We start from the raw sequence: 60948 nt of genomic DNA, 5'->3' as shown, positions 1-60948 counted from the left end.
CACGCTACTCAAGTAGGTCTTTAATCGTGTTTTACATTTTCTCTCGACTTACGCGAAGGATGTGATAACACCGTTCGTATCTCTTCCAACCATAGGGATAACCACGTGAAGTGTGTGCAACAATCTCATTGGTTACTGAAATAACTCCACCGCATTCACCTGAAAATAGTGCAGAGAAACACAAATGAGCTGATCGCATGGAAAGCAATGGGATACCCGCACTCACTAGATGCGCTAACAAAAGCACTGGGTCATTTATTGTGAAAATCAGTTCATTTTCGATGACTTGATTTTTAAGCTTCAAATCCGAAAATCATCAAACCATTCATTGAATAGATATAAGATTCACTTTATCACTCAGAGTATGATATTGATTTCACAGAATCAGAAAGGCTTTTTCGAATTTTATCGAAATGTAAAAGGAATCGATGCGCGGTAACCCAGTGCCAGTAGCGACACCTGGTGGAATTGTCACTGATCACATTAGCATTGCCGGTATCCCATTGCTCAAAAGAGTTTCTTCGACGCTGATTCGTGATAGAAAATAATGCATTCCATCGGCAAAGTCGTACCAGGATGATACTCTTCGCATCGCATTCCCTCGAATCTCGGAGGACAGACGCATCGACATAAATTCCCGTTTACGCTTTTGTCAACATAGCCTCCGTTTGCACACGGTTCAATCGGTGATGGGCATTGCGCAGTGACTGGTGTCGTTCCTTCAAATGAACGTACAAATACATGAATGAAATTTTCATTTTCTACAGCTCAGCACAAAATCTAAATCTAATACATATAGCAATTTGGACGAAAGAGGAATGGACCACTGGAATTGAAATGTATCTTCATTTACGTAAACATACGTCATGTATGGTGAGATGAGCGAGAGAAGGTAATTATTTTTGACTATTTTTTTTGTGAATATACGTCACAAATGTCAACGAAGTGGTTAATAAGTAGTTGAATTATTGAATGTTATCACAAAGGAATTATATTACGAAGAAAAAACGTTATCATCATTAAAAAGTACGAATGATAGTAAGGCCTAGCCGTAGTTCGGGTGTGAATATGTATGAAGCTGTTCGAATAGTTAATCCACCAAAGGTCGAACCCAAGTCCCTAGGTAACTAATATTGATTGCTGCTTTATCATCAAAGGACTAAAGTAAAACTCACCGGTTCGACTGGGAACAACTGCGGACGATTCACCAAGCTAATGAAACGTGTAAACCGAATATTTGAAAAATATACGAATTAAGCCAATATTCCATAAATACCTGCGATCGAATTGTCCATCCTTCGACACAGCTTATTGGTCACCGTTCTGTTGTCGCGGAAGCTTAGAAGACTGTCGCCCGGTTGCCGAAATCCTATGTAACCGTAGTGACGTCGCCTGTTATTGAACAACAGTGTTGGACGTAGTTGCATAATTGGTCGGTTCTGCTTTTTCACCACACCTTCTTCGTTTACGTATGACTGAAATTTTGAAATACGATCGGTACGTGAGTGATGAAGGAAACGCGTCTGGAAATCTTTCTTCGGGTATTCGAGGATAGATTACAGTGATTGGTGACTGACCACTGACACAAGTCATACGAAAACAATTCGGATTATAGGACAGAAAGGTTTAAGTGTCAGGTTTATTGTAAATATGACCAACGAACTACAGCTAAACATTTGAGTTGGAGAAACGCCCACTGAACTCGTTCAAGAATCTTTTTAACTGTGAATCTACGAAGCTGATTCAGAGGCCTCCAACATAATTATATTTAATTCCCATGCGCAGGTGCGCATTGCTGTATCTCTGAAGAACATGAATGCATTACTGCCTTTTGATCGGCCTGGTCGACTTCACGTGACACAACCACGTTGCACCATGGACGTATAAACTAGTCTAGTTTATACGTCCATAGTTGCACCTACCATCTCATCAATATGCATAATTGAAGACACATCATAAGCCACGCGTGTGTCCATATCATAATATGGTGGTTTTCTCATTGAGAAGTTATATTTCACGTATCTGTTCGAGTCCGGTCGCTGGTGTTCGTAATAGAATCCGAGGGCTCGTAGAGTTTGTTGCGTCACCAATTTTATATTGTTCTCAAGTAACTAGGGCACAGATGAAACATGAAAATATACACAAACTTACATAGGTCTGTATACTTTAATCATGGACGTATAAACTAGAAAGTTTATACGTCCATGCTTTAATACATTATACCTGTATATAATGCTTTCTAGCAACTTTTTACTTCAATGTAGATGATGCAAATTAGATTTGTAGTTAAAAAAAGCATTTTTACTCCATTCGGTGATGTACTTTTACATATGCCCCTTGCCTTAAAGCTTCAAAAGCCGGTGCATCGTGATCCATTATCAAAATCATCTTAGAACAGATTTTAAAAGGATGTTGAACTTACATATTTTAAATCATGCCTACTTTTGATGAAGACAACCTGCTGGTAAATATCAGAATTAATTTTTTTGAGTCCGACGCCTTTGGTGTACACAGTGAAATCACCACGCCTAAACAGAAATCCTACGTTTTGTTAAAGAATCATTATTATTCATATCGTTTTAATCTCACCGAGCATAGCTGTTCTGTATCAAAAATCCGAATGAAATATATGTATATTTTCATGTTTAGCCACCGACAAAATGTGCAGCCGTGGACATTGCTGATATACGTTTCATCTTCATGTGAGAAAAAGTACTTACGATTTTTCGAAGATGTAGTTAAGGTTTGCTGTAGGTCTAGGGTGCTTTTCGAAAGAAATGCACGCCGGAAATTGTCTTAAGGCTCGTGCGATGGAGCCGGCGAAATGTTCTGTATTAAGAAATAGAAGATACCATAACTTGAATCAGTATATTATAAAAGGCGTTAACATTCTATACAACACGATCATCTTAATTTTTATGAGACCCCCCCCCCCATTCTCGATCCGCAAAGGACGGTGAGGATTTGCATACCGGAGTATTTACCATTGCTAACACTCCAAGTGATTCGTCTGTGACTGGTGACCTGAACATCCGGCGTTGCCCTTTTCCGACGAGCGTGTTCGGCGTCCTGTTAATTGCAATGAAAAGATACGCATTGAAGAATAATGACGATTTTCGATATCATCCATTGAAGAAAACAAAAGAAAAATCTAAAATATTTTCGTTAAAATAACGAAGTTTCATAACATATACATTTAGCGTCACACGGAGGGCGACCCAAGTCTTCTGGTTGGACGGTAAAATTCCAATGCGATGGTGAGTTGCAATCTCTCATCCCTGAGCATCCTCTCATATAGAACCTCGCATAACGGCCAAATAAATGAAACCACCTGGCGATGGCTATTAAAACTGTATTAGAAATTATTCAGAATGATTGTCTATGATTTTGTCTCCCCTTCATTAAAATGGTCTATCGTCGTATGGTCAACTCGATCGAATGAGTCTTATGAACAAAAAATTTGTCCGATGAAAGCATAGATTCATAGAATATTTAACCTACCGCCAATGTTAAGCACATAAGAAACACAAGCATGCAAGAAAAGCCGCCGATACGTTTCATGATGTCCCGCGACCGACTCATCCCTTCCAAGTGGTATCAAACCAACTAAACTCAGAAACTTTCTGGCAGGGCATTTTTGCAAACGAAAAGCGTCACTCAGAAATTCGCCGATGCCTATATTATTATGTGGGAAACGCTGGCAATACGTATTTCTACGCATGATTTAATTCATAAACTCTGATAATTGTGAATTTGAATGAACAGTTTGTCTTTTAGCCACGACTTCGCAAATAAATGAGATTTTAAATGCGACGCTGTTTGCTTTAGACGCCCATAATTTCGTTCATTACTTGAAATAACAAGAACATATATGCATGAATGCGCGGTATATTTTCGCTTGCCCGGTGATGTTTTTGTAATGTACCAGCGGATCGAATTGAATGCCTTTAATGCGTGGTAAGGTGGGAAAAATGTTCACTTAGCTAGAAATTTGCCTCCGAGCATAAATCGAATACTTTCGCGTACCCCAAAGCTCTGCGTTGTTCAAGCAGAGTTCATCAAACTTCATAATGAAAACATCGGACAAGGTAGTGCTGTTTTTAGTAATGCAAAAATATAATAGCGGCAATGACACATTATTCGAAAAACGCTTGGAAACAAATTCCCATTATGTTTGGTCTGCTAAATTAAAGTCTGGTTTTCGAAATATTGGAAAAAGATTTTGACGTTTAACAAACGTTACATATATCAGCTACACTCATTAATTTAACTGAATTTGAGAAATACGTTTGAGAATATTGTATTGGGGATGGTTGGATAATTACAAAAAGATATTCGCTTTCTTAAATCAAATGATTCGATTCCGTTTTAAGATTTGCGATATAAGTTTGAGAATAGCGTACATTTTGGGGATCTTTTACTGATTTCATAAAGATCTTTGCTTTCTGTAAACCTAAAAATCTTTTCTGTCGAAATATTTTCTGTTTTTGTGTGGTTCAAACATTCGATAACTTTTTTCAATATACTATTGATAGGGATGAATGATAATAATTGTTACCATTAGTGATTATATTACATGCTTTTAAATTAGTCCTTTTAGATTTTGTCTGAATTTTGAATTTATGGAGAGATAGACAACGAAATTCAACGCCGAATCGAGAACTACCAGAAAGAGCCCAGATTTTCTGGCAAATTGTTTGAAATCGGCAAATTTGAATTCAAAACCCGCTACGCTTGCAACTCGGTCGATGCAGGCTGGCGTTTCACAAATCGTAAAAATCAGTAAAATCGCCGTCACCATTTTATCGGCTTGTCGTTCGCTGCCTTTTCGTGGCGGACCACTTGCGAGAAGTTTCGAACGCTTAGAACGAGCAAAATTAACAGAACTCAACAAGGCTAGATTCGTAACGTAGAGGATAAGCATCGGAAATCCGACCAGAAATCCGAAATAGATCGTCACATCATAACGAGTTAATAAAACAGGCGTGGTTTTTATAATAGGTATCAATATAGAGAATGAGCAGTCTCGCAGTAGCTCATATTCGATGTGGAAAAATAGATAACGCGGGCCGTGACAAGTGACGGCAAGCAAAAACACGAAACCAATGCTAACTTTAGATAACTTCCACGTCAAAACTCGTCTGGACCAGAGTGGGAATTTAACATTCAAGAATCGAACGACAGAAATATAAGCAGTTATCCAGTTCCTGGTTTGTTGCGTGATGTAATACATCACGACAGTGGAATATGCCAATTTCGCACCGATGTTGTAGTCGCCATACCTGTAAACCATATCTCCGAATTCAATTCTGTACCGAACGTGTCTCACAAAAAAGTACACGAAACAAACTGTCAGAAACGACATATCGCAACAAGCCAACGCCTTCAGTATTTTCACCGATAGTAAGGCTTTTTTGTCTTGACTGAACACGATCAAATTGAGTACGTTGCCGACTATACCAAGCGCGCAAACACTTCCTATTCCGTAGACGAACATGTAATGAACGAACTTATAACTAGTTCTGATTGTTGGACAATGATGAGATGCGTTCGTCATGTCTCCTCCAGTCCAGACAAATGTAGCTATCAATTTGACGGCAGAAAAATCACAATGAACCCCTTTCTTCCGGATCGAAGTATATTCTTATACCTGAAACCCTCCCATGGTGTTTAAAACATGCATGATTACCTTCTGCACCGCATTCATCCACGCTTCCAATCACCGGAGCTATCGGAGCTTGACAACAATATCAAATTAAATACTTTTTTGCTTCGGTGAATGTAAAATGTTTATTCTGCTGTAAACATTTTAACTTCGAATCTAAAAGGCAAACATAGCTAGCGTTGAGTTTCAAGTCAATGAGATACGTAGAGGCACGAGGATGAACCGCCGCTCTCACTGTGTGTATAGGCTATACAGGTAAAAGCCGAATTCCACAAAAAAACATTAATTTAGTATGGTACCTCGAATTTCACTTTGTATCTTTAAAAAATTATGCTTGTTTTTGTGCTTTTCTTTAATTCTAATCATTACACGTTATAATATTTTCGAGAAGGTTTCGTTTTCGAACATTGATTTGTATGGTGCTGCCACCTTTCCTCTACGACTGAAATCTTTCTGCTGCTCCCATTTCTATTCTTTTTTCCTTTCTAGTTTAAACTGACCGTTGTTTTTTGATAACTTGACCGTTCACATTCCGATGCAGCCCTAGCAGGCCTTGTTACAAACTAGTAGGATCAATAATGGTTTGAATTGAATTGATGGCTAAATTGGTTTCAATAAAGAAATATGAATTTGAATTTGGTCCGCAATGGAATTTTGTTAAATCGCCCGTGATTGGCCAATGTTCCAACCGTACAGCCAATGAGCTCAACTTTTAGAAAGCTTTGAAAGGCGGAAATTGTGAATCGCTAAAAGAAACAAAGCGAGGAAATATTTTTAGGATATTAAAGGGTTTAAAACGGTTTTTAAAGCGAATTTTAACATCACAAATTTCGATAAACGATAACCAGTATCACCAGGTGAGGAACTCAGCTTTCTAAAAAATCTGAATCCAATTTTGCCGGCTTTAAAAAGACCTGCTGTACAGTTTTTTACTCTTTCTCTCCCGCCGCGGATCGTGAAAAATTTCAATTCAAGCAATTTAATTCAGCAGCTTTAATATAGCCTAGATTTGTTTTATCGCTGTAGAATGACGACTACGAGGAAAGCTGCTGCAGCCCTCGCCTTGAAACAGATGAAAAATGAAAACAGTTTGATGAACTTGAAAGGTAAATTTGTTAGAAAATTTAGATTTAGAATTTGTTAGTCTTAGATTAGTTTTTTTAATTTTTAGCTGGTTCGTTTAGTAGAGTGCAGCAAAAATTGTTATGTTTGAATTGAATCTACTACAAAACTGTAAGGTTTGAATTTCTTTTTTTATTTTATAGGTCAAGGTTTGAAGGCGTTCTTGGGCATTGATAAGAAGCGTCCGGCCGACAGATCGCCTCCTAACAAACAACCGAACAAACGATCAATGCTCGGAGATATTACGAATGTAAGAAATTTGCTTTTAACGCGGTTTATTGTCGCGAATAGAGCGAAGTGCTTACTTTTTAACTTTCGGAAAAACAGGCTTACAGATTAGTGTTACTATTGCGGTGAAATCTCGATATTGCTGAAAAGTACTTTTTTAACTCAATATCAAAGGAAATTTCTACTGACTGGTATAATTGCTGTCTAATTTCTCTAATGTGCAAATTCCACTGGGCCTACTACCAAGCAAGTAAAATAAAAGTCTGTTGTATTCCTGGAAATTGTCTTCGAATTCTGGATTCAGAAAAAAGTGCTTAAGTGCGGTTCGACTACTACAAGCAGCGTTTTAAGAACGTATTTCTGGGTGGCCACTTACCTGGAAATCACTCGGAGAAATTTGAGATTGCTAATTTTGTGTGTATAATCCAACAGTTTCCATTTATGTCTTAAGTATTTGACTACGTGTTAATTGATTGAATTCTTAGTGAAAAAAGCAATTAGAATAAAAGTGGCCACCGACCCTGTATTTGAACGGTGACTCTAAACTCATAAACTCGAATTCATTTTTCTGTCGATTTTCGTCTACTTCTAGAGGGAGAATAAACTATCGCGCAACAACGCGACGGCGCCCGCTAAAAAAACGACGCTGAAAGCATCGCGGAAGACGGCGACGAAAAAAACGACGAAATCCGCGTCGCGAAATCAAGTCGAAAACAAAGATGAAAATAACGAGATCAGTTTGTCGCAGAGGAGTTCGTCGCAGTCGTCTCAAGAGTCGTCTAGTCAGAGTTCGCAGGAGTCGAAGTCGTCTCAGGAGGATAGTTATTACACGTGTGAACAGTTCACCGATACGCTCGCGCACGTCATACAAGCGCCGAATAGCTGTGAAAATTCACCCGTTAAAAATATCGAGTGAGTGAATTCTTCGAGCCCTTGACTTGTTGGAAATCATCCAACAACCCTGGGCCCATTTCTATAGACTGGTGTTTTAACCCGGGGCTGACTAGTTAACTAATTGAAAATGAACTAACTTCAACTCAAAACTCACTACTGTGGAACTGGATCCTGGATTCATAGACCGAGTATCAAAGTTATCCCTAGGGGTAAATCCTCAATCTGGGTGACAACCACCATAGTTACAATGAGAAACCATGGTTATAACAGACAAATTTTAAAATGTTCCCAGGGACTATTTTTCTTCCACATCTATGAAACCAAGCCTGGTGCTTTACTTTTAACTTTAACCCGGGGCTAACTTATTCGAATTCAATTCAGTTAGTCCCTGTGTTTAAGTTGAAAAAATCATAAAAGCCTAAAAACTTTTTTAAGAGCAACACTGGCGCCAGTTGTATAGACTGGTATTTAACCTTTAACCTGGGGCTTACTTATTCATATTTAGTTTAGTTTAGTTAAAGTATACACAAGTGTGCGAAATCGGGCTAAAAATAGTCGTTTTAACTTTTCAATGATGTTGATTTGATTTTCGCCTTTTAGGTCAGAAAATGAAAAGGATGTGAAAACTAATGAGAACAGCGACGATACAAAATCCAGCCTAGAACAATACAAAAACAAAATGGTAGGCTTCTAATTATTGAAAATTATGGAGTGTTACTGATCAGAGGTTGCGCTGAAGTGTGTCAGGTCCTCCGGGCGTTAAGTTATCTGCAGTATTTTGCTTCTTTTTTAGGGAATTGTCGACGTGGACAAAGAGAATATGTCGGATTTATTCCATGTAGGAGAGTACGCTTACGATATATTTGAATATTACAAAGAAAGAGAGGTGAGTGGATGATGGATACAGGGTTCGTACAGATCACAGAAAATCAGGATTCACTCCATTCCCCTGCAGCAGATTTACTCAGGAAATTCCTCCATTCACCTGCAGCAGATTCACTCATGGAATCTCTCCATTCACCTGCAGCAGATTCACTCTGGGAATCTCTCCATTCACCTGTAGCAGATCCACTCTGGGAATTTCTCCATTCCCCTGCAGCAGATTCACTTGGGGAATTTCTCCATTCCCCTGCTGCAGATTCACTTGGGGAATTCCTCCATTCGCCTGCGGCAGATTCACTCGGGGAATTTCTCCATTCCCCTGCTGCAGATTCACTCGGGGAATCCCTCCATTCGCCTGCGGCAGATTCACTCGGGGAATTTCTCCATTCCCCTGCTGCAGATTCACTTGGGGAATTCCTCCATTCGCCTGCGGCAGATTCACTCGGGGAATTTCTCCATTCCCCTGCTGCAGATTCACTTGGGGAATTTCTCCATTCGCCTGCAGCGGATTCACTCGGGGAATTTCTCCATTCCCCAGCAGTAGATTCACTTGGGGAATTTCTCCATTCACCTGCAGTTGATTCACACGGGGAATTTCTCCATTCACCTGCAGCAGATTCACTCGGGGAATTTCTCCATTCCCCAGCAGTAGATTCACTTGGGGAATTTCTCCATTCACCTGCAGTTGATTCACTGTGGGAATTTCTCCATTCACCTGCAGCAGATTCACTCAGGGAATTCCTCCATTCCCCTGCTGCAGATTCTAGGAATTTCTCTATTCCCCTGCAGCAGATTCACTCTGGGAATTTCTCCATTCCCCTGCTGCAGATTCTGGGAATTTCTCCATTAACCTGCTGCAGATTCACTTAGGGAAAACTTGTTTAGTGATTCATCAAGTTTAGAATTTTTCCTCAAACTACATTTTCAGATGAAGTTCATGGTGTCGCCGTATTTAGAACGACAAACCGAGATCACGATTCAGATGCGCGCGATCGTCGTCGATTGGCTCGTCGAAATACAAGAGAACTTCGAGTTGAACCACGAGACGTTGTATCTGGCGATCCGTCTGTTCGATCTGTATTTATCGAAGGTCGTCGTCAGACGTGAGAAACTGCAACTGGTCGCGACGGCCGCTTTGTTTATCTCGTGTAAATTCGACGTAAGTTCCTCGATATCACCCCTTATCTGAGTGTAGCAATGGCGCGTCAGTAATTTGGGCGCTAGTATAATTTAAGATTGATCTGTTTTGCTGATTTCTGAATCAATGTCTGGTGTGAGTAGTTCATTATCGATAAAGATTGTCTCAGGCGATTGAAGTCGTGAACGCATGCAAAATTTGAACGATCAGTTTTCGGAAGTGAGCTGATAAAATGTCTAATGTGTTAGTAGTTAATTTTCTATTGAAAGTTTCTTGACTGAAGTCCTGGACACATGTGAAGTGAAGAGATCAGTTTTTGAAAGTGTGCTGATAAAAATAAATGTCTAATGTCTGGTGTTTGTCGTTCATTTTCAATTAAAAATATCTCCAGTAAAGTTCTGAACACAGTGTGGATGATCAGTTTTAGAAAGTGTGCTGATAAAATGTCTAATGTCTGGTGTTTGTAGTTCATTTTCAATTAAAAATGTCTTGAGGTATGCAGGCTTCAGATATATACTTGGAATATTGTTTTTTAAGAAATGATGGTTATTGAAGTTGATAAGAGGACTATTGTGCCGTTGATTTCTAAATGTTTCGGGGGGGTCATCTCGGGGAGTGCGTTACTTCTCTCAATGATTTGTGGTCGATGAAATATGATTGTTTTTTCGCTACCGATTTCAGGAAAGGTGTCCGCCGTTGCTCGATGATTTTCTGTATATATGCGACGACGCGTACAACCGTGAACAGATCATACGCATGGAACAGCACATTTTACGCACGATGTGTTTCGACATCGGGCTTCCTTCGTCGTACAGATTCTTGCGGCGTTTCTCGAAGGTACGTTTAACTTGTCCGACACCAGGGTTTTCACAGATCAGGGAAGAGACAAGGAATTTGAGATGTTTTTCTCATATCCCCAGGACGTTTCCATGGGAAACACCTTCGTCGATGGTACTGATAATTGGTACTTATTTGCTTTGATTGACAATTGCCTGTTCTAGTTTGGCAATGTATAACTTAGGGGCATAGGAAGTTTATAATCTGAGTATGGAAAAACTATTGAAAATGTAATTGGGAAACCTGTAAGAACCCTGGCTTATGAAATATTTTCCTTTTCTGAAAAATCTCAAAACCTTCAATACAAACAGTAATAGCAAGTGCATCGAAGTACTAAAGTTCCAATTATTCCAAAGTTTGCTTCTCTAGCTAGTTGCATCAAATCTTTAAAAAACAATTTTTTCCAGTGTTGTAAATCGTCGATGGAACTGTTAACGATGGCTCGGTACATTCTCGAATATTCTCAGATGGATTATAACTACCTGATTTACACCGACTCGGAACTGGCGGCCGCTTGTTTGCTGCTCGCTTTCAAAATGAAGAAATCAGGAGCCTGGGTGAGTAGAACCTGCACTCGGATTGTTTTCAATTTATTATGATATGTCACCGATGTGACTAATGCAAGCGTAAAATGATGTTTTACGAATTAGGACAATCAGTTCTATAGATCGGATTTACCGGTGTATGTTAATTTCAAATCATCCTGAGTAGAGTCATAGTTTTCCTCGGAACAGGGATGAATGAAAAAACGTTGACAAACTTCATCATCAGAGAAAGAAACCTAATAATCAGGGGCCGGTTCCATAGTGAAGACTTAAGACCAAAAGTGGTCTTAAATCTTAAGCCTGAACTTAAGTTGTTTGATCGGTTATAGAACTAAGTTGGTCTTAGACTGGTCTTAAGTCTAAGCCCTCATTATGGAACTGGCCCCCTGGAGCTTTTTAGACTGGTATTATGTCTAACCCGGGGGCTAACTCAATTGATTTTCAATTGAGTCAGCCCCGGGTTAAAGATGATACCAGTCTATAAAACTCTGCCCAGTAGTTAAGAAATATAGATGTTACTAAGGAAGGTTATGAACAGAAACGAAGATCTACCAGTCAGGAACTTAAAAGTCTACATAATGCTTGTAAAAAAATGAAAGCACGCGTATTTCAGTTTTTCTGAGATACATCACTAATTCTGTTGACGAATATATTTGGTAAACCACAATTGAAGTAAAACTGCCAGTGTTAATGTTTCGACTCGAATCTTCGACGAGCAATTTTCTAAAACGGATGTTCCGTCGTCGTTCTATTTTCAGTCACAGACGCTCGTGTTTTACACCGGTTTCACGGAACGGCAACTGATGCCACTCGCGAAAAAACTCAATCGAATGCTAGCCGTCCCGCCGTTCAAAAACGTGCAAACAATCAAGACGAAATACTCTCATAAGTAAGTGAGATAAAATGCGCACGCATAACTTTAAAATTTCACCGGGAACCTTAGCATCTGATGGCTACACTAGGGTGGTAGAGTGAGATCTCTCTGGAGACAACCGCACTGCCAGGACCGGGTGAAATCTTTGATACGCCCATTTTCAACTCAGGGGATTTGTAAAAGGCTAGGAAGTGGCCACCCGGTTATGGCCAATCCGAGAGATATGTTAGTCATAACTGATAGTTCGTTATATCTGGTATGAAATGATTGAAATTTTCCGGTTTTGGACAAATTTTTAGATTCGTATACATGTACGTGTATCTGAGGTTGTTATAACAAGGTTCCGTGGTAGAAGTCACTTCCACCAAGTAGGGGGATTTTTACCGTTAACCCATTTAATAGTCGAAGTCAGTTAATAAAGAACTATTATTGTCTATTTGATCGACGAATCGGGTCATTGAATTGGGGTCAAAAAGGTGCTTGAAAGTCGTGGAATGAGACTGGTCATGGCATCCTCCCCCGCATGTACCTGCGCACCTGGTCTACTGATGCAGGGGTTCGTGCCGTGGCTGAGTGTAGCGATGCCATCAGGTTCGAGTCCCTGCAGAGGGAGGATGGGTCATGGAGACTATGAACCCTGCTTGAAGTGTATTACCACGTTTTGATTGCGTCCTAAATTAGTCATTAGTTGATGCCATCTTCAACGCACTACTACTACTACATTAATGTTTCAACAATGGTCACCGAAAGCCTGTTAGATGTTGAAAACCTTTACATGAATTTTCAACGTCGGCCGGTTATTATTTATCGTCGGTTTGTTTCTCGTTTCAGGGTGTTTTTCGAAGTGGCTAAAACGCCGGCCGTGCCCGAATCGGATTTCGACGTGCAACAATCGGACTGATGATCACGGTTGTCGACGGAGACCGGTGGTCGTCGCTCGACATTTTAAACTTTAACTCAATCGGGATGTGGGCAGATCTACTAAAAGAAATTGTTCTCCGAGAAAAAGAAGAAATTTCGAACTATGTATCTGAAATTGAAATGTAGCCTACCCTAATAATGATTGAATTGATTTACAATGACGCGATTTTGAAGCCAAGTTTTAATTTCATAGTCAATATGTTTTTAACCGGGTGGTTTCTTTGGCAGCTACGCAATCTGAAGCCATCATTTCGGACTCATTTCGAAAATGAAGATTTTTCAAGCAAATTTGTGTCGCACATGTCCATGGCTGTACACCGATATTGCCTTCTCATTGAGATCAGACTTGTGCAAGGTTGACGATTCAATCAATGAATTTTAACTGAACTCGTGTCTCTATCGTGGATTTATATTTAATGAGTTTTTTTTGTAAATATGATTATCATCTTATAAATTAACGAAAAATAATGCTTTTGATTGTACGATTGTTTTTTCCGATATGCATCGATTCGGCTTTGCTGGTATTTATGATTATATCTTCGTGAAATGTTTTAGAAGTTTTTATCTAATGAAATGATGCAATATTTTTTTATTCGGCGGAATTTTCATAATTATCATTCAGTAAGTGAGTGATCCCAGTTAGGCAGTGAAGGTACCTCACTTGTACTTAATATCTACTGAACTTGTCGCTCCGGCAGGTTATGCATTTTTAAGTAACACCAAAGAAATCATTTAATCATTTGATCGATACATAAAAATCAAGTTTAACAATGAATAAGTAGGTGTTTTGATATTGGTTATGATCGCAATGCAAGTTTAAGTTTAATATATGAATACAGTAGTTTTAGAAATTAGTTCTGTTGATAACAAAGCAAAGAATGTCCAGCATCATTTAGACGGAGTAGAAAACTGTCGATATGCTGTGACTCGAACCTCATGTAGGTAGCGCAGTCGTATGAGAACATACAAAGCTAGCGCCTCGGGATAACGTTATGCTTATACAGTCAAGTCCGCTTGAGTAGGATTGTTTATTAAGTCGTATTTCAACACGGGTCGTATCAGTAGATTGTTTGGGCCATTTCCTTTACTCGCGATGTTAAGTCGGATTTTCACTTAGTATGTCGGACAAAAATCCCGGCTCCAAAACGATCCAACTTAATGGGGCTTTACTGTATATCGTTGGACAACCGGGAATCGTCTATTTTAGTCGATTATTCTACAGTTGAACACAATTTCATACTAAAGATGATTCCACGCCTCTTATGTAAGGTGACTCTATTGTGTTTCGTCGTTTAGGCCTCGTTAGTGTAGAACCGATGTTGGAATGTACGTATGCAATTGCCTGATTGTGATTTGGATGTTTTGTGTGTGCATTCATTGCGTGTATATGTCGATATTATTACGAATAAATTACTGATAATGAATTGCGAAAAATGTACGGATTTTTATGTTTGTTTTATTGAACACGAATCGGTGTCTTCTTCCGCTTGCCGAAATTTATGCAAAGGTATCATCTGCAGTCTGGGCCCAAACCTTCAGAAGTCGATCGACCCTTTCCAGACAATTGGTGAAGTACGACTGCTTGGCTGGTGTCATTACTAATCTTACCGCCGGTTATCATTGAAACACGACAGTCAATTGTTTGATGATCAGGAATTTTTTATTTCGAAATTAGTTAGGACAGCAATAGCCAAACGTTTTACAACAGCCTGATCCACCTTTCATCGAGTATTTTCCACTCTTTCCATTACACATGCAAGTATGCTCTCTCTTCTTTACAACCTTAACTTCTGCGATAACAATAAATTGAGATATTTAGGGGTGCATTTACCAAGCTACTGGACTCGGTTCATGTATGCAGTTCTGAATTTAATTTGACTGTTAACGGGTTTTCCGCTGGAACTAGTACTGAATCATATACAAGTGAACGGAATCGAGCAAGCAATTACCTTCTGCGGCGATGGCTCCAATGACCATAAACAAAGCCAATGCGATGAACAGAGTCTTGTACATATTCTGAAAGTGAATGATGAATTGCATGTAATGGTGGCTGAAAAATTCCATAACATGAAACTCCTAATTATTAGTACGCAAATTAGGATGCCAGAAAGCCAAAACGAAAAGTCCGTTTTAAACAAAGATTTCCCCCCAAAACGGAATTTAATAGAATATTTGACCTTTTTCGTTGTTTTCGTTTTACTCTCCGAGTCATACTCGGCCCACTGGCAATCGAACCTGATATCTTGACAGTGACTGCCTTCACACGAAACCCTGTCAGGGCAAACGTACGCTCCATTGTAGCTTAGGGCCTGGTTCATTCCCGAGTCACCACAGCTTCTGCTACTGGTTAAGTTTTGTCACTTACCTCAGATTTTTTTTATCGTCTTGTTGATGCTCGAGATTTACAACAATTGACTAAAAGCAGAAAATAGTCAGTATATGCAATGGAGTACATGTAAATTGACTTTTTTTCACATAAGCAGCTTGTGAGTTTTTTGCATAAATCATCAGAGTTGTGTTAAACATTCAAATAATCCTGCTGAATATTTTCACGCAACCGTGCCGGAAAAATAAATTCGTTTTCATTTTATTTTCATGAAGCCCTGGTTTGTTGAGGGTAAGTCGTCAGAACGACGATATTCACTAGGATTTTCTGCATGAGAGTTTAAACAGTAACTTAATTCCTATGAATTGTTTTCAAGCTTCTATATAGGTTTTTTATTTAATTCATAACTAGTCTCGGATCACAGGATAACTTTGAACAAAACTGGCGCCAATGACCATAAACATAAGGCCTTATAAATACATATTCTGAAAGTAAATGTTGGACCCTAATTCATTTCTATATCCAAAATGTAGAATACAGTAACTTTTCCCGGATATTTTCATGAATTTACTACTCCTTGTCCGATGAGGATAACATTTGAGCATTGATATGTTATGATGTAGAAAACCTAAAAGCGACACGTAGTAGTGCCTTGGAACGAACCAATCAAAGTTAATTTGAATTTGAATATCGATAATTGAATTGAATTGACTGGCAACCAGTCTAGGCCTAATACGTAGGTAGTGCTCATCTTCTCAAAAATGATAATCAAAATTTATGAAATATAGAATAAGAGTTATGAAATATATTTTATTATAAAGCAAACGTAAAAATTCACTATTGTTATAGTTGTTTTGAAACGCCGATATTGATGACGTTGTGCACATCGACTCATACAGAACCCCTTAGATAAGGCGTAGCGGTTATCAATGTTCTCATGCATTATTGTAACGGTTTTTAGAGGGCGTCACGATATTTGTAAATAAGAACATATTTCCTTCATACCCTAACACAATGCCAAAAGTGTAATTTTCATCACGTAGAAATCTATTATTGATTGATATGCAGATCAATCTGTGGTTCTATCGAACCATCCTTGACTAACACCAATCCATTTCTATATTGACGACCACCCTTTAGGTGTGGTTTCCGTGTCTTGTTTCCCGTACAGATAGGGCCTACTTTATCATTATACAGTGCGAGGATTTTTATAATGACAAATGTTACGAAAAAATTGTCATCTGAGCTTGATGGTATGAAACAGATGATTTTTTGTTGAATAATCTCCAGCTCAAAATTCTGAATAATCTGTATACCAGACGGTAGCAGTTGTTCAAAATACGACAACAATTTATAATCGTTCTTGCGGGTTATACGTACACATAGTCTCCAATGATAGGAATGATCTTTAATTTCAACAACAAATTCATTTGTTCATGTTGCAAGTTCCTTTTATCAACATTTAAACTAGTCCTGGCCTGTAAAATGAATCTAGTGCTTGCACTGACTGTATGGTGAAACTCCTGCGGGTTGGGATGGGTAGATGGTGCTAGAGTTACAGAGGAGCGTAAGGTTGACGTCCAACTATAAGTGGCGGTACTGCCAAATCGAGGAATCCACGTATGGCAGGCGAAGATCCGCCAGGTTGGCTGGTAGGTAGTTAGTCGGATCGTCACGTTCGATTTCTTCGACATTCCAAATAAATCAGAATGAACTCGTCTCTTTAATGAATGACTGACTGCTCTTAATGCCATCTGGTGAGACACGGTGTACGGAATCTACATTGAAAGGAAATATATTTCGTTTTCCTAATTTTCATGAATGGTTTGATGAAGATGAAGGTCGAGGGACACGTGAAAACCCGTTTTCAATCGGTCTATCGTCTGCAATTTATTTGTCCAATTTTGTATTTTACCTCAGATTCAGTTTCTGCTCGTGTCATTATAGACCTGTTGCATATCGTAGACATATTAATCATGAATAATGAGTTTCTGGCTGGATTTTCCAGGCACTAATATCCAGCTCTAAGTTCAGAAGAACTGTAAAAGCTTTATGTCAGACAGTAACAGTTGTTCAAAACTACGACAAAGGTTTGATATTATTCTCAGGTGTTACATGGGCATACCTATAATGATAGGGATGGCCATCTTCACCAACGAATTGAATTGTTCATGTTGCAAGTTCTTTTTGATGAAGTTCTTTTTTGTCCCACTGGCCTGTAGAAGGAATCTAGTTTTATACTATATATACCATGGAACCTCTGTAGTTTGGGATGGTATGGTTCTAGACATTCAGCACAATATAACACAACACGAATTCGTGTATCATGGTCAATTTCTATAGCCGATGCTCACTGGTTAAAGCAGCAGGCCCGTTTGCAGTCTATGCAATAGGTTAAGCCAGCCATGGACGTATCAAGTTTATATAATAAAAACTTTATAATATAATATCATAAATATGATAATAACTATACCGTGGTTTGAATGGTAATCGAGACACCTTACTTTTATTTCAAGGCTTTTTAAAGGCTTCTGTTAATGGACTTGACTGTTCTCGTTTAATAAATAAAGTTTCTCGTTGTCCTTTCTATTCCGGCTGCCTGGTGAATACTCGTTGATATTTAGACCCATTTATGTACATCAATGACATTTCCTTGACGGAGATCCTAACCATTCGTTCATATATTTCGAAAGGTACAAAGAAAGAGTATGCATAATTTTTTATCATTCATCTTTTTAATTTTCTTCTCATGGAATTTCCATTACATAACAGAATATGTCTACTTTGAAATTGTTGTAGAATGGCATGACACCAAACGCCATTTTAGCGACCGTACATACCAGCACCGCCTGTACCAACAACACCAGTACCAGCGGCTCCAGCGCCCATTGCAGCGGCTTGGTGTCCTCCATACATTCCTGTAGTTCCAATGTGGCCTCCATAACCACCTCCATGACCTGCATTAGCAGCACCAGCACCCATCGCAGCGGCTTGATGTCCTCCATACATTCCTGTAGTTCCCATATGGCCTCCGTATCCACCTCCATGACCTGCATTAGCAGCACCAGCACCCATCGTAGCGGCTTGGTGTCCTCCATACATTCCTGTTGTTCCCATGTGACCTCCGAATCCGCCTCCATGACCTGCGTTAGCAGCACCGGCTCCCATTGCAGCGGCTTGATGTCCTCCATACATTCCTGTAGTCCCCATATGGCCTCCGAATCCACCTCCATGACCTGCATTAGCAGCACCAGCACCCATTGCAGCGGCTTGATGTCCTCCTGACATTCCTGTTGTTCCCATGTGACCTCCGAATCCGCCTCCATGACCTGCGTTAGCAGCACCAGCACCCATTGCAGCGGCTTGATGTCCTCCATACATTCCTGTAGTTCCCATATGGCCTCCGAATCCACCTCCATGACCTGCATTAGCAGCACCAGCACCCATTGCAGCGGCTTGATGTCCTCCTGACATTCCTGTTGTTCCCATGTGACCTCCGAATCCGCCTCCATGACCTGCATTAGCAGCACCAGCACCCATTGCAGCGGCTTGATGTCCTCCATACATTCCTGTTGTTCCCATGTGACCTCCGAATCCACCTCCATTACCTGCATTAGCAACACCAGCACCCATTGCAGCGGCTTGATGTCCTCCTGACATTCCTGTAGTTCCCATATGTCCTCCGAATCCACCTCCGTTACCTGCATTAGCAGCACCAGCTCCCATTGCAGCGGCTTGATGTCCTCCATACATTCCTGTAGTTCCCATATGTCCCCCGAATCCGCCTCCATGACCTGCGTTAGCAGCACCAGCTCCCATTGCAGCGGCTTGATGTCCTCCTGACATTCCTGTTGTTCCCATGTGACCTCCGAATCCGCCTCCATGACCTGCATTAGCAGCACCAGCACCCATCGCAGCGGCTTGATGTCCTCCATACATTCCTGTAGTTCCCATATGTCCTCCAAATCCACCTCCGTTACCTGCATTAGCAACACCAGCACCCATTGCAGCGGCTTGGTGTCCTCCTGACATTCCTGTAGTTCCCATATGTCCTCCAAATCCACCTCCGTTACCTGCATTAGCAGCACCAGCACCCATTGCAGCGGCCTGGTGTCCTCCAGACATGCCGGTGATTCCCATTTGGCCTCCAAATCCACCTCCGTGACCTGCATTTGCTGCTGCTGCTCCCATTGCAGCAGCCTGATGTCCTCCAGACATGCCAGTGATTCCCATTTGGCCTCCAAATCCACCTCCGTAACCTGCATTTGCTGCTGCAGCTCCCATTGCAGCGGCCTGGTGTCCTCCTGACATGCCAGTGATTCCCATTTGGCCTCCGAATCCACCTCCGTGACCTGCATTTGCTGCTGCAGCACCCATTGCAGCGGCCTGGTGTCCTCCTGACATGCCGGTGACTCCCATTTGGCCACCAAATCCACCTCCGTGACCTGCATTAGCAGCACCAGCACCCATCGCAGCGGCTTGATGTCCTCCATACATTCCTGTAGTTCCCATGTGGCCTCCGAAGCCACCGCCGTGACCTGCATTAGCAGCACCAGCACCCATCGCAGCGGCTTGATGTCCTCCATACATTCCTGTAGTTCCCATGTGGCCTCCGAAGCCACCGCCGTGACCTGCATTAGCTGCGCCAGCACCCATTGCCGCGGCTTGGTGTCCTCCATACATGCCAGTAACCCCAATGTTGCCACCATGTCCTATACATAATATCAGAAATATATTTAGCTGGCGACACACTAGGCGAACTTTTTAGGGTGACATTCATTCGATGAATCGATCTTCTCCGTACATTGTATTCTTTAATATGCATTTGTAGTCGACAAAAGTGATTCACACGAATCAAGCTATTATATTCGCCGAATTTGTGACACCAGTTACCGAATTCGTCAGTGTGTCACGAGCTTCATGAGTGTTATTTTTTGAAAAATCTTCGTATCATTGCTTCAAAAATTGTTTTGTAACTCTTAAGCGCATTGTACTGTTGGATAGTCATCACATCATGCTTCTAACAAAGTAGTATCAATTGGCATTGGAAAAGTTCTACCAAGCATTTCTCCTTTCAGCCATTTGGTACTGAGGCATAGGTGTTAGTTATTTTAAGGAAACGTGTTTGTTTTTTTTAGAATAAACTCATATGGTCTAGTACTAGCTTTTACGTAAGAATTGAGCGGAAAAGAATGGACCATTTGTGGCTCTTGCTTTTATAGAAGCATAATGCGTATGCCTTGAACACATATATAGGATAAATGCACAAGCCATTTAAAGCTTACTGAATAAGGAAAAGGTAAACAATAGCTGATAGATACAACCTAAAGGATGAATGACGACAGTAATGAACCAATGCAGAAAACTACGATGAAAAAATGAAAAATAAGAATTCATCAGAGTATTTTTCAAGTTACTGCTTTATTTTCAAATAACCACGATTTTGACAAGGATATTTATACCCGTTATTCAAATACACAATGAAAATTCCGACTATCCATTTATGTGATTTTAGTATGCTTTCTTCAACATAGTTTCATTCCGTTAGCAGCATTGGTTTTAACTGTTCATTTAACCATACATGCCTACACCATGTGCCATACCAGAGCCCATACCACCCATACCATAGCCGCCCATGCCATGAGTCGAAGACATTCCGGAACCCATGCCACCGTATCCCATATTGTTTGTATGAGCCATTCCACCGCCACCCATTCCTCCCATGCCATGACTTGATGCCATACTACTACCCATGCCAGCACCACCGTATCCCATATTGTTTGTATGAGCCATTCCAGCGCCGCCCATTCCACCCATGCCATGAGCCATTCCAGCGCCGCCCATTCCACCCATGCTATGAGCCATTCCAGCACCACCCATTCCACCCATGCCATGAGTTGATGTCATACCACTACCCATGCCAGCACCACCGTATCCCATATTGTGTGTATGAGCCATTCCAGCACCGCCCATTCCACCCATGCCATGAGCCATTCCAGCGCCGCCCATTCCACCCATGCCATGAGCCATTCCAGCGCCGCCCATTCCACCCATGCTATGAGCCATTCCAGCACCGCCCATTCCAGCGCCATGTCCTATACCGTGGGACGAAGCCATGCCAGCACCACCCATTCCACCCATACCATGACTGGAAACCATACCAGCACCCATGCCAGCACCGCCATATCCCATATTGTGCGTGGAAGCCATTCCGCCTCCCATTCCACCAACTCCACCATAGCCCATACCTGTGCCATATCCACCTAAAATGTGTAAAAAAAAATTTTTGATAAGTTATTCATATAAGTAAAATAATGAATATTTGAATAAGTAAAAGACAATTCCCTATAAACATCTAATACATGAATAGGACCTCCGAGTGAATACGTACCATAAATGGCGACTGTTCTGGCCACCAAAATAAGCAATATCAAATATCTCATCATGGTTGTTTCAGTGAAGGTGCCTATAATTGAAACAATAAAAGAATTATTTCAATGATTATTATCACAAAAACGCTAATATTACAAAGCGAACAGTTTTAAACCCTATCCAGGAGCGAATAATCTTGAAGATGATTTGACCTACCTTAATTAACTCGATTTGCTATCAACGGATATTCCGCGGTTAGGACTGTGGAATTAATGCAATACTTACTGGCAGTCTCTTTTTATATACGTCTTTCAGTGCTACGTTGCTCCACCTGTGGATCAACTTACAGAGAAACACGTTTTGTAAATGTCCCAATTTCATCACCATTTTAACACACGTGCTTTGTTTAACGAAGCATATTTCCCTCGCACAACTGTCATGGTCATATCTAAGCATAATACTTAACGTATTGGCAACTTGCCTTGCTATTTGAAAATTCACAAAAGGACGCAACTGCGCTTATGGACATATTGTAATCAAAGAGAAACGTATCAATTATTGTAATGGAACGGGTATATTTGATTTCGAAAAAGATATTTCATCAATGAAAAGTTTGTCTTTAGCCAAAGAACGTTCCTCCATATTGTTTATAAAATGCATAGTAAGGTCTGTAGGAGTGAGCCGGCAACTTGCTGTCTCCATAGATGTACTCATATGGCCGGAATACGTTGCCGGGAATACGACCAAATCTACCAATTCCAGTGGTTTCACCATCGACACCTTGTCTCGGGCTTGATTGGTAATTAGCTTCGGTATTGGGCCACTGATATGTTCCACGGATGGGTTGCTCATACTCGTCATCAAAGGCACCACGAAATGCATAATCTATGTATCCATTGTTTGCAGCATCCGCAGTATACGGTTTGTAGAAGTTAGAAGCAGACGCCACTGAAATTTATGAAAATTGAAAAGGTAAAATTACCAATAAGACGAATCAATTTCACATCTACGTGATTGTTGGTCGTTTCTGAGTCATATGATCTCGATAAGGGCCAAATAAATTCTATGATATATTTATCGAAATAGACTTTGGGTGGATGTAAATGATATTGATTTAAATTTGTTACATTCTAGACTCCATCACTGGAGAGGTTTTCCCGGCAAAACCATTTGACTTACCGTCGAAAATTAAGACTGCAATTAAAACAATCAAAGGCCGCATTGAAAAGAGATCGAGACTTGAATTTGAACCTAAGATTATTCGTATCATATTTTTTCAGTTAATGATAGGTTCATAAAGCGTATAGTCTTTTTTTCAAAATAGCTACGTCAATCTTTGGAAAGGCTTCAACATGAGCTGTTGGAGGTGATGATATATTCACTAGCAGCGCACGAGGTTGCGACAGGTATTTTGTCAAAGACGTGCGTCGTTATCCCAACCTGTTGTAGATTTATTGGCCTTGGACACGTGTTGCGCGCAGTCGAACGTATGCAATCGTGTTTACGACACCTCAACTTTGTCGACTTAGGCTTAGTCATTTAAGAAATGCATTTGAAATGATTATTCTGATACATATATTCTATACAATTTACCTTTACGGTGAATTTTCTTCAAGCTTAATTTCAAATGATTTCATAATTTCCCACGAATTGAATTAGTAAGAAGGTGTATTGATATGTTATATGTATGTTGACGCAAGGAAAAGAGTCGTTCAAACCATTAAACTTTAAATAAAACATTTCCCAGGCATGAAATCATAATCCATGTTTATTCCAACTGATACTACAGAACTTTGAAAGAAATTTGGAAATTCATCTATCCAAACAATTGACTCATTCCACCCATCATGTTGCCGAATCCACTCATCATTGTATTCATCATTGCCTTCCCTTCCTTGCTGCTCATCCGACCTCCCCCGTAGCCTCCTCCACCACCGCCGCTGAATGAACTACCGCCGAATGAACCACCGCCACCTTCATCGCCGTAGCTTTCTCCGAACGAGCCTCCAAAGCTTTTACCATCAGGACTTCTCCAAGACTGACTGGTATAGCCGGGGCCACCCCCAGTGCTGATTCCACTACTCCAGCTGCCACCACCACCGCCCCCGCCCCCACCACTAGTGGGACCACCAAAACTGAAGCTAAACGATTTCGGGCCTTGGTTGTAATGGCCACCTCCGCTACTACCTCCCCGATGTGAATGTCCCATTCCGTGACCACCTTCATATCCACCGTGCCTCCCATCGTGGCCACCACCGTAGCTAGCTCCATGGCCACCACCTTGACCACCTCCATGGCCACCACCGTAGCCACCTCCATGGCCGCCTCCATGGCCGCCACCATGACCACCTCCATGGCCACCACCGTAGCCACCTCCATGGCCACCTCCGCGATATCTATCACCACTGGCTGGAAAAAAATAAAAATTGAATGGCCATCATTAAATCTCTGCATAACTCTTTTATTCTGAGTAAGAATTAAATCCGATTTTCCAATATACCAAAGGTGACTCCACACAACATCAGACATATAAGAACAACTGCTACTCCCATTCTCTGCTCAACTGTCAACTGGAAAGTTCAAAGATTTATGGCGTTGAATTGAAGTATTTACTTGATACGAGTGCTTGAATTTGACAAAAGCGTAAAGCCTATCATTTGTTGCATAATGGTATGATGAAAACTATCGTACTTACCGAGTTTTAGAGAGATGTGAAAATATTGTAGTTCGCACCTGATCTTTGTGAGCTAATGCGTTGTTGTTCTACTTTCAGTGATATGCAGACGGCGTCATGTTGACAGAATATGATATTTTCTCCACGAAACAACATCTGTTAAATCAAGGGAAGTGCAACCACTTCCCAGTCAAAGGTGGAATTGCTTTAGTTTGTTAAAAATGCTTGATACCCCATAGACAAAGTGTATTATAAAACCTGTATGCACAAGCAGTGCATTGGAAAATGTATGTACTTGTGTTACACGTACACCAGAAATGAAATGGATTGCTGCATCTGAAGACGTACTATATCTATATTGCATCTGATTACTTTGTTATAGATTATGAAGCAATCATCTTTGAAGAATCGCTGTGAAGATCGTACCTTTTATTTTGAAAATCAAGTTAGGTATCGTTAATCTAGGTTAGTTTGAATCATATCATGAGCGAACGAGATTTTGATTGGTTTCGGCAACAATTATTGTAGAATAGAAATGTTTACCTCGAATCCACAGATGTCCACTGGTGAGCATATGTCATGAAAACAATCCTGCTAGGACTGCACCGATATCCAAATGGAGTTATTATTATATTATTATTATTATTATTATGATTATTATTATTATTATACATGTTTTAGTGCCCTGTCCAGATTAATGAAACTGCTCCAGAGCACTTACAAATAAAGAAATACGACGTACAATAAAATATGATGATAAAAACATTACAATATTGAATTTAAAAACAGTGAGTTAGCTGTTTGTGAATATCAAGGATTGCAGAGGCTCGAGACCTTTGCACGATATCTGGCAGTAGCGAAAGGTCTTGCAATAAACTGTGTAACTATTTGCACGTGGAAAACGACCTAAATCGTAAAAATGGATAAAATGTTCTTCAACCTTGGAACGTGGTTATTTCCGAATTCGCGGTGCATTAAATTAGACAGCCAACAGAATTAACCCCAATCAGCCGCTTGCCGGTTCAGACTGTTTGGACGATTCATTGGATGGACTGGAACCGACTTTTTTGGTTACCTACTTCGATTAAAACAGAAAATTCGATAAATTCGACCGCCGATCAACGCAACTATATCAGTACTTCGATTTCCGATTTCAGAATCAAGCCCCCTGTAGGTGCGAGGGGTCACCAAATCAAAACAAATCAAACGAAATCTACTAATCAAACAAGTCACAGGGTCAATCCTAATTTCAAGAACAGGTGCACGATCTGGATTAGTATAATTACTATCTTTTAATCTGATGTACTATTCAGCAATGATAAGATAATGGATGGAACATTGGCTCTTCCCGAGAAATTCTTGAAATTTAGTTGCTTTCAGATATTGTCCAGGGAGCCTTGTGTATCAAATATGCTACCGAGGGCGTTGAGGGTTAACTGGTTAGAGGGTTCTTGCATCAAATCCTCTACCTGCAATGAGGAAACGGTAGATGGACTAATATGTTGCTTCACATGCTAGAAGAACTCAGAAGCTGTACGTATCTTTCAGCCACCGCATTTCTGCATGCACTGCGTTAACGATGGTTATACAGGTACATCTTATACATGGGCATAAGGCTGAAAGAAATTCATATAGTTTCTCTCATTTCTGCCGCGCTGCAAAGTTGACGCAGCCAGCCGCCATCATCTAGCTAACCATAACAGAACAAACTATTCGGCCGATTAGGAGAAAAAATGTATCATTTTAGCCCAATTTGCCACCCTTGTATTGAATGCGTCCGGATTCTCCATTGTCCATTTCTCTCTTTTTAAATAATATTCCAGGGGGAAGGTATTATGAACAAGTCCTCTTCTCTCAGTCTAGTTCGAACCATTGTATTACAGCTGCCAGTAAATTCATGGAATATACTGTGGCCCCACATAGCCGGTATTCGGTGAAGAATAAGTCCCAAAAGTATAGAGAAAAGGTAACCAGAGAAGAATACGTCTCAAAGGTACAGGAAAAAAAGGAATAGAGAAGATTGCGTTTTGATAAGGTTTCATTTATTTATTGGTTTATTTTACCAACTGACATCATAGTCTCCTTGACCAGCAGGGATATCAGGAATGCTAAGGTCCCCGAGGCCCCCAAGGCCACCACCGCCTCCGACAGCACCAATCCCACCGATATCATATCCACCTCCCATTCCTCCGTATCCTGTACCAACTCCATAACCACCATCTACTCCGCCTACTCGACCAATACCGCCGACTCCTCCTCCATAGCCTCCATACCCACCACCGACTCCTCCAACATCATTTATCCCTCCTACGTAATTCATGCCTCCTCCTACACCACCGACATCTCCATACCCATATCTTCCACCACGGACTCCTCCGACTCCATTGACCCCTCCAACATAATTGGGGCCTCTTACTCCACTTACACCACCAACTCCTCCTGCATAATCTACGCTTTCTACTCTACCTATACCACCAACTCCTCCAGCATAATCTACACCTCTTACTCCACCTACACCACCAGCTCCTCCTGCGTAACCTACCCCTCTTACTCCACTTACACCACCAACTCCTCCAGCATAATCTACACCTCTGACTCCACCTACACCACCAGCTCCTCCTGCGTAACCTACCCCTCTTACTCCACTTACACCACCAACTCCTCCAGCATAATCTACCCCTCTTACTCCACCTACACCACCAGCTCCTCCTGCGTAACCTACCCCTCTTACTCCACCTACACCACCAGCACCACCATAACCACCGCCGTAGCCACCTCCATTGCCCCGGCCTCCTTTGTTAGAATCCCAGCTGTAACTGTAGCTATTGCCTCCGCCGTTCGGCGATTTCCAGTTAGACTGGTTTGGTTGGCCATACCCTCCTCCATAGCCGCCGCCACCACCACTACTATCGCTGCTTACACTACTATAGCTGTATCCAGTTCTAACGGAACGACTATACCCGCTTACGTCATGCACTGTCAAAAGAGGGCAACATTATAGTTGTAATTCATTATCAATTATTCACAAAGCGCTAGCGTCGAAAAGCAACAAAGGTTGGTCATTTATATGAATAGACGATTTTTCTCGCTCCACCCAGATTTGTAGAAATAAAAACTATATTATCTGATGTCCACATAATTTTGTCCGATACACGTTGCAATAATACTGACCACTGGCTAATGAGCACAGAAGTAATCCAATCACTAATAACTTCATGTTGCCTTCACACTCCAGCGTACAAAATCACCTAAAAGAAAAGAGTTACATACGTTTTATACACATACATTTGTTTAGAAAATAGTTTGGTCAATTTTCCATCCGAGAATTATGTTTCGATATTCGGCGTGAGAAATTGGGAAATATGAATGTCCGTCTATTCCTTACGCACGTACTTGAGATCCGACTAACTGATACTTTCGTTATCAGAACAATAAGTGATAGACATTCGCTCATAATTTAGTAGGCGCGACGTGAGGAAGCCATTTGACCAACTGCTGCATAATTTAATGTCAAAGCGAACAATAGCAACTGCAATTGGAAACATCAATACAACCTGACAAACCCATAGATTCTAGACGAAAACATTTTTGACATCGTTCCAAGCTTTTTAGGTTCGACGCCAGTAGAATTTTAAGTCGTGAGAAAATGTGTCTGGCCTAGGCTCCTTATCGGTAGTAGGTTTTTCTAGAGGGTAAAAACTTTACCATTAACCACATTGAACTCTGTAAAAATGCAGAAATCTGTAAAGCGAAGAGAAATTTAAGAGTTAGAGAGTCGTGGTTTGAGTGTCTCCATAATGGAATCCAGGAAATAATGCCAGAATGAGGTAGAATGAGGTAAAAATGCCAGAAGTAAAATTCATACCATAGGTAAAAATGCCAGAGGTAACAATGCCAGAATGAAATATGCAATGACTTGGCAAACATGTGAATTTATTAGCATTATACACGATATTCTTACTAGATCGAACAATTTCATTGAGCTAGTAGTTTATTTCACCGTTTAAGATTCTTGTTTTTGTTGTTATCATTTTGAACACGAATAAACAAATATAGTACATATTTCCTTCTGGCATTTTTTCCTCTGGCATTATCAAACCCCTAGCATTTTTACCTCTGCCATTTTTACTTCTGGCATTTTGCATATTTACCTCTGGCATCTACCGTGTACCTCCATAATGATTACTGATTTCTTCAACATTTTCTTTCATTTTTTATGAAATATTCACGCAAAAAAAAATTGCTGCTGTCGACAATCAAATTCGATGAAATTGTTGTTATAAAGGCTTACTTAACACCGGATTACGACCAGTATAAACATTTCAGTTAATTGAGACTTTGTACGTACGTTATTATTTTCTTTTTTGGAAAAAAAATTGCTGTTAATCGTATACATTTTGTGTAGGGTTTTAAACTTATCAATGAAGTTAAGTATTCAAATATCGTTCATGTAACACAAAATAAATATAGTGGCAAGGTATATGAATATCGTATGTATCATAGAATATTAATATTTTAGGGATTTATCAGTGGTAACATTACGCACCACTGGCGTTCGATGGGACGATCATATTCGTAATATATACATGTGTAGTTCAAGTGAAGCGAACACAGATTATTTGTAAGCCACGCGCGTATCGCGCGATTGAGACGTATTGTCTAGTCAACTGGTTTATTAATAGTGTTAACACGCTAGCATTTATGTTCCCTCGATAGCTCAGTTGGTAGAGCGGAGGACTGTAGAGTCAATAGCAATTGCCGATATCCTTAGGTCGCTGGTTCAAATCCGGCTCGAGGGAAATTTTTCTTAGTGCGTACAAATACTTTTTTTCAATGAATAATTGATACATATTGTATTAATCGATCGTAACATGGCGGTATATCAAAGACAGAGATATTTCTCGGAGTGAAAAAAAATATCGAATTCTCTGTTAATAGGTATACTTCCTCGGAACAGAGATATAGCAATTAGAGCATATACATAAATATCAGATAATATTGATAGTTTTAGAAATACATTGTATTTGTTGTATGGCGTTCAAAAACGTTTTTTGAATGACCACAGTCATATGAGCCTACGTTTATGAGTCTTGAAAAAGATTTTCTATAGTTTTGATATAAACATGTCGGTTCGGCTTAATGAATGTTTTAATGAACCCACTGGTCATATTGTATATAGCGGGTTTATAGGGTTACGTGACAACCAACGCGTGACACATAGAACTATTAACTAGCAGTGCTGGACAACATAGACGAGAAAACAATAATGTCAATAACTCAGTACACGGACAGGTTCGAAGAATTATTAATAGTTTAGTTTGATATCAGCGACGATAGCAGCAACGGTTACAGGCATATACCCGAGGATGGTAATCAAAGTAGATAAAAACGGTACAGTCCGAACCGAGGATGCCGCATTCAGCGGAGATCCGAAGGTTGTACCCGAACTCACAGAAGCGGAGTTTATTAAGTACGAATTCGTGAGAGAACGCGATAAAGATCCGCTGAAGTTCTGTCGATGGATGGCCGAGTCTCCGAGGGTTGCGTTCGGTGAGTTATTCATACGAATATCGCTTGCTAAATTCTAAGACAAGTTTTACAATGACCTGAAAAGCCAAACTGCTGAATTAGCCACTAGATCATCTTAAAATCTATCAATTTGAAAATGGGGTTCCGACTGTGGTGTTTCGACCGACAGTCTGAACCGGTCAGCGTCTGATTGGGGTACATTTTGTTGGCTGCCTAAATTAATACATTGAGAATTTGGAAATAACTTTATGACAAGGTTGAAGATGATTATGTCCATTTTCATATTTTGTTGTTTTTAGCTGTGATGCTCAGTTTACAAACACTGCCGTTTATAATCACGGCGGCGCTGATGGTCTCCGGATACTCGTTGTTTCCGGTAGAATTCACGGGACTTCCGTTAGACTTGAATGACGTCACGAGGCAGCGCGCCTACGCGTGGAGATACCGGAAACAAGCGACTGGCTATTCCGTTTCGATAGTGCCCACCAACGGGACTAACGTACCCACGTGGTCGCGAAGTTACAGCGTCGACGGACTCGAGTTGATCTACGAGAAACCCGGTTATAACATATTGACAAAGGCCCATTTACAAGCGATGAAGTCCTTCGAGGATCAGTTGTACAACGACGCCACCTATCAGGCTGGTTATTGCCAACTGGACAGCTACGGACAATGTAAGAAACCGGACTCGCTATTAAGATTTTTCGACGGCACATATAGTTATTTAGATTCGCGTTTTAACGATCCCAATTTCGAAAACGTTAATTCAGTTATGTGGTTGGCGAATAACACGGCCGCTACTAGAGAACAGTTACAATACCACCTCGGGAACGATATTACCCTGACGGTTCTCGCGGCCACGTCGGGTATCACCCGATCGTTAATACCGTTCGGCTGGCCGCTAGAGGGCAATGGAAATAAGGACGCTAACAAAGATAACATCACGGAATTTATGAAAAGTAATTTCCTGCCATTGCTGGAGAAAAACGTCGATTCTAAAGTAGGCGGCATGGATTTGATATATTATAGTTCGTTACTGTTTTCGGACAGCATTCAGAAACAGGCCATATGGGACATGTTACTAGCTGTTGGGAGTATGGTCTTCATATTCGTTGTTATATACGCACAGACGAGCTCGTTATGGGTTACATCCTGGGCGGTATTCGGCATCATATCCAGCTTCTTGTTAACGAACATCGTCTACGCCATGGCGATCGGCTTCAAATATTTCGGTTTCTTCCACATCTTGTCGATTTTCATAATTCTGGGCATCGGCGCCGACGACATATTCGTTTATTGCGACAACTGGAAATACTCGCGCCACCTGGCGTTCAAATCGTTGGCCCATCGCGTTTCTTTCGTGTACAGGCGATCGAGCGCGACCATGCTGATCACTTCCCTGACGACGATGATCGCGTTTTTAGCCAGCGCTTTCTCGCCGCTTCTGGCCGTCCAAACTTTCGGAATATTTTCCGGAATTCTGATCTTCGCGAACTATTGTTCGGTGATCTTGTTCCTGCCGACTGTTGTCACCTTGCACGAGGTTTACTTCAGTAAATACGACTGTCTGTGCTGCACGTGTTCGTGTTGTTACGGTTGCTGCGATAATACTGTTGAACCGGACGATTCACGAGACCGAACAGATTTCGCCGACGCGCCCAAATCGCAGAATATGAAAGAATTCGTAGCCGATCGATTTTACGACTGTTTCGATTCGGAAGCGGACGCGCAGCAGCTGTGGGTGCGATCGAGTCGCGGAATCGTCCGTTGTTTCGGCGATGGTTATTTCAGATTCGTCAGCCATAAAGTAATGAAATGGGTCATATTCGTATTTTTTCTTTCACTGGCGGCTGTGGCTTCATACTTCGTGTCGAAGTTGGAACCGGATGAGAGAAGTGTAAGTAATAGTAAAGTCGTGGTATCAAAATGTGATGTGGATGTTTTTAAGTTATTCGCGGCCTGTTTCAGTCCATGTAGCCCAATTATGTAGTTACATTTTCTTGCCTTCTTTATATCTGCAATACCATTCAATAATGTATCATTTGAATGAAAACTAATCTATTTTCTATCCTAATTCTAAACTTACCAACATCTGTAATACTACACACAACTTGGGATACGTACAGTTTGGACAAAAATCCCAATGGGTGAAGGCTATGTAAGAATTGGAAAGATGGACCAACGATTAGAAATTGGATAATCAGATATAAGATATTTCATAACGCAAAGTACTAATACGATCTGAACCTTGTTTTGTTTAATGAAATTTTGAATATTTGTAGGTACGCCTTTTTGTCGATAGTCATAATTTCGGTAAAGCCGCCGACAGACGCTTGTATTCGTTCAAACCTCTTGCAATCGACCCATCGTCTTTATCGATCTATCTCGTTTGGGGTTTACTTCCGCGAGATTTTTCCGATTGTGACTTCTCTGATTACCAATGCAGAGGGACGTACCGCGCGGACAACGCGTTCACAATGAACACACAAGCCAATCAACAAGCCATCATGGTAGGTGTGCCGATTTCAATCATTATCTTAAACTGACTTATAAAACGTATAGAAAAGGAAAGATCTTTCAAACCTTCGACCCTCCTAAAACTTCGACTCTAAATAGATTCAATTCATTTCTAACCCCAAAATTTGTAAAAACTTCTTTAGATAAGTGTCGTCGATATTCTGCTGTTGCATTTACGTTATTCTCGTTCGGCTTCAGGATCTTTGTTCAAACCTGAAGAACCTCAATGCAGCAGATGTCGCCGATTTGAGGATTGATCGTCACATGTTGACGAATGAATTGAAGGTCGCTTGTTTCGCCGAGCCGCTGCGAAGTCACATGGCCGTAAGTCTGAGATCATGGAAGAAAATATCACAAATTATCACAGACACTGATTATATTGATTTTAACTCGGCCTACTTTCATATTAGAAAATATACATAGAAACATATCATTGAAAAAGCTTTCATTTTCCTTGTTCCCTTACTTAGATATATAATACCTCATTGCCGCTTCTTTCAACGAATACCAAGGCGTTCATGACCAACCAAACTTCCATATATAACATGAGTTCATTACCGGCTTCATTCAACAATTTCGCCGAGGTAAGTTCCTTCGAAGTTAAAAAGAAGGTCTTAAATCTCGTCTCATAACCGCATCATCCATAAGAAGCTCCTCACTAGAGTCTTTGTGAGTTTGCTTGACGATCGTGTTTGTATTTCATGAACGTGAATTTAGATCGGTATCACTCACTGGTTGACAGACGCGTATCAATTCAAATGGACGTCCGACTGGGAAATGTACAACGGCCTTCTCGGACAAGTGTATGATACATATACAGGGACCGTGTCACCTACTGGTAAGTTAAGATGAATCAACAAATTATTTGGTTTTCACAGAAAAATGACAGTCTAATGCAATTGAAGAAAAACCCACACCATTAAGAAGAACAACTAGGAGGATACAATGCATTTAACGTTTTGACTCAATTCTTTGAGCCATTTTCAAAACTGTTTTGTCATGTTCAAAATAGCTCTTAGAATCGAGTCAAAATACCAAAATACACGCTCAGTTTTCTCTTCATATTGTCCTTTTTCCAGTAGGCAACTATTTGTAGTACTAGTGCTTTTTGAATTTACAGGAACGTACGGATCGAAACTGCGTTATATGGCTATACAAATAAACACAACGGTGAATTATCGATCGTTGGCGTTCACTGACGGTTTGCCATTGATGCAGAAATGGGAAAATTTCATGCAAAAGCAACTTAAAACTATGCCCGCAGATCTACAAAACGGGTTCCAATGTACGAGGTTCATATGGCATTGGTTAAAGGTGCAACAGGTAACGGTCACTTCATTCTGATGAGCAATAAATCATTAACGATTTGTAGCCTACTTCATACCAATATATAACAGACGATCATCTCAACACGTATCATTCTATCTTGCAGAGTTTATTCTATAACGCATTGATCGGTATCGGAATCGGACTGGGATTGGCTGTTCCTGTGATTTTATTCGCCACGCAAAACGTACTTTTGACGTTCATATCGTTCTTGACGCTAGCTGGAATCACTGTTTGCGTGTGCGGCATGATACCGTTACTCGGTTGGAAACTGGGGGTAATTATATACGCACTTCCTCGTTCAAGCTGAGATTCTTTGTCGGCATAAGTAGCTACTCGAGCTGTCCTTATAATCTGAGTCCTTGTTCGGCGATGGTAGGGTTTCTAAAAACTATGGTGGCTTTTCATCGAAGCTGACCAACAACTTCGAGGACATTGCCTTTTGCTGCTTTAGTACATGAATCATGCAATCCTATAAATCTGAGCCCTAGTTCAGCGATGGTACGGTTGACTACGTTGCTATTTTTAAGGCGAGCAACAACTGTAAGACTGGGTCCATATCTTTCGCTACTACAGCTACGTTACGTGTATATGCCTAATATGAACATACAATGAGTTCTATACATTTAAGTACTAAAAAGTATTGCTTTCATTTCAGGTTCTAGAGTCGTTGAACATGTGTTTAGTTGTTGGTTTATCGATCGATTATTGCGTTCATCTAGCGGAAGGATATCATCACTCGCTATTTCGACAACGTTTACATCGTCTGCGAGACACGCTGGAACGCGTCGGGGTTTCTGTACTGTCCGGTGCTGCCACCACACTCGGCGCATCGGTGTTCATGCTATTCGCCAAAATTCAATTTTTCGTTCAGTTCGGTATTTTCATGTTTTGCACAATCGGCTTTTCGATTTTGTTTTCGTTGTTTTTCTTCGTGTCGCTGTTGGCGATTTTCGGACCGGAAAACGAAGACTGTTCCTTCCAGCGTTGCTGCAGAAAACACTTCTGTAAGGAGGACGTACCGACCATAGTCACCGAGAAAGTGGAAGAGATCGAACTAAAACCTGAATATCAAGAAAATCTGTGAAATTTTTCATTGTAGATTCTACATTGTATATTATAAGTGTTTAATATATAATTCATATGTTGTTTAATGCGGCCTCATGAAAATCTGTGATACCTTTTCATTCAGTACATGTAATTTGTGTTTTAAATGTACAAGTTTCCTATTGTTTTAGGCAGCCTCAATAGCCCAGTGGGATAATGCGTGATGCACTTTTGACAACGCCAGTATCGTTCAGCTAGAGCTAAGTTCGTCAAATTCGTTTTGCGATCGTCCAACGTTTCAACGTTTTTCGGCGTATATTATGCGATTACTCGCACTGTATTTTTCTTAACATGTTCCGTATTTTTCATCATTTTGTCGTCTGTTGATCATGCTTTATTCCTTGTTCGTTTCTATAATGTACATACTGATTTTAGTGTAAGATACAAACGATGTTTTTTGTTATGTCTATGCTGAATGGAGTCTGAGTTTGTTGCTGTTGCATTCACTCACTATCATTGCTCAGTGACAAACGGGTTCTGGTCCTGTTGGCTGCATACAGTTTGCGGGTAACATTTCAGTAGGCCGTTCTGCTGAGAAAAATCCAATAGAGGCCCCATAATCCGAATGATGTAATAATAAAAATAAACAAACGCAATTCTGTTTATTGAATGTTATTGAAATATAACTGATGGTGTTAAATGAATATCACATGTTTTGAAGTCTTTTAAAGTGTGCTTTGTCTTTTTAATTATAATATATGTTGTTGATGATATTCTTGTATATTTTTGTGACTTTATCCTTTGTACCAATATCTATTTTGATTGTAATAAACTTTATTGTATCATTGTTGTATTATAGAAATACGGTCTGGATTTTGATACAAGTTTGGTACCGCATAATCCCATGAGGAACACATTCAAAGGTCCAAATTCGATCAGGAAATTTAACCAAAAGTGTTCTCCGATGTTTTCAGCTCAGGTCGTCCTTATGCAGATATCAGCCTGCTGTCTGTACACCTCCCTCCAGACGTTCGACAGATATTTACCATTTCCCCAAAACATGTTCGGCCAGGCGTCGCCACCCCCTATGGCAGTACCCCAGAAAATGCATAAGGGTGTGGTGGCCGAACCATAAATTTTAGACAGATATTCACCATTTGTGAAAACGTGTTCGGTCCAGACTTCGCCATTAAAAACTTGATCGTCTGAAGGGCTGGGTACAGACAGCAGATTGACAGTTACAGACAGCAGATTGCTAGCTGCATTATAGAACTGCATTTAAATATCTGCTTTCAAATCGTCGAATCGCCTTTTGTATTATTGTCGTTTGCAATACCGCTAGATGTCTCTGCAGTTTTCTGGTATTGTGACTGACGGCATCTGTCGCATCACATTGCGATCATACACACAACCAAATACACGACACTGCAGAGGATTAACGCTGATTTACTCAGACTGGAACGATCGTCCTCACTGCTTCACCTATATAAACCGGCGCGACAAATCCACCTCACCGGATTATCACTAAACCCGTGGATTAGACCGGCATCTATCGATAATCCTTTCTCATAGCGACGAGAGTAACGTATACCGCCAAACGAACCCTGATCAATGTTGTAAATTCATTAAGCGTTAATTACCTGGATTAATTGAAATCTGATCGTTACGCACACGATCGACAGTTTCTAAGAGCTGGTGCCGCTGCTGGCGCGCTGGTTGCGAGCCGCGTTTAGATAATTATAGTGGATTTAAACGCTGATAGCTCGGTAAACTGCCAAGTGCTTAACTTACCATCGCGAATGTGAAAATGGAGTCATAAAAGCAGTTAGCGGGATACACGTTTCATCTCCTGTTTATCCCTTCAACTATCACAGGTAAGCCGATACATTCTTGTAGTTTGGTGTTCAATAAGGGCTTCTAACATCGAATCACGCAGAGCTACTTAACCACGAAAATTTAATCTAACTTATAGCCACTCCTAATGACACTGTTTCACCAGTGACGTTACTACAGCTCCAACAATGTCGGACCAATGATGAAAAAAACACGATTCTTTTGAAATTTCCAAAAATATTTCTATTTTGTGGAAGAAATGATCCGAAGACTGTGTTAGGCATTTAGTGCCAATCCTATTTTTAGAATACATTACAATGTATGTGGATGCATCTGGTTTTTGGAAATTTTATGGCGAAGGGCCCCAGACCCCCGCAAGAGGCTTTGTGTCTAGGGCGCTCGCCTTCGCGTAAACCCGACGTATGCACGTTTTTACGTCTGACGTAATAGAAGATATAGAGAGATTCCTCGTGTTGCGTTGACACAGATTGAGATACATAGCTAAAAATAGCTTTACCAGATAGTAATCACATCGAAAAGATCTGAATTGAATTGTTTTTTTTTTCATTACCTGTTCGCGTGTCTGACCATGAAAAACCCGCGCGAAATCCAATTAGTTACGCGAACACTAAGTTGCATCCTCTGAGAGATCGGTTTGTTATAAATTGTTTTTCGGTTCGTTCGTAAAGTTGGATTTTGTCGCGTGTCTGAAGCTATAAACGACGTGTCGTTTGAAGAATCCTTCATTATACGTATGTAAGCCTCTGCGGATTTAGTCGGTATCGCGACGTGGCGAGCGACTGTGATTCCGTCTCGTCGCTCGACGCCGGAATTTCTGTGTTTCCCTCAAGGAAGTCGGGATGATCCTCTCGGCGACTCGCTCGCTGTGACGTCATTTTTAGTAAATAACTATACGATTTGCTGTTAGCCTTTACCGAGAAATTGCGAGCTATTTTCGGTTGGAGAAAAATTGTCTCCGCCGTCAAGACTCGACGTCTGCATCCGTCGTGTGTTATCAGCCAGAAGCGATGAAAAAGACAGCTGCCTTTTTGTTCGGCTTTCCGTTCTGCATAAACTTAAAAATTCAGGAGATTTCGATGAGAAATTGACAAGAAAATCACTGTTTGATAATATTGTCAGATGATTATTTCTGAATTATTACGTGGTTATAATGCATGTATAATATTGTATAATTATATAAATTTTCCAGTAATTAAAAAATACGGCAAAATCCCACAGTTCGAAAACGATTCCAAGAAGGTTTTCCTGAGTAAGTAGTTTATTTCAACGTTTCGACTATATCATAATAGTCATCTTTAGGAATAATCTACTGTATGGGAATATTATAGTATTGCTGATGACTAAACGGATAGAGTCGAAATGTTGAATTAAATTACTAAACTCTTGAAAACCTTCCCGACTCGTTTGTTTTTTTCGTAGGATGTTACTATATGATGATTCAACATTATCCCATCCTCCCCGGCAGGGATTCGAACCTGATGGCATCGCGATTGCCACGGCACGAAACCCTGCCATAATCGACCGTGTGCGCAGATACATGCGCAGTTAAGGTGATGTGATTTTTAGCCAATCAGAAATCCCGTTTTATTTTATCCCGGGTTTTCCCATTTATAGTTCTTCCTTGAAATTTGCCTCAACGATTATACAACGAGCAATCTGATTGGTGCCGCCAGTTTTCGTTCGGAAAGCTGCGCATGTACCTGCGCACCCGGTCTACTGATGCAGGGGTTCGTGCCGTGGTTGAGTGTAGCGATGCCATCAGGTTCGAGTCCCTGCAGAGGGAGGATGACATTATCCCGTAATATTAGATTGCCAATGCCGTTTCGTTAGTTTCTGCATTATCAAATAATTCTTTTCAGAGAAGTCTTCGATGACGATGCTCTGCTGCGTTTTGGTGGTATTATCTCTGGTCGGGATCACGAAATCGGGTCCAGCGTGCCCGGAGCCAAGCGGTGATAACATCGTCTGGTCAACGCACACCGAACCGGTCACTGTCGAATGGGATATAACGGAAGTAAGTTATGTGTATGATTTTGCCGCGATTTCATAATTTGCTAAAATTCACCGATTTGTTCCCTTCTTCTGTTTGATTTTTCACTCAAATTTCATTATCCAGTTTGCTCAACTTTTAATTTGTTTAGTTGTTACAACTGTTTTTATGCTATTTGTATATAACCTGCTGTTTACTCGATTATCTTTGTTCTGGATTATACATACTAATTTTTTGAACGTTGGTATCTTGAAGATGTCGATACGGATTAAGTCGAAACGTTTAATGAAATACTAGCTTTAGGAAAACTTTTCGTGTAGTATTTCATCCGATTTGATCTGTTAATATGACAGCATCCATAGATATATGCTCCGACACTTACCGTTGTGATTGATATTATAGGGTTCCTGCAACAGCGTCGAGACCTGTTTTGGGCTGGTAGGTACAGCTCATGAGCTAATGGATATACAGTTGACACCACTCAGTATACAGCAGGGCACAGAACTAAGGTATGTGTTTTACTAGACGCCAGTTATATGGGTTGTTTCAGTTTCAGTTCGACAAACTCAATATGAGTGAAAAATAGAATATACAAAATAACATAGCAGCGATAGCCGTGTTTACACGAATATTTTTTCAGTTTGACTTATAAAAGAAAATACACAAGTTATACAGCGTTCTGATGTTACTTGTCTGCATGATTGCGAGGTGGCTGGAATAATAGTCTTCGATACACTCGCGTATTGTCGACGTTATCTTTATTATAAATAAGTCAATCTCACTTAAAAAATTACAAAAGAATGGAATTTTCAAAATATTTACCAATAAACTCGTGCTATGTTCTTTTCCATTCTTCGATATATACTTCACGTCATTTCTTACGATCCGCGGAGTGAGAAAAATTGACTTTTATATTTTGATATTTTGCCGCACTCGATCTGGTAAGACAGCCAGGCATCCGCGCGCTGTAGGCTGCTGCAAAACTATCGTTTCTGTGCCTGTAACCGATACAGCTCTGAACACAATACTTTCCATCGCGTAGCAATAACTGCACTGTTTTTATACCGTTATTCTGTCGGAAGCGGATTTGTAAAACCAATAGCCCTTCCTCGGTTTGACTCGACAGTCAAACGCCTAGAAAATGCTTAGTTTATCATTTGTTGCATTACGGACTCGTCGTTTTAGAGTCCGCGGTTGTATGCAGAATAATGTGTATCTGGTTTACCATTTCGCCCGGCAGCGAAATTCTGCTGAAGGAGGTAATTAAAGTAATACCCAATCATACTCGGAATGGTAAAGCTGATTAGATCGGAAACAATAGGTGCATACCGCAGATGTTTGGGACGGGTGCTTGAACGCGTCGAGCAAAGTGATCAATTCAATAGAGTCTCGGGAAACCCCGATCCGAATGACGTTAAGAGCGAGATAAACAAAATGAAACAATGGTCGTTTAGGATTTGTACTGTTCGTAAACGGGCATCTTATCATCTTTATAATTTCGAATCAAAAGCGCAAAGCTAGCTATATTCTGGATGAATTGATATTGCTACATCGCCGATCTGCGCTGTTTAGTAAACCATATCCTCTTCACACAGAAAACCTTTGATTGATATGAAAACAAGGAGTTCATGTTTTCCCAGATTGAAAACGATGAGACTTTGTTTATCCGGTTTGCTGCTATAATCACGAATATGTATCACGACTGTTTGCTGGCATTTTTTACAGCAATCGAAAGTCTGAATGGTTATTTATTCAACGGCAAGTTGCCGCCAGGATTTGCGTTAAATTATCAAACACCTAAAGCGGCATTGATAGCTTTTGCAGTGAAACTGTGTGCGATCGCAATTTTGTTTCGATTGTCGAATCAGAACGCGCCCGTCGATAAACACTGAATTATCATTAGCCAAAAACGTCGAAGTCGAAAATGACGAGTTAACATCGTGGAATTTACTTGATTCACTCGCGAAGCTGAAAATTGAATTAGGGCGTAATTTATCGGTTTTTTTAATAAAAATAACCAGACACCAGCGCTGTGCGGAGTGTGGGGTATTGAAGAAGAGCTCTCACATAATTCCTCCTGACAATGGCCGAACGGGGCGTCACTTCGAAATGAGCGAATCTTTCCTAAAATTGAATCGTTGTGTCTGTATCGGGCACGTGCGTCATTTCAAGAGTCGATCGTCAAATTGGTGGATTCGAAGGAGAATGAATTCGAATCGATAGCGAAATATGAAATTCGCTATCGATTATACACCATATAACCCCAATTACTTGGCAATCGACGGAGTAGTTTAAGGTCCTTTGTCAATCATCTTAAAAGTTCCGAGAAACCCCAATCCTACAGTCTATATTGTTGAAGAACACGAAAGCTCCACCAAGAAAAGTTTTCAAAGAACCCCGAAAAAACCCTTTGTTCTTCGAGTATAGTGGGTAAAACATTTTCATTATAAATGAAATATCGAAGATGCTTCCAATTTAACAGTAGAACCTGTCGAATTGGAAAGAGACTGACGGGGAACTGGAACTCAACGAACCCTGAAAGAACCCTTCGTTATAAGATTGTACAACGTGGGTAAACATTTTCGAATGAAATATCGAAGATGCTTTCAATTTAACAGTAGAACCTGTCGAATTGGAAAGAGACTGACTGGGAACTGGAACTCAAAGAACCTTGAAAGAACCCTTCGTTATAAGATTGTACAACGTTGGTAACCATTTTCAAATGAAATATCGAAGATGCTTTCAATTTAACAGTAGAACCTGTCGGATTGGAAAGAGACTGACGGGGAACTGGAACTCAAAGAACCTTGAAAGAACCCTTCGTTATAAGATTGTACAACGTGGGTAACCATTTTCAAATGAAATATCGAAGATGCTTTCAATTTAACAGTAGAACCTGTCGAATTGGAAAGAGACTGACGGGGAACTGGAACTCAAAGAACCTTGAAAGAACCCTTCGTTATAAGATTGTACAACGTGGGTAACCATTTTCAAATGAAATATCGAAGATGCTTTCAATTTAACAGTAGAACCTGTCGAATTGGAAAGAGACTGACGGGGAACTGGAACTCAAAGAACCTTGAAAGAACCCTTCGTTATAAGATTGTACAACGTGGGTAACCATTTTCAAATGAAATATCGAAGATGCCTTCAATTTTCAATTTAACTATGATTACAAAGTTCCAGTTCCCATCAGTCAATGTCCGATTCGACGGGTAGTCGATATCCGCGGTCGGAGTGAACGTAAATCATCTTCAAACTCATTACAACGCAAACATTATTTCATATTGTCTGCGATGCGAGAATGAAGAAATCCGAGAACGACCTCGATCGTCTGCTGTCCGCCGTTTACATGTCTCTCAGACACCGGAAGCTACCGGAAGTCATTCCCATCGTATACACCGCTTGAAATAGAGGCCGATTTATGTTCTACCGTTGAAAGAAAATCGAGACTTCAAATTCCATCCACGTAGTCCTGGCGTCAACGTGTAAATAGATTGGATTATTTTGATCAAAGGAAATTTTTGTCTCTGTTTATTTGTTAGGGGAATTCTCTTCTCTAAACTATAAGGAAGTCGGAGCTGATTGACACATGGGTTGCTGAGGTGATGGATATTGTTTCAGAAGCGATGGGTGCTCACGAAACCTCGCGTGGACGTGCATAATTTAGATGTCCCTAGCTTGCTGGATCCAGTTCAGCGGATTTTATTTCTGAGTCGAAATTAGGTCATCTGAGTTCAGAACTGTGGAACTGGATTCCGCAGTTTACGCATGAACTTGAACTTGAACTTGAACTTATATTTATTGCGCCGTATATAACATTTATACATAGGATAAGACATGCAATAAATTTTCAGGACAAAACATTAAAGAATGACATTAAATAGAGAATACATAATACATAGTAGCATTAAAAAAAATAAAACACTTATACAAGAAATAATTAGAAAAGCGCCCTCAGTCGCAAAGCTGAGGAATTACTATGAAATGGAGTCGAGTCTTGACATTTTCGGGATCGTTGTTATTGTAAGACATCAGAAAAGCGAATTTATCAAAGTGAGACAGGGTCCTGAAATCGGTAAAAGTGTCCAAATACGTGAAAATATCAGACCTGGCACTGTCGGAGTATGAACAGTCGATCAGAAAATGCAGTTCATCGTCAATAGATTGATGTGAGCGAGAATGACGCAATAATCGATGACGTCATCACATACCGTGTAAATATCCGCACTTGTCCGATGTGATTAAGTCGTGTTCGATGAGGATTTAGGCGGAGTCTATCGATAACTATAGAGTAATGACGTTAATCCGTATGGATGTCACTCAATCAAAAGCCATGACGTGTTACACGTACCAACACCGCGGAATCATTGGCGATATTGAATTCACTCGAAAATGATAAATTAGCTTCGAAATTAGCTTCTTTACCACGCAATTCTTTGGACGTCGGCGTCGTTATCGCGTGGCACCTAATAAGCATATTATTAAATCAAAACTGAATTTCCCAACCGTGATCCAAACGGTATGCAGGTTACTTCTTTCCGGGATTATTGATAATTAGAATCAGTTGCTAGGCGCTCAGGAGTCATCTATCAGACCAGATACCCATTTACTCCTGGGTGGAGAGAGGAAATTAGGAATGTGTCTCGCCCGAGGACACTACGGTTATGTGCGGGGTTCGAAACCCACGACCTGGCTTCCCAGAGTTGAACGCTCTAACCACTCAGGATTGATTATGCTATGCGACAACACGAGTCTTTTCCTGATTTCACCACGTGTATTACGGCTCAGTAATGACTGTTTAAGCTCGTGTTATTCGAGTCGGATTTTAAAGAATTGAGGAATTGATGGCCAATTTATGAATGATTTATTCGTCGGCTGTACGCCAGTACGTGTCTGATGAACGCTGAACCCCGTCGGCAAATAGAACGTCGATTCCGGAAAGCCACATTGTATGAAAAACCTTCGTGGTAATAATATCATTTCCGAGCGATCAAACTCAGGGATGATTGCGGGTTGAGCCATTAATCACATCGTCACCACTGGCAAGCGACTGTTAATGAGGTCGCTCGTCTGCTGGCACGGGTATACCACTGGCAAGCGACTGTTAATCAGGTCGCTCGTGTTGGTACAGGTTTACCACTGGCAAGCGACTAAAAGCCGCCGGTGCTAGTTTTGCATGATTATTACACGCCTCCACTTGGCAGCAACTTTTAATCTGAAGAACTTGTTAGTCATGTCTGGCAAAGCATTGCCACTGGCAAGTGACTTCAGAGGAAGCTTCTTAGGAAATTAAAACAACGCTAGTCAGGGGATTTACAAACTTTGAGCGTCCATCATGTAGATCACTTATTTCGTTTGCCGACCAATATGGCGGCGGTCACGTCGAATAAAAGCAAATTGCTCCATGTCCTCATAGGCATCTCTGGCTTGTAATTTTACCAACAAAAATGACGTTGACAGAAGAATGTTGTACGACGGCGAATGAGTTTCATGTACATGTCTAATTTCCAAACGAGTATGATGTCATCGATGCTGAAATGGTGCAGAGATATCGCTTAAGGATAAACATCCCGAATGTCGCTTCTCCGACTATCTAAATACATTGCGATGCAGCTGTGGTGTCATAATCGTCGACGTTTTCTAATTACCAAGTCAAGAATCCGTTGAGGCCAAATACTCGACAAACTGCGCGATGTCACTTCAAATACTGATGGCAAACATCAGCACGTTTGTCTGTAGTGTTTAAATGAGACAGTCAGAATAACCCGAACATGCCTTGACGAGCGTCGAGATGTTATCGATGAGTAAGATCTTGCTAATCACTTTACTCAACCAGTCGACCATTAGCCTTACCCGAAATGGGATTTGACTCGGCAAACATTCGTTTAACTCCTGTTGATAACGGGTCTAATGACTTAAAAGCTGCTTCGATGAAATGTCGATGTTTCGTTTGTATATTGGAACAAATCGAATACCTTGAAAAATGCATCCAGGAACGTCTGCATTTTATACTTTATTCTGAACTTCGCATTGAAGTTAATGGGTTTAATGATGATCTTAAGCTTTTAAGTGAGTTTGATAATTATGGAGTTAGGTTCTGTTAATGCCGAGTTAAATCATTGCATCGTCAAATAACTTGACACCTTTAAAGTTGCCCAACAGACAGATCGGCATTAAACCTATCTTTTTGTTAAACACAACAGACGCAACAACTTACTACTCCATATCTTACGTGGCAATATAGTTGATCCAGCTCTCAAAACTCCGTTAACCCTAACGCTGTACCTTTTTTCCTGTGACTATCGAACCAACTAGAACTTTCTCAGCATGTCTATACATTACTTAGAACCAACTGGGACCTTCAGCGCTTTAGGGCTCGGACGAAAAAACTAATTCCATTTGAAATATTTTCTCCCGTTATTGAACGCTCATACCGTTTATCGCACCGGGTACAGAACTGTCCTCCGGCGATGATCAAACAAATCGCTGGAGCGTGGAAAACGACGCGGGGCGAGAAAGTTGTTCGTGAGAATCACTCGACCGTTAACGCACTGCGGTGCATCATTTATCACACGCAGACGATGTGGTCCTTGTACACGTCATCGACCATGTTTGTATATCATATGAACCTATACAACCATTGATGAAAAACAGTCAGTCCCGATTGTACGATAATATGACAGAAAGGTCGTACTTCTATATTTGACTCCGACGTTTTCCCCCGACTATTCGCTGACATATGCATCGTTTCCCTGACTTCATCTGTTCGGAATCCAATAAATAGATACAGTCATATACGTAAGACATCGACGGAGACTGTTCGAGTCTACGCGCGATCTATAGCAATCCCGACAAAATTACCTGACTACCACCTAAAAATACACTCAAAGAAAACCTTTCCCTGATTCCCAGGTAAGTGGCGAATACATGAATGAAATATCACACGCTGAAAGAGAAAATATTGCGAAAATGTTTCCTTTTTGAATGATTTATCTTCTCTGCTTCAACTTCTATCGCTGTGGGACACAATATTTGACAAGACATTTCGAATTTTGTACATGCAGTATGGAGAATAGGGCAACAATGATTATTATCAAATGTTCCTGATCGAAAAGGCCAGTTCATTTTGAAATACATGTAGATATTGTCAATTCATAAGTCAATTCCATGAACGTCTTCAATTTCTCAAAAAGTAATTCCACGCCTTTATCGGGCACGAAAATGTTTCCTGATTTTGCTTTCACGTTTACACTGGACGAATCTCGCAACGAGCGAAGGCGTTTCAAATGGGGGATATCTAGAAAAGGGACCCTCGCACGAATAGTTAATTACCGAGAAGTTCGTTTCATTTGTTAATTGCAGATTTATCGGAGTCAATAACACGGAGCCTGTGTTCATACAGCCGTACTCGGTGCGTCGTCAGGATTTCCACCTGTGTCGTATAAACTCTGGCACGGCTCTGGTCGAAAAACCAACCATTCGATACATCGATATACCTGCTGACCGTCTGAAAACTGGTAACAACTACTTCATAGGTAAGTGTCGGCATTGAATGACGTCATATTGTAAGTTTCTATTGCTCCTTTCTCTTTCTATCTTTGTTTTATCGATACAAATAGTAATAATGGTTAAATAGTTTCTAAGGCACCTTTTTTCATTGTGTAATGAATATCCATCCATTCCATCCCAGTCCATTGCAAACATTCAACCTAAATCGACGCTATTCCTGGTGAAATGTCATCTTTAAAATGGATGGATGAACATCGTCTTCGGTTTCGAACGGAATCGATTTCACTTGAGAAGCAGAAATGTAATATGTTCGTCTAATCGGTGTTGACGTCACAAATTTATAAGCATTTTGTTAACATCTTGACGTCAAAGGCGCCAACAAAAAAAGCGTTGCTCGTCATATCCATATCCGTTTCCAGCAACCAATGAAAAATGCGTGTCATAATGATTTACTAGAAATTCAAATGCCCTTTAGTTAAAGTACATTGTAACGTGTATCGACCTAATTCAACGCCGCAATCACAGTCCAGCTCCGACATTATGAATTAGCTTCATCTCGATAATGAATTCACGAAGTTAATCAGTGTTTGGCGTCTCTGCAACAGTAGAAATTGCGTTACGTCTTGATAATTTCCTTTAATTACAATATGAATTGGAGCAGATGCATCGACCGTGTCAGTCGGTATTCAGTATTCACTTTATTAGCCGTATATACCAGAACACGAGAGATGTCCGCAATCAAAATGACAGTCCCCGAAAAAAGACACGAATACTGCAAACATTTAAGATATCCGGAATTAAAATGACTATTGATTAAACTGTTGTCGTCCTGTGTGTGTGTGCGTGGAGGCAATCGCGGTGAAAAGGCAAATATACGTCGATTAATCAGCGAGCGAAAACAAGTTTGAAAACGTCACGCACACACACGCACACACAGACACGCATACACGCACGCACACACGAGTTTATCATCAGCTGTGGGAATGAATGCTGATATATCTGACTCCCAGATCTCCGGTTACCAATTTCCCATCGGCGTCCCCGGCGTCGTCTTCGATGCCTGTTCTCACCGGACGTTTTTTCGATCGACTTATTTTTTTATGAAAGAAAACGAATACGATCTAATCGAGGGTGAATCTGATCTGGTCGTGTCGTCTACAAATGACATACAAATTTGATTCCGTCAACCAACGGTACACAGATTTGTATGTATAGAAATGGTCGTATTTTAAGGCACAGCTTCACCTAGGGATGTGTGCAAGAATTGATATGTGACGGTGAAAGGCGCACTCGTCATAGATGAACCGGGGGTATCGTAGCGATAAAGAAAGCGTTCCATGCTGTTAAGCAATGGAACTTGTCCGCTTTCTCTTGACAGCTTGATGTCGCAAAGGCTAACCCAACCAGTATAGTGGACGAGTCCGATATACGGCATTATAGTGCAATATAGTTAATTATTGAGTAAATCGGGGAATTTGGAAATGTTTTAATGTATAAATGCGCAAGCTGAAGCATGAAAGCGTAGTAGTGTGGAAATGAAAAAGAAGTTCCAAGAAAATAGAACCTCGATAGGCGACGTATTCAACAGCCATTGCCAAGCGACAACCTACATACCAGGGTGATGACTCTACAGGATGGTCGACAGTAGACACTCTACACACCAGTTAGGTGATAACTCTACAGAATGGTCGACAGTAGACACTCTACACACTAGTTAGGTGATAACTCTACAGAACGGTTGACAGTAGACACCCTACATACTAGTTAGGTGATAACCCTACAAAACGGTCGATACTAGACGCACGTTAAATCACAACCGCTTGGTGCGGGACTCTCCTAGATGCTATATGCTACGACATAGGCTCATTCGACGCTACTGTGGCAATCGTCGATCCGCTAGGTGGCCAATAGTTACTCGCGCGCCAATCTTTTTTTCTAATAAGTCAATTCATTTATGAAAACTCTGAGTTGAAAATTCAATCATTTCAGAGGATCGAATGTTCATTAATCGAACCAAAAGTTCCACTTCACGAAAGTTGCATTAAAATGACGCGCTTTTGACGTACATAAGACCGACAATTAGTCACGTAATCTGGTAGGAGAGCTGTTTGGCTGCCGTTTCCCGTCAAGAGGGCGTCGGCCTCGGTAGCACGTAAGGTATTCTTCAAGATTTCCCGAGGCGAAAAAAGTGTGGCGTCACGTCAGTCTGATCACGGTTGCTTTCTTCTTATGCGCGTGAATAGTTGTATAGTGTTTGGGTGTGGTGGGCTTTTCCCATCGTTTACTGGCGAATGCAAATCATATTTTGTGCCGATTGATTTGTAAAAGCAAAAAGGCAAAAACTGATGATTAGTGCACCACAACCTGACACTGATTTGACGAAGGCTTTTCTAGAAATTGCCGTTGCTTCTGAAATATATATAGAATGCAAGCAACAAGTGTCCTCCGTCCTTACCGATGGGATATTACCCGCCGCCGTGGCTTCATCCGATCTACTTCAGTATCATTCGATAGATAATTATTGTTTGATTAGGAATTTAATGTGTCTAGATCGCAACTTGACATCGATGTACGAGTGGAGGATTAATGGATTTCGCAGAGCGTCTGAAACCTCGCATGCTGCTGCAACTCTCTGCGGGTAACTCGACTGTTCTGGTGATAATACACCGTCTACACATGATGAAATATGTTTAGCCATATGAACTGGGCCCAGTTTCACAAAAAAAGTTTAACTAAAACTTTTGGTGTAATTACCATTGGTTACTTCATGTTTTCAATGAGGACAACAATTCAAGCTTAAACATTTTAAGCTTAAACTTTTTCGTGAAACTGGGCCCTGATGTCCGAATATGGAACTTGATTCGGCCAGCAGCCAGACCTTTTAGTCATACGACACTATCGCAAGATCGGCGTTTCCACAACCCGATTATGAATGTTCTTTTGCCAATTCAACATTGCTGATAGTCAAAACATGTTCCAGTCTCAATGTAAAACCATCAATAGCATAGGCAATGTGACATTACATAATGCTTTGGATGTTTTTATTGTTACTGTTATCAGCATGAATGATGCGTATTTCCCAACGGTATAAGTGGCATCGTGGACAAACGAGGTTGTCACGAGCGACGACACCCCGAATTCGCGCATGCATCCTAAGCAGCAGCAGTGTCCGTGTAGTTAATATCGGGACGTCGCAGCCCCGAAGAAGAAGCGAGAATGCGGCGCAAAAAGCACGAACCTAAAATATTCACCGTCCCACTTTCTCTAAACAAACACAGACACTGTAGGCCCGACTGCCAATGGTGGTTCGGTGTTTAATTTCCCGTCTACAGTCTACTAATTTCCGACGGTTCCATGTATTCTCATCACAACCCACGTATTGTTCCGTAGCTCGCCATCAACAGTTTCTAGGTCAGTCGTTATTGACATCGTCGTGTGTCGAGTCGCGTCGAGCTGTTGTCGTTTTGCCCTATGAATATGAAACGATGCCCCTCTCCAGTCGGCTGCACGCAAAGAATCCCCTGTAACCGGCGCAATGAAAAATGACTGATACGTCAGAGAAACTAAACTACAGCCATTGTTTACCCTGAACTCGTGTGCTGCCAGTGTAAAGCTGCTTACTGCAAATATTGCTCCCAAACGTCAGAAAGAATTATGAATAATCAACCGACTCCGCGTAACTCGATAGGAGTTTCTGTGTGTGATTTGTTGTGGTTGTCCTTTTTCACAACTACTAAATCATAGATTCTTAGTGGTTGTCGAAATATATATATATATATATATATATATATATATATATATATATATATATATATATATATATATATATATATATATATATATATATATATATATATATATATATATATATATATATATATATATATATATATATATATATATATATATATATATATATATATATATATATATATATATATATATATATATATATATATATATATATATATATGTGTGTATTCAGGAACCAGTTGCGTAGTCATGTCTTGGACGTCTCAACACCATTCGAAGACGACCATCTTGGTTCTGAAGCCAATCTAAACAACTAAAGACCAGTCTATGACCATGTTAGTTCTTTAGCCAATCTAAAAACTAAAGACCAGTTTAAGACCGTTTTGGTTCTGTTGCCAATAAAGACCAGTTTAAGACCATGCTAGTTCTGTAGCCAATCTAACAACTAAAGTCCAGTCTAAACTAATCTTGGTTCTAATCTCATAACTAACAACTTGGGACCAGCCTTAGGATATTAGACTACTTTTGGACACGGACTCTTGATTTCAACCTTATGATTAAGCAGTCGCGATCGGTGTGGGTTCAAGTCAATGCTATATAAGAATGAGGCAGCGCAATGGTGCACGATTTTCCCAATGCCAGGAATAACTGGCTAGATGGCAGTTATGTTCGAAACCTAAATGCCAAATGGTTGGGGTAAATGACGCGCGCCTTCATTCTTCCAATTACCGTAATGCGATTACCCTTTACACGCAAAATAGCGGCGCAAAATCTAATTACATCCAAAATTGAAGCTTCAAAGAGACGGTTTATTTTATGTTTAAATACCACTAATATCATTCGTTTTTGTACCGGTTTTATTACGCATAATGACCAAATCGCGTGCTCGTGTCGTTCGACGGTTTTTACTTTTCCTCCGAAACGTCGATGCGTTGAATTTGCTCACTTTTAACCGAACTGATAATTCATACAGCATCAGCGGTGGCGTAATAAAATCATTGTCATCCGGGGTCACTTATCTTTAGTTTAATTTTTTTACGGATGTCAGCGATAGTTTAAAACTAGTGACGGAAATTCGATTTCATTCCAACTCGTTCAACGTTCATCATTCGGGGTTAAAAAACTTCTTCTTTTTTTACGAACGCGAGCACCGTCAGTCAGTGTGCTTGCTATATATAGCGTGCGAAGAAAATTTCATAGATGATTCAGTGTTTTCCGATGTTATTTCGTCGTCCAGGGATTAATTAGGTTGAATTGGAAAGGAGTCAGAGGGGATGTGCTGCGTGTATGCGATATTCTCTATGTTAGAATAGTTGATGTTGAATTGTAATACACGGGCCGCTCGCACGCAGGGAGTATAAGGCACGGACGATGTGGACGACATGCTCCGATCGTTTAACATTATATTTAATTGATGCTCCACATCAAATTGTATTACGCACGATATGATATGACATGATGTGATATGATATGATATGATATGATATGATATGATGTAATTATCAATGACGGTGTTCAGTAAAGGAATTCCTGGAGTGAGTGACTCTTGGTGAGTGCGGCGGTAGCTCGCATGGGGAGATAGATAGAGATAGGGGGCATAATATGAGTAATTTGAAAAAAAACCCGGTATCCAATTTTGATAATCCAAAGAATGGGTTTTTTGCCACCGACAGATCCCATTCTCCTTTTACGTTTGGTAATCGCCGCCAAGTGCTGGAAGTGGTTAGATCCACTTTGTGCTCCACGATTCCGATATACCAAACCACTCGGATACACCATACAATGTGGTAACATCAGATATAAGTTCAAGGTGTGAAGTTTGTTAGCACTTAGCCCATGAGCTTCCTTCGACGAGTACAAAACCAAGGGTATGATACACGGTTTGTTATACAGTAGAACCCGGCCCATTTGGAACCAAAAATCCAGTTTGAGGGGATTAGAAGTCATTTTCCTGTGTACTAATAAACAACAAATGGACTGCAAATATTGCCCGGATTAGACAAAAATCCGGATTAAGCCGATCTGGATTGTATTCATCTAATTCATTCAGATTAAAAATGTACGTAAGTTCTATGAAACGACACGATAATTCTTTGAGATACAGAATGGACAAAATATCGATTTGAGTTTAGCGTCTTCATTGTCGCAGGAAATGCAACTCATTGTAACCACTTCAGTATCGTCTGCACCACTCACGGCAATTAAAACACGACAATGGGACCGAAACGACGAAAACAACTTTCAGAGCCGGGCGCGGTGTATACTACCGACTCTCTCCGCTTTATAACTAAATCAATAAAGCCGCATAGCATCCGAAACCGACCACGCGACGCTATCTGATTCCATTCGGTTTCATCTAATTAAAATTGTCGTCGGATTTAATCTCGGAATTGTGCTGTATTTCTGCGTCTTCTTGCGTCATAAGCTCATCCACAATACTCATTCGAGCGAGTGATGATCGCTGCTAAGCTGACAGCCGATCCGTTGAAGTTGATTCTTCCAGAAATTTTTTTTTCTGATCAAAGAAGCTGCTTAGAAATGAATGCATTATCGTTTCTAACGGCGAGTTTCGATGTATGTAGCCATGTTGATATCATGGCCACCGGAGATGGAGAAGGCCAGTTAGATCACACAGCAAGTAGTGAATTATTCACCGGTGTATGTGAAACATCAGTCGACGTGCTCGTATGACTATGAAAGCTGCATCGACAGCTAAACAAACGAAATTGAAAATGAAACGCCAACCAAAGCCTTATAATGCAGATTACAATGCGGATTATGATCAGTTTCCAATGACAACTATTTCCTCCTCGGAGTACCAGACCTGAAACTGTCTGTTGGGTCTTTTGGTATCGGTTAGCAGTAAATGTTTCCCTTTTCTTATCTATCATCGGTTAGGCATTCGAACATGCATGGTACAACCACGACTAGTATCCCTGCTCAAATTAGACCCGCTGGCCTACGTTTTCATCCCCGGTACTTAGATCGTGACGTCACTAGAAACAAAATGGCGGCTTCTCCAACCACAGGAAATAAGGGTCAGGAGAGTCCAGAGGCCAGGGTTTGGGATCGAAAGGGTTGAAGATTCGGGTTTTGAGGTTTTGCGAGGGTTATGCATTATAATAGGCGGATCAGTGTTAGACTGTAGTGAAAGTCGGTTGTCGGCATCGATTGATCCTAGTTAGACTGCTGCAATAGAACTCCTCCGGTGCATGAATGTTCGAATCCCAATTTTCGTAGTGAGTATTACTTAGAATTTTCTAAATTCTGCACAGACTTACGCACACACGTTGCGGTACGTGTGTGTGTGTGTGATGGCGTCAGGATCAAACTGCCGGGGATGGAAAAGACGGTCGACCCAATCAGACCGGGTGCGCTGCTGACTATTCCACGTAACGTATTTAAACATCACAGCAACAAACAACGAGCAACGCTCCGCGTGATTCGAACCAGAAAATAACATCATTTGTTATGCAGAGAGATATTCTAAAATGAAATTCCAACTACTAATAGAGGAGGCAATTTGTGGATGGAAACGTTCTTCCTTCGCTTCCGGTGTTTACTGGATTGAATAAAACCGACGGCTAATGAGTTTTGGTTGTGTTTTTACGGACGGATGGCGCGGAACATGAAAGAGAGTTGCGCGATGTAATTGACTCGTATTCACACGAGTGGCCGCCAGCGTAAAACTGCGATTACAATCGAAATTCCAATAGAAATCGTCGTCATACAGCAATTCTACTGTCACTCGTTCAGGAAATGCCTGCAGAGGTTTCGGCTCTGTGTATTTCCTCTCAGACCTCAGCAGCGCGGTGTTTCATTATTGCTTACTAACAGGAGGTTTTTTTTTGGGACACGGCGCAGGTCTGGATTACTGCGTACTAAAAAAGCGAAAGGTTCGGTATGTTAGATTTGCATTTGCCAACTGCCAGAAATTGGGCGCCGTAGCATAAACCTGATTATTTACGGTTTTTTGACGGTTCTATTCACTTAACAGAAACATAGAAGGCAGCGACATAAACAGTGAACGCATCGCTAAAACATGAGCCTGAATATTGGGAATCAGCGTTACCTACCTGTTAAAAGACCTAGTTTATGAGTTCATTTACATGTAATTCATTGACTGTAGGGAACAAATAGTAGTGTCTGAGCCGTGTGAATAAAGCAGTGATTTTAGATTCGTTCGGTACTAGCAATCAGGGACGGATCTAGGGGGGTCTCGGGGTCCAGACCCCTGCCTTCTCTTTGGGGTTGCCCCTGTCTTTTTCGTTGACATTTTCTGTTAACCTTCCTTAAAAAATGAATGATAATATGCCTGTGAGACAAGCTACGTAGAGGAGACTTAGAGTCCGGTCTCGACTAGTAGCATTTCCCTTAAACGCTGTAAAAAATCACGGGTCTGTTCAGTAGCAGTTCGCTTGATACATAATTAATCTTGAGATAATCTTCATAATAAAGTCGTCCTATATCCTAGATCCGCCCCTGTAGTTGCAGCCTAGATATCGACTCTCCAAACGAATTGATTAGAAAATTACTGCCGATTAATGTAACCATTATCAAGCCATATTTCATTAATTCCAATGATATACGTGAAAATCGCCATTGGTTTGATCGCCACAAGCCGTATGCAGTAGGGCGGAAAATATGTTACCGCTCGTAGCCATGATAGCTATTTCATTTATTCACAAATTCTGATTGTATAAGGGTATAAAGAACATTACGACGACGCAGCCACCTTCGTTTATTGCTGCTATCGTGTCCATGTACGAACTTATTCCATTTCCTTTGTCCATATACTCTCCGGAAATACGTCATTTACGAGTCGGAAATGGGCATAACTGGCAATCGGGAAGATCATCGCCGACGCCATAGAAACTCGGACTCGTCGTATCTCGCCGCTCGCATGTCGATACAATGGCCAGTTGTACGATGACGTGCACCGAGTTAAATCAATTTCGTCAACTACCACTCGTGGGATTCGAACAGTTCCGTCAACTAACGCATCAATTATAGCCCGACGGAGCAACAACGTGTCTGCTTACGTCTGAGTTTCAGTTTTCTTTCGATTCTGATACACGATGGGAAACAAGTTACAGTCGTTGGTGAATTGATTTGAAGTAGTGCTGCGGGGTTGCAGAATTTCCAGCCTCAGAAGCTAGTACCATCTGAGTAAAAGTGCCTGAAACTGTCGTAAATTCTATTCGACACTTGTAGACCATACGAGGCAAAGGTTATTTCGTAAGAGTTTCTTTTGACTAACCAAAAGCCTGTCAGTAAATTAAAGTTGGTAGTAAAATTACGGATGAACGACCCATTCTATACTAGATTCATATTTTGGCATGTTGCCACATTACCTCGCGATGGTATAGCTCGATGTCTAGTACAGGCCAAATGCCTCTAGTACAGGCCAAATGCCTCGCTTGGATTTTACCAGCCCAAGTGTGTACAAGCCAAAAACGGCGCTAACCATTATCTCCATAAGTGTGTCTGGCGATTGCGAGATTTGCTTCAGCACGATTTCAGAATCCTAGTCAATCTACAGCGTTCATGCCTCGTCATGTATCACCGTTTCAGGCAAGCTGACAGGTAGAATCGACTTGCGACAAGTTTCGCTGAATATAAAAATGACCGGTAATTAGGTTCCACGACGATTGCTGCATATCCCTACCGTTTCCACTAGCCGTATCCTCGTCGATGTTTGTATCAATCTATCATACTGACCCTAATGCTTTATTTATGTAGATTACAAGCCATTATTCTGGAGAGCAATCCCCGTGTATAAACGACCAATTTCAGTACGATTGCCTCTCTCTCTCTTTCTCATCCGTGTACACCCTCCAATCTTGGAGCGGGAGGGCGATGCATTTGTGAATGTCAGCTTACCCGATATATGATTCGGACGGCGAGTGCCCCACTGCCTCGATGCGCGTAAGTTCACCAATCGATGATGACAACATTTTCGTGAGAATACCTCGCTAATTGCGAGGAAACTGACGAGATCATTGCGTCCGAACCATCGATCGTCCAAATGCAAATTCTGTCCATCGCGATACATTTTTTTTCATAAATAGATTACAATAATTCCTACGTTGCCAATATATAATGTTGTAATACAAAGCTGGGGTTGTTGCAAATATTATGCAAGATAATTGGATAGCTGTTTATAGAATAGTGCAGAGATAAATCGAGTATGATAAGTATTTAACATCATGTTTCACTTGATATACGATGTGCCAATATCATATATTGTGTAGTAAATCATATTGTGTAAGGTGTTACGTCAAGGGAAATTCCTGATTCCTGATCAGTTATGTCTGAAACTCCGAAGTGCGAGATCGTCTTTCGTTACTGGTTTTCATTCGGGTTCGACATCTCTATCAACGTGTTCTCAAAACGAATACGCGAGAGCTTCATATTGTACCATACACGGTATTATAGGTTTGGTTGTTTGGTTGTTTGAATACGGATATTTCCCAGACTGCGAGACTGAATAATCATCGGCTTTTGTTTTATTTCCGACGACGTATATCTCCAACATGCAGTGTACACCATCAATCCGAACACATGCGCAAAAGTGCAAATGCTCCGACTTTCTAGACGCATAACACGTACTTAATCTGTAATATAGGAGACAATTTTCCGACGTCTAAACTCCTAAACTTCTCGTGGCATTCGTAATAAATCTACCGGATCACGACTTCGTGCCGCTATTTCATGCGACTGTCATCTTCGAGTTTATCGTCTGTAAATCGACGATTGCGTTTTATCGATGTTGATTCTGACACCTGCTCGCAATAAAACCCAATTACGCGACTTTGCAGTAACCCCGTCACGCGCGGCGGCAGTGAAACCGTCGCTGAACCTGGTCAACAAGAAGACCATAATGATTGAAATCTGAAAAATCTGCGACGAGTGGGACAGCATCAATTCTTGCAAAACTACATAACCAATTGTTTTCCATCTCTGTTTTCCAAGTTTAAAAGCATTATTCATTTCATCTGTTGTAGCTAGTTTACTCTTAACAAATGTTCTCCTTGTTCTTGATCTTCTACGACGTAAGCTACCATCGTTGGCAATTCTGAATCCCACCAAATATGCAAGTTACGTTAGCCTAGAAATATGCCAGTTAGTGAAAAGAAAAACAGTATACCTGCTTTTGTCGAGACACGTCTCTCCAAAGAATACACGAAATATGCATAGATGCCAATATTACCGGCTGGGAGTGTTTATTTGAGGTTATCAAGCGAATAACAACTAATTCAATGTCTCAAATTAAACACAGCATTTTTAGTTTGATAACAATTCGCCAAACTTTATCTAATAGTTACAAACATCAAACCACGATCTCCTCGTCACCGGACCTTTTAATGAACATTCTTTCATGGATGTCCTTACTTAATCTGTTGCTCTACCGCTACATTATTCTAGAGGTCATTATTTCGGTGCAAATACATCGATTATAGTGTTGACGAAGTCTCATTGGCCGTCGCGTTACCAATTAGAATATTATCATTACTGTACGCATGTCATACGAATTAACGACGAAATCTTTTCGATCGCTAAGTCATTTCCTCGTTTCTCCCATGTGTCGAAATAAATATTGCTAAAACACGTCTGCAAGTCGACCAAGCGCCGAAAATGCGTTCGATCGTCCCCGTAGAGCTGTATCGATTATAGATATATCCCTCTCGACGGTCTGAGACGTGTTAATGTTGTGGCGCTTTATTTCCCCGAGGTTTAGCGTGAAAGGGGTGTTGTTTATGTTGGGAATTGTGTATTCATCAGCGAGGCAGTCGATACAAATATAATATATCAGCTACTAACAGTCGCCGAAAACTTTTTTCCCAGTTTTCCTCGTTTCTTTCGATATGCTTAGATTATCGACATCGTCAACAGTGAATCAAAGTTATTTACAACGTAAAAACGTACGAGTTCCTCCGTTGCATTCCTAAGAGTCGCTCTTGTTTCTGCGAATCGGTATCGAATATCGATGTCGATGGAAGTTTTTAGAATAATTTCCAATGTAAAACCGGATATCTTTGACATTATACCGACGTTTAAGGTATGTATCTCCTTCGCTTTCGGTGGTACGAATCCTCCCCGGAGACCTCTCGACGAAGATACAACTGCGTTCAGGCTGAATACAGCGGCATACTCTAAGGAGCGCGAGGCATCTATCGCACACACACGCCGAGAAGCGTCGAGGTTGAAGTGTGATATTGGCTTAAGAACTGGGAGCATATTATCATCAAATACCACCACATCCTCGGGGAAATGCGCCAAAAATAGAACCACCTTTCTTGGATGTCACGTCTAAGATCAATGGATCTCGCTCGACGATTCGTAGCGCGGTTTCTTCGCGACTCATGATTCACGTTCGGCGGAAGATCTGAAGGCGATGGCTATATTTAGTAAGTGAATTAGTCGACGCTGGCACACCTTGCGGCTTTCGTCGCTACAGCATATCACAAACTAGCTAATCTAATTTACCTATATAGCAGTAGCGGTCTTCCAGGTCTAGCTAAAGAAGATGGCGTGTTTTCTACCAACGCTCGGCGAGCGTGTCAATTTTTCATCATCGTCGTCTTCATCATCAGCAGCAGCAACAAAATCATTTTCTGATACGATGAAAATGCCATGCCGTTATTTTACCGTCGCTGCTCGTATTCGTAAAAATCCATATCACTTTTGACAGATATAAGCCATGCACAATATATCGTATCATCGGCAGATATTTTATGTTGCTCTTTTGCGTCAGTAAACTCGACGGCGTTTCGTGTAGAGGAGCAGAGCAAGATACTTCTGGAATATCTATATTATGCCATCCTATGTTGGCCGCGTAGAAACCAATATTTGCGTCATGAAGGCCAAATGGCGTGTAAAAACAATGGTCCATATCACAATGCTTGCAGCAGTTACGGATCCAGGGTTCGGGCTAGACAGTATTGGTAGTAAAATTGGCAGTGGCACATCCATTTTAGACGTGGCGAAAATTTGGTACCATTTTATGGCTTTTAGAAGGCTTCTAGAGCCATCATCGGGAGTAAACCAAAACAAGACAAGATTTCAAGAGACACAGAAAAAAGCCACAAAAAGTGCCTGGTTCAATCTTTTACCTTGAAAAATTCATGTGCCTCGATGATCATAAAAAAGTGCCCCCCACTTTATATCCCATAGCCTCCAATCGATTGCACTTATATGCCCACAGTTCAGTCTGGGATTTCCACGGTAAAACTGTATTCGAGGATGGATAATGCGATATGAATGCATCTACTCCATTCCATCTGGCCGACCGTATAGTATACCATTACAACAGTCGTAATGGATTTCATAATGGTTTTGCATAACTGTAATTGATTGCTGTAAATGCTAATCGCTGTCTATTGTCAGGGAACGGATGAGCGCTACTCGAAATTCATCGCTTAGGCCGGTCGAGAGGAACTCGCCGTCAAATATCCGATTTTTGACCGAGAATCTACGTATTCCTCGTTACCATCAATTAAGTTGATTGGAGTCTCCATATCTTGCAACCGAGTTTGAATTCTGAGATTTGGAATCCGCTATTTACTCAAAGCACTTTTCTGTATCAATGGAGAGGTCTTGTTTGTTCTGTTTAAGGTTCTGTATCGTACACACCAAGAGATATATCATATTCATCGAATCTATACGATCTGTCACCAATGGGATTTACGTATACAATGAATAGCTCCGTACTCTTGACTTGACCCTATCTATAAAATCTGCCAATTCAGAAAATCCTATTTCGGCCATACGAAATCCGATTTTGTCCAGCACCACTCAGCTCGTTATGGTCGTTCGTGTTCTTGCTATTGTATTTGATTGCTTGGAGCCACTACTCGTTTGAGAGAACGGAGTTTTTTTTTCACGTGGGTATTCATTATCAGAAATAATGTTCATTATTACAGAAAGTACACCTGCAGTCGGCAGTTCACTACAGCGGGGGAGTTCTCCGGTTATTCAAAACCGATAACCAACACTGTTACCCGATATTCGATGAAAAGTGAAGCGCTTGAATGAATGTAACCGCTTCGCTTTTGCCACCATCGGAAAATACCTTCGCGCCACTTTTAACGGTTGTTCAAAGAGAAGAGGACCACACCGTTTTGACAGCAAACGGTGGTCGGAACCATTAAGTGACGGAGTCTCGTCTGAACAGGCCAATTTGCGGCGAGAAGAGAGAACCCTCGATCGGGTTGTAACTGGCAACCTGCAACTGAACCAACTAAGGGAAGGTCATTGGGTCGGTACCAATTAAGTGATTTGCGCTATTGAGTATGATGTGTTACGACTGTCAACGTGTTATGGCATCTTGGCCGAGTACGTAAGTGAAAATTGCTTTCGACTATACGGTCTTGTACAAATATCATTAGCGCGTTTATTGCAGCTGTAGGCGAACCGTGGACGCAGTAAGCCTCCTCGTGGATATTGTGCAATTATTACTATCTATACATGTACGCCATCAAGTAGAGACCTGCTTTCCTATAAAAAGGACGGTGCCGTCTTCTGTATTCCTTCTAGGCCTTCATCTTCTCTACTATGTTCCATACTAGCGGCATTCTTCTCTTGTTACACGCTACTTCGTTAACTTATTTTTCCGACGTTCGTATCGCGTGAAGAAAGTCAACAACCTTATATTGACCGAGGGCTCTCTCGCTGTATATGAACGAATTTGAAGATAAACTCAATGACACTAAACACTAACTGGGTGCATACAAAAGATGCGATTTGTTGATTAATTGATATGGGCGGCTTAAAATCTAAATGGAAGTTGATGATGAACTAAATTTCGATCTTACTTATATTAGGTCGCAATCTGTGTTGATACTCAACCTAAAAACAGCGCGATGACGGAAGAAACGGTTTTGAAAGCGGCTGCAAAGCTCGCGCGCTTTACGATGCGCGCGGATGTGAATTCGTCAAG

The 60948-nt window shown here is 40.9% G+C and overlaps 3 protein-coding genes and 1 non-coding gene across 6 annotated transcripts; 3 read left to right on the top strand and 1 right to left on the bottom strand.

Annotated features, from left to right (window-relative positions):
- Nucleotides 1–6385: 6385 nt before the first annotated feature.
- LOC141910958 (G2/mitotic-specific cyclin-B3-like) lies at nt 6386–13722 on the top strand. The gene is made up of 11 exons (XM_074801858.1): nt 6386–6522; nt 6692–6771; nt 6931–7037; nt 7608–7927; nt 8510–8591; nt 8703–8795; nt 9720–9950; nt 10611–10766; nt 11174–11323; nt 12070–12200; nt 13017–13722. Exons 2-11 carry the CDS (start codon nt 6693–6695, stop codon nt 13084–13086), a joined length of 1419 nt encoding a protein of 472 aa, XP_074657959.1. The 5' UTR covers nt 6386–6522; nt 6692; the 3' UTR covers nt 13087–13722.
- Nucleotides 13723–14756: 1034 nt separating this feature from the next.
- LOC141911331 (uncharacterized) lies at nt 14757–16523 on the bottom strand. 3 transcript variants are annotated; one of them, XR_012620015.1, is made up of 4 exons: nt 16438–16523; nt 15472–15521; nt 15056–15122; nt 14757–14896 (listed from the first exon to the last, which is right to left on the bottom strand). XR_012620015.1 is itself a non-coding variant. In XM_074802328.1 (3 exons), the coding sequence occupies exons 1-3, from the start codon at nt 15422–15424 to the stop codon at nt 14778–14780; spliced, it is 327 nt and encodes a 108-aa protein (XP_074658429.1). In that variant the 5' UTR covers nt 15425–15458; the 3' UTR covers nt 14757–14777. The 3 variants fall into 3 exon arrangements, 1 of the variants encoding a protein (XP_074658429.1); XR_012620016.1 differs by lacking the exons at nt 15472–15521; nt 16438–16523 and adding an exon at nt 15342–15465; XM_074802328.1 differs by lacking the exons at nt 15472–15521; nt 16438–16523 and adding an exon at nt 15284–15458.
- A 12661-nt stretch (nt 16524–29184) lies between these two features.
- On the top strand, nt 29185–29277 carry Trnay-gua (transfer RNA tyrosine (anticodon GUA)). Its single transcript has 2 exons — nt 29185–29221; nt 29242–29277. It is a non-coding gene; the product is annotated as a tRNA-Tyr (tRNA).
- A 567-nt stretch (nt 29278–29844) lies between these two features.
- LOC141910595 (protein dispatched homolog 1-like) lies at nt 29845–34937 on the top strand. The gene is made up of 9 exons (XM_074801287.1): nt 29845–30028; nt 30307–31904; nt 32290–32517; nt 32723–32848; nt 32995–33108; nt 33242–33362; nt 33645–33847; nt 33957–34127; nt 34509–34937. Exons 1-9 carry the CDS (start codon nt 29845–29847, stop codon nt 34935–34937), a joined length of 3174 nt encoding a protein of 1057 aa, XP_074657388.1.
- The last annotated feature ends 26011 nt before the right edge of the window (nt 34938–60948 follow it).

Source organism: Tubulanus polymorphus, chromosome 9, assembly GCF_964204645.1.
Source record: "Tubulanus polymorphus chromosome 9, tnTubPoly1.2, whole genome shotgun sequence".
Classification (NCBI taxonomy): domain Eukaryota; kingdom Metazoa; phylum Nemertea; class Palaeonemertea; order Tubulaniformes; family Tubulanidae; genus Tubulanus; species Tubulanus polymorphus.
The sequence above is the reverse complement of the archived record's forward strand: the minus strand, read 5'-3'. Positions and strand labels throughout refer to the sequence as shown.

What these genes read in the sequence shown, in the direction of transcription:
- LOC141910958 (XM_074801858.1), top strand. Translation starts at nt 6,693, where the DNA reads ATGACGACTACGAGGAAAGCTGCTGCAGCCCTCGCCTTGAAACAGATG. An exon ending in AACAATACAAAAACAAAATG is followed by an intron (nt 8,592 to 8,702) that starts GTAGGCTTCTAA and finishes CTTCTTTTTTAG; the next exon opens with GGAATTGTCGACGTGGACAA. An exon ending in AAGACGAAATACTCTCATAA is followed by an intron (nt 12,201 to 13,016) that starts GTAAGTGAGATA and finishes TTCTCGTTTCAG; the next exon opens with GGTGTTTTTCGAAGTGGCTA.
- LOC141911331 (XM_074802328.1), bottom strand. Translation starts at nt 15,424, where the DNA reads ATGAACCAGGCCCTAAGCTACAATGGAGCGTACGTTTGCCCTGACAGG. An exon ending in AAACGAAAACAACGAAAAAG is followed by an intron (nt 15,123 to 15,283) that starts GTCAAATATTCT and finishes ATTCACTTTCAG; the next exon opens with AATATGTACAAGACTCTGTT. An exon ending in TGGAGCCATCGCCGCAGAAG is followed by an intron (nt 14,897 to 15,055) that starts GTAATTGCTTGC and finishes TTGTTATCGCAG; the next exon opens with AAGTTAAGGTTGTAAAGAAG.
- LOC141910595 (XM_074801287.1), top strand. Translation starts at nt 29,845, where the DNA reads ATGGTAATCAAAGTAGATAAAAACGGTACAGTCCGAACCGAGGATGCC. An exon ending in GTCTCCGAGGGTTGCGTTCG is followed by an intron (nt 30,029 to 30,306) that starts GTGAGTTATTCA and finishes TGTTGTTTTTAG; the next exon opens with CTGTGATGCTCAGTTTACAA. An exon ending in AGGGACCGTGTCACCTACTG is followed by an intron (nt 33,363 to 33,644) that starts GTAAGTTAAGAT and finishes TTGAATTTACAG; the next exon opens with GAACGTACGGATCGAAACTG.